A 61,857-nucleotide genomic window follows, 5' to 3' on the forward strand; every position below is an offset into this window, starting at 1 on the left:
CAAAGCTGAACTTTTATTGGAATTCATAATAATATTATACTTATAATAAAATAAAAAAAATAATATAATTTACAAAAGAATAACAATATGCATATAAAAATAAAATATATTTAATACCTGAACAATAAAAATAAAATTATTAATATAATTAGTAATATAATAGATTATATACTTCAGTATAAAAGAAAAAAAATCACTTAAATGAAATTATAAAAATTACTAGAATATGTAAAATAATAAATTAATAATACAATACAATATAGTATAATATGGATAATAAAATAAATCATTAGTTTATAAATAATAAAAAGCATTAATCTTTCTAGTAAAAATATTAAAAATATTATATATAATAAAAAAAATCAATAATAGATACAATATATACAATATATAGAATGCCAACAATAATTTTTAATAAGAAAAAGAAACAAAAAAAAATTGATATATATATATATATTAATAATAAAAGTATTAATAAATTAAAGTTATAATAAATAAAAATAAAAATAAAACGGTAATAACTAATATTAATAATAAAGAGCAGCAAAAAATATTATTGATATAAAAAATAAAAAAAAGAAAATTCCTCAATAAAACAAAATAATAAACTATAATTCATAAAAATAGAACAATAATTGGTTTTAATAATAATAAAGGAGCAAAAAAAATTAATAATATATATATAATAATAAAAGGATAAATATAAATTATTATAATGATAAATAATAAACAAAATAAAACAATTGTATATAATAATAAAGCAGCGAAAAATATTAATTAATTATATATAATAATAAAAGGAACAGCAATTAATTAATGTAATAAAGAATAACAATTAAAAATAAATTTTTTAATAGAAAGAACGTAGAAAAAAATATTATAAATATATAGCAGTAAAAAGAATTAACAATAAACTAAGGTAATAATAAATAGTAAATAAAACTAGATCAAAAACTGTATTTAATAATAATAAAAAATATGTTATTATTTGATAATAAATACGGCAATAAACTTAATAATAATAAATAATTATAATGAGTAAAAATTATAAAAAAGTTAAATATATTAGTAAATGCAGCAAAAAAAAATGGTATTATTATTTATAATATAATAAGTTAACAATAAATAAATTATATAACGATAAGTAAAAACAAAAAAAATATTTTGTTATTATATAATAATGAAAGCAAAAAAAAATTTTAATATCTATAAAATAATAAATTATTTAATACTAAAAACTGCAAAAAATATATTTTACATAAAAATATGAAGATATAATAAGAAAAGAATAAAAAATTGTTATATAATAATGAAAAGCCTTAAAAGAATATTTACCCTCACTGAAGAAGGCTCGCAAGAGGTCCACGGAAGTTTTTGGTACATTAATAAATATAATATAACGCCGACACTCCACATGTCAGACTTTTGATCGTAGGCCTTTAAAAAAATTGTATACTTATAAAAGTTTATGATAATAATAAGTTAATTTAAAAACTTATAAATAATAATGTCATAGAAGACCTTTCTACAAAAAGTTGAATTTTCTTAAGAAAAATTAAAAAAAAAATTTTAATATAAAAAGTGGCAATAATTAATATTTTAAAAAAGTTCTAATATAAGTGGATAATAATAAAAAAGTTACCATAAAAAAAAATTAAAAAACTTTATAATATAAAAAGTTGTAAATATAAATATAAAAAAAATTTAAGTTTGTTTTTTAATATATAAAAAAATAACAATAACTTTACTATATAAAAAAAGTCTTATAGACAATATAATAGAAAATATTTACAATATATATATACATAAACTTTTATAAACAAAATAATACTTTTATACAGTTTATTACTATAGAAAAAGAAAAATTTAAACTTTACAATCAAATAAAAGTAATAGATAATAATATAAGAAATAACTTCAATACAAAATTTAGTAGATAAAAAAAAGTTCTTTTAATAATAAAAGTAGATATAAAATTAAAATTTATTAATAAAAAACTCTATTACATGTAATATATAATAATGAAATGATTTTTATTATAAATAAAAGAAAAATAAAAACTTTGCAAGATAAAACTTTGTATATAATAATATTGTAGAAAACTTTGGAATATAAAAAATAATTTTTTTTTTAAATATAATTAATTCAATACAGAAACTTACTATAAAAATGGTATCGAAAACTTGTAAATAAAAAAATAAATAAAGTCGTACATCAAAATAAATAAAATATTATAAATCTTACAATTGAAAAAGTTTTAATAACGCTACAAAAAATATAAATAAAAAAAATTCTTTATAATAACAGTAAAAAACTTTATAGTAGTGTCCATCGTCGTCCACTTGTAGTAATTCAGGAGACTTTTAGTAATAAATAAAAATGAAAAAAATACCAAATAATAAATAAATGTAGCGAAAAATATAAATCGTAGTCATGAATACTATATACATCAAATAAGAAATCGTGTCGAAAAATTCAAATAATACCAACTTCTACTATAAGCACAATTAATAGTAACAAATAATATTAACTCGCCACTATATACACAGATTACACCGCATAGTTGATATATAAAAAAATTTATTATAAAAAATTACATTTAATTTTAAGTTGTGTTAAAAATATAATTTCAACGAAATAATAATGGTATAATATATCTATGACTATTGAAAAAAAACCAAAAATAAATTGGGGCTAAACATGTAATTACACTAAATAACAATTAATTACTTTATAAATATTAAGTGTAACCAAATTAGTATTTCATAACCCTAAGGTATACCAAATTACAAACCGTATCTGAAAATTATAAGGCAACCAAATTATATATAATTTGGACAATAAGTTAATTATATATAAAACTAATAGACGAATCATCAACATTTATTTTTCTATACAGTAAATGTATTAATAGTAATAATAATAAGGATACTCGAAGAAATATAGAAAGTCAGAAAAAATAAGGACACCATATACTCTATAGTCCCCGTGTTGCCCGTCCGAGCCCGTAAACCAATAGTAGACATCATCTCGCACTCACCTAAAAAAAAGGTATACAATTATATAAATATATAATAATAATCATGAAAAAGTCGACCAAAATCAGAAACAAGTATGTGAGGGAAAACTTTGTTGGGGTCCTCATCATCGTGAAGAAGTAAATTTTGGGGTTTCAAGTCTCGATGTACAATATTATGCATGTGTAAATGCTGAAGACCTGAAATATATATATATAAACTAATAAAGTTCACTACTACGGGGTCATTCTAATAAAAAAAAATTGTAAACTTTAAATGAGCATCTTAAAAAGTATTATGAAAAAATAAAATTTTTTTTAAAAAATTGCTTATTTTTCCCTAAATTTTATGCATATAAAAAAGAGGGAAGACCACTCAGAAAGTCCTTCATAATATATAAAATTTCAAGTTCACTAAAAATTCTGAAGTTTCCTGTTGGGTTCGTAAATTCTGCCCCACTCGTACTAAATTGAGTCCCTTTTAAAAAATTCGTTCACAACATTTCCAACCAATCAAAAGCTAATTTTGAAATTCATTAAAAACCTTGAAGTTGTTGTTGGCTTCTTATTTTCAAATGTTCACGAATTTTTTCAATTTTACTTTGCCGTCCCGATAATCTTTCATTATGAATATCATTAATATTTGGGGGGATACTGAGATACTGCGCAAGATTTCCGCTATTGGCGTATTCTATTAATACAAACAAACAGGGGACCTATATAAAAATAAAAATAAATTTTATACCTAATAAAAAAAAGAGAAAAAAAATAATCATGAACTAATGAAAAAGCAACAAAAAGTATGGCATTATAATATTTATAAAGTAAAAAGTCATTATTTAATATAATATATCAATATAAAAGTAAACCATACAGAAGGGCCAAAGTCAACCACGCGGTAATTTTCAAGCCACGCGTGCTTATAGTCAACAATGTTGGGGTGGTGCAACTTTTCTAATGCATGCACCTGATTAGTGCAATAAGCTATAATTTTTTTTCTTTATGAATAATGAAGATATAGTGACTTCGGTTAAAGTTTTCAATAGCCATGTTTGGTTGTTTCCTAGAAAGTTATTATCATAAACAAAAGTTATAAAAAGTTACAAGTATAAAAATTTACTTTTTTTAGCGTAATTAAAGGTTGTAATTTTTATTATAAAATAATATATATATATAGAAAAAAAGCATTCAAAAGTTTTATAAAATAATTTTTTTTAATAGTTAATACAAGTATAATACAAAAATTGTTATACATAAAAACATATATATAATAAAATACAATAAATTTATTAAGATACTAATAATAAACAAAAAAATATTGTATAATAAATATATTTAATAGTTTATCGAATATAAATTTGTACTCCTCATATAAAAAAAAAATAATAAAAATAACGTGAAAATATAGAATAAAAAAAATTTAACATGAAAATTACATAATATAATTGTACTATACAAAAAAAATAAAGGAAAAGTATACAACATAAAGGAATTTATAAATATAAAAAGATGTACTGCATACAAATAAAAAACTGTTAAAAGTAAAAAAGAAGCAGCTAAACCTCAACAAATTTTAATATAATAACTCGATAACAGTTCATTTAAAGTAAGGAAAAAGTAAAGCTTCGCTCATTTTAATATAAGTTTTGCGTGCCGGAAATTGCACCAACCTAGAACTGCTATTTTCCATATAACATTATTTTTACTTGTATAAAGGATATTATTATTTTTATTCCTATTATTATTATTTTATAATCTTTTCTTTGGCTTCTTTCTTCATCAAAGAAGTGACAATTTTTCTATTACAATAAAAAGTCCTTAAAAATTACACAACGTAAAGTTTCTTGATACAAAAAATAAAAAGTTGTAGTATTTTTAAGAAGTTTAGTGAATATAACAAATATTATAAGGAAAAGTTGATAATAAAAAATAAAATTAATGAAAACTTTACTAAAAGTTTGTTAGATAATATATTCATAATAATAATTAATATATTAAATAGTAATAAATTTTTTAATGGAATTGTAAAACAATAAATAATAGAGTATGTAAGAAAATTATTATAAAAACCAAACAATATCGCTTCTCTCCTGAAATTTTTAAAGTGCAACACTCAGTGCTTTTATATGTAATATTATTATTATATTAAAATACTTTCTTCGATAAGTACTGAAAGCATTTATTATGATAAAAATTTTATTATATTAATAAAATAAAATAATATTTAAGTTTTGGATATAAACATTAAGATAATAATAAAGTAGAAGTAAATTATTAAAATAATGCAAAATATATCGCTTCTCTACTAATAGCTTAAACGGCGACTCTCAGTTCTTTTATATCATCAGTATATTTTTTTTTAGTATAGATATATTTTTTAAATAAAGCATTTTATTGGAGGGTTACTACCACTATTTTTCATGAATAAACGCAAACATTTAAGTAAAGCTAAATATATATAGGCAGTGACCTCTCCAACCACCACAAAAATACTTTTAATAAAATCATTTCATTGGCTGGCTACTGTATAATCTTTCATTAGAATATTTTTAATTTGTTTACAGTATTTATTATATTATTAACTATTAAATATTTTATTTTTTTTGCTTTATTTATTTAAATTTGTTTATTAGTTTGTATTACTATATCTATTACTTTTAATAGTTTAATTTATATATTACAATATTACAAATAATAACACATATATCTCAACATATGATTATAAAAAATTAAATATTAATAAATATCAACATAAATAAATACAGACTTTTAATAATACAAAAAAAAATAAAAAATAAAAATAAATAATAATGTTTTATATTTATTAATATAATAATTCATATTAATTATAGTACAGCACTCTTACTAATTATTTGGTTTACTTTTTTACTTATTTAACGCACATATATATAAATAATATATATTTTAAATCTAAATTAATTTTTTTTCAAGTTATTAAATACTTTTATAAAACCTTTTAGCTTTCGGTACTCATTAAAAAAAATTTTATATACTACAGAAAAATTACAAATAAAAATCATCTAATATTAAATAATAACAAAAATATATATACCCACAGGAACGATCTTCACGGCGAAGCGGCCTAAAGCCTCTCCACCAATCACGTGCTCGACTAAGTACACCGACCCGCGTAAGCCAGAGCCAAGTTTTTTTACTTCTTTAAAAAATCTGCAAAGCACGAATAAATAAAAAATAAATCAATTCCTATGATGAAAACTTGAATCACAATTAAAACTGTTTTACAAAAATGAAAAGCTAGGTAAAAAAATAATACCGCTTGTAGTATCCGTTTATTAAAGCAGCTTCAGAAATGTAAACATCTTTAAAAGTAGAAGAAGTCTGCTCTTTTAAGATTATTTAATTAAAAACTTTAGAAAACTAGTAACTAATTAATAATTGTAAATTTTTCTTTACATATAATACGAATAAATTTAACTTAATAAAAAGTTTTTATTTTTCAAGATACTCAAAAAAATTAAAAAAAAAAATAAATATAAATTAATTTGTTACATAATTTTAATAGGAAAACATCAAAAATTTAAATAATGCTTGATAATCTAAATTTTTAAATACTTTAAAATATATATAATGATATTATTTGTTTATTATTACTAAACACCACTAGAAGTACATAAGCCGTATAATAAAGCGAACAATTTTAATTTTTATGAAAAATTTATTAATGACTTTTGAAAAATTATTTGTTATACTTATCAAACTCGCTAAAGAAAAATTAAAAAAATTAAATTTCCTCATTTAGAAATCACTTTGTTAGTTCCTGATTTAAAATAATTAAAAGTAGGAAAAAAAATTCTACCGAAATTAAAAGTTAGACGATTTGCCTCCAGCATGGAGTTTGCCAAGTGGTTAAAGTAATGAGCATCATAATATGTTTCATTACTAGAAAATTCGTTTAATATACTAGACGTGCTCATTTCAAGGGGCTTTAGCTTTTCTTCAATCAGCTATAAAGAGATAAAAATATGTGTTTGTAAATAAATACTTGTAGATTAGAAAAGAAATTATTCTCAAATATTATAAATTTATTATAATACTTAACTAGGGAACCACACAGAGGACAATGTTTGCAGCCTTGAAAACTTTTTACTTGATGTTCTTTGTCAGTAAAAAAAAAATTATATACCAAAAACAATTTATTAAAATACTATTTACTTTTATCGTGATGAGCCTTTATTAATTCTAAATTAGTCTTATCATTTCTTTTAACACATAACTGACGGTTTTCAGAATCATAAAGAACAATTTGCCTTTTGTCATCATGAAATGCAATTATTTGCCAAGTGCCTTTGATAAAAAAGGTTTGAAAGTAAAATTTTTATATCTTAAGTTGAACAAAAAATGCTTTAATTTTACTATATTATATTTTATCAAATAATTATTTGGTAAAATTTTTTTATTATATTTTATAATACTTTTTTAGTTGAATAATAAAAACTTCATACTTATATATTTTTTTACTACTAAGTTCTCTATTTAGTATTATTATAAACTTCTTTACTATTTAACATAATTATATATAAATATTATAATATTAAAAACTCTTTTCCGCAGTGAAAGTTTTACTTGGCATCAGCATATTGGAGTTAATAGTTAGCCTTAGAAAACTGTATAGCAAAATCCAGCAAAACAGTTTTCAATGTGAAACCCGTAGAGGGCAACTTATACTTAAAAATGCAGGTATAGTACTTAATTTATTGATAATTATTTAAGATTTTTATTTGTAAAGTGGACTACATTTTCTTGAATAAAAAAAATAAATTATCAAGAATTATTAGATATATATTGGTTCAAAAGATGGAATCAAATATAACTTTTTTGTTTCCTTATGAGAAAGTAGTATACACCTTTTAGATAATAATAACTTATAAATAGTTATTAAATATATATATTATTTAAAGGTAATAAAACCGATCCCCTTTCGAAACTTTTTATGAGATTAAGTAATTGTAATGAACTCTGTCGATATTTTTTTTAAATTGGGAGAACGGGCCCAGCGATAAAACTTTAGCAAATAGAAAAAAGTTAACTATGGAATAATTTATAAAAGGCATTAACTATACGATTTCCTGAACTGAATAAGTAAATCCTGTTAAATAAAACTAAGAAGCATTTTCGAGTAATATATATATGTTATCCCTGCAATAGCCCACTTATAAGCTTAAATCAGCTTTAAAGGCAGTTTTTAAAAAATAGCTTCGAGAGGGGGGATTTGTAACGTAAAAATATAAAAGTAAACTGATTAAGAGCTATTATCAATATCGTGTTATAACCAAAAAATTTAAAAATGATGATAATTATATATATAGAAAGTGATGTAGTTAATTATTTATTTACAGTTTAAAGAAAAATTAAGTTTTCATAGTATAATTTTTTACTCAGATTGCAAATTTAAGGAAGTAGAGAACAATTTAAAAAACAGTGTTGTTCAAAAAATCTATGTTTTCTAGTGTAGTATTACTAAAGCTAAAAAGTAAAGGATTATAATATATAACCATGAAAAGAATCTAACGAACTAAATTAATTTGTAAAAACCAAAACGATTAAACAAAGTCATCTCCGGTTTAAAATAAGAATTATATAAACCAAAAATAGCCGAAATATAAATTTACGTACTCTTAAAAATAATTATATAAAATTTCAGAGAGCTTCATATTTTAAAATAGTAGATGAAATATTGATACTTTGATTTATTATAATAATTATTGAAAATTACACAATCAATTTAGTTTTTTTAAAAAATTTAACTTAATTAACGCAAATGAGGTTTATTAAATTATACGTTGTACTTCGTTACTTTTCTGACTTTTTTTTTAATTTAAAGATTAACCGATTATAACCTAAATTTATTCATTTGGCCTACAAAGACTAATTTATTAAGAAAACTAAAAGAACAAATACTCAAACTATTAAAAGTGACAGTAGTTCCATTCAAAACGGTTAAGCTCTAAAAAAAATTAATAAAACCTTTAAGAAAAACGAAAAAACGTATGTCGAAAGTATTAATGGAAATTAAAAAATTGTAGAGTAACAAAGTAGAATGACCTACAAAAATGGAGGTGCAGCCATGAAAATTACGTGTCTAACCGTATAGAATGTGGTTGGGGCGTGTGTAATATATACTATATCACGTGAGTTACGCCAAATGACTGCCCAAGAAAAAAAAAAATTAAAAAAAGTTTTTTAATTTTTAATTTTAGATTATTACAGAATTTCTATATTTTTAACTAAATCTTTTCCCAAATGCTTCATATAAGAAAGAATATAAACAATATTTGGTAGCATTTGCAAGCAGTCTTTTGCTTTCTTATCGGATTTTTCGGCCTATAATAAATTATGATAAAACAAATTTTATAAAAAGTAATTTAAAATTATATAAAAATAAAATTCCCATAAATAAAAAGTATAATATTATAATATCTTTCTTATAATTGGATTGCGTATAAAAAAGCAGCCTTCATTGGGAGGTTTCAGTCAATAAAAAGTACAATCTTATTAATATTTTAAAACAAATATTTCTTTAGACGCTGTAAAGTACAATATTTACTTAAAAAACTTACTTTTCATCTATGAAATATAAAAAAGTTTATTCAAATAAAAAAATATATAATATAGAAAAAAATTAATGAAACATTAAATATTTATAAGCAAAATAAAAAAATAATAGAAGAAAGTCCAGAATTACTGTTATTTTAAAATGTAAAACAATAGATAAAATACATAATAAAAAGCATAAATATAAGAAAAGATAACATTATTTAATATTATTAAGAAAAATATATATTACAAATAATTCAGAAATTTTTTTAAAATAAAATTATTATTTAGAAATTTAAAGCAATTATTATTTTTTATGATAACTAATATAACAATAAGAAAAGAATATTACTATTTATATTATTATTTATTTTAAAAAAACCGGAATAATAAAAATTATATATAAATAAATTTTTTATAAATATTATTTAATAATTCACAAAAAAAGATAAAAATAAGTATAAAACATTAATAAAAAAATAATATTAAAGTAAAATATTATTTATTATATGTAAAAATATATTAATATATCAAAAATTATAAAATATTATTTCAAAAAAAAATTATAATGAATGCCTATTAATATTAATAAATAATAATATATAAACAAAAGTTTTACTTTTGTAATAAGTATTAAAGTATAATTAATTTCTAATTTCTTCCTTTTTATTAATAATTTATAATGTAAAGTTTAAAAATAGTTATTATTAAATATAGATATTATATTTAGAAATATTTATATTTACATTTAATTATTTATTTATAGGAAAAGTTTACAAAAAATGAATTGTTAATAAATATGTACACCTGTATAAATATTTGAATTCATATTAAATTATTATTTAATTGTTAACTATATATATGTATATAATTATTTTAGTAATTACTTAGTATTAATTATTTATTTTAATGTTTAAAAATAAAAGTTAATAAAAATTTTTATAAATAAATTATATTTATTTTTACTTTTGGCTATTTATTTGGATTTAGATGCTTTCGAAAATTGTTAGTTTTAATTTTTATTATCTATATAAATTGTGAAGTTCATGAAATAAATTGTTATTACGAGCTGAAAGGTATATATAAATTTCTGTTTTTACTTTTTATAATTTATTTATAATAAAAAGTTTATAAAATAATAGTTAATAAATATTTACATGAACGGTTACTTTTTTATCTATTTTTTAAAATTTTAAGTAATTTTTATATTTACTTCTATTATTTCTTTATATTTTGTAGTATATAAATAAAAATTATAAATATTAGGTACTTTTTATAGTTAATTAATATATAAAAGTTCATAAATTAATTGCTTAGAAGTATTTATATATATATTAACTATTTATATACTTTTTAGTATTTATGAATACTTGTTTGATAGAATAACTATATGTGTATTTATTATGTTCGATTTAAAATTTATTAATAATTTAATGTTATAATATTATATGTATAAACATTATTACCTTTTAATTTTTTTTAAATTTTAAATTTTTTACTTTTCAAGCATTTTTATGTTAACTATTATTTCGACATTTTAGTATTTCTATATTCTATAAAATTTTAAGAATAATAATAATTTATTATGTAATATTATTTTTATTAGTAGCTGTATTTATACATTTGTATTTATTTATTACACTAATTAAGTTTGAATTATATAATTTTATAATATAAATTTACATAGATATTTATTACTATATTTTATTAATACTTTTCGATTAATAAAATATTATGATTTTTTGTGTTTTATAAATAAAAAAGTTCTTAAAAATAATAAAGAAAGCCTTAAACATTAATAACTTTTATTTTTATCATTTTTATTTAAATAGTATAAGTTATTGGTCTGCTTGTTAAATTATTTATTAAAAATAAGCCTTTATCTATAAGAATATATATTAATACCAATTTTATATATTATTTATAATATTATTATTAACAAATTTTAGATTTAAGTAAAATATAAAAATAATATTTTATTGAAAACTTTTATATTATTTTTAACTGTCAGTAGATTTATTAGTTCAATCCTTGAGAAAATAAAAAGAAAAAATATATTAAAATAAATATTAATAATAATTTAATATATTTATAATTGTTATATTTCCTTTTCTTAAAAAATACTATTACGAGATTTTTCGTATTAAAAAAATATACTTTTTACTATATTTACATTTTTCTTATTGTTTAAAAATAATAACCAATTTTTGATGCTGAGAGTAACTTCGTTGTTTTTTTTTTAAAGAGTAAATAAGCAATAAATAATTTTTTTAAAAATTCAAAAAATTTTAAAAAATTTTTGGAAAAGAAATATAAATTTTCTAATAATTAATAAAAAATAAATATATATAAAAATACTTAAAAGTTGAACAAATAAATTATATCAGAAATAATTCAATATAAATAAAAAAAAAAAAACAGAAAACTTTGAAAAACTTAAAAAGAAATTTAACCATTATAGTAACCATTATAGAAACGGAAATATTCAATGCTTTTGCTGTAGAAAAAGTGAACTGCTTAGGGTGAAAAGCTAAAGGTTTCCATAAAACATATATTTTAGAGCCTCCATGTTGGTCGTAAAAAAAAATGCTACAGAAGAGAACTCTTCCTGGTAAAAAAAAATATATATATATATAAATTAAAAATAAATAGTAAATATAGTATAGTAAAAAGTTAATAAAATAAACAAAAATCAATGAAAACTATTTTTAATAAAAAGTGCAGTAGCAGATAATTATTACTAGTAATAAATAGTAGATATACATAAAAATAATAATAAACATTTTATAATAAAAAAATTATATAAACACAAAAAATCAAAGTAAAATTAATATAAATTTATTTATTTTTTAATAGAAAATGCTTAAGAAGATAATTATTTCTTTAATATAATAATAATATATAAAGTAAAAAAATGGTAAATAATAAAAAGTTTCTAAGTTTCTAAATAATTAAAAAATAGGATAATTACTAATTAATTATATAATCATTTATATAAAATAATTGCTAAAGCAGAGAATTATTCCATAAAAAAATTTTGTATATAAATTAAAATAATAGTAAAATACAATAATAAAAAGTAAAAACATAAATAACAATGATAAAAATATGTAATAAATTAAGAGATAAAGATATATTATTTGTTATTTATAAGTTATTTATTTATTTTTATTTTTTAAAAAAAAGCTGCTACAGAAAACTCTTCTTAATAATAAAAAATATTCACAAAAAAATATATATAAATTAACAAAAGAAATTTATAGGTAATATAAAAAGTGATAAACAAATAAATATAAAGTATATAAAACAGAAGTATATTTATAATTAACTTATTAATATTTAGATTTTATAGTAAAATAAATAAATATTTAAGTAAAAGTATACTAAAAATAAGTTTAAAACACAGAAAGATATATATAAAAATTAATTAGTGTATTTAGAGAAAATAACATTTTTTTTATTTTTTTATAGTTTTTTTTAGAATATTTTGTATATATTTATTTTTAATTATTTTAAACTTTATAAAAATAAAACGATAATTATTAATTATATTAGTATAAACAAAAACCATCTAAAAAAATTTATATTATCTTGATTTATTATTTATAATAGTATATTTATTTATATTAATTATTAATTATTATTAAAAAAATTATTTGATTTCGAATCATTATTCTTCAGTTATTATATTTATTAATTAGTTACTATATTTCTTATAAATTATTATATTATAAAAAAATTATTTATAATAATTATTATTTTTAATTATTATTTTAATATATCATTTTAACAAAAAATTAAATATGTAAAATTCTTATTAATTATTTATATTATAAAAAATTTTATATTAGAAATTATTCTTCAGTTATTAATTTTACTTAATTTTTTCTATAAAAAGATATTTAATTCAGTAATATTACTACTTTTTATTTCATTTATAAAAAATAAAAACAAAATATGTTTATTTATTATTTATCATATCGAGTTTTATTTTAACAGTGATTATATATAAAAACTATTTATAATAATTATTCTTAAAATAATATTTTTATTTATAATTTCTTAATAACAGTTACTGCGTGTAATTATTATTTATTTATATCATTATAAAAAATTATTCTATTAGATTTATTTATTTGTTGTATAAAATTTTATAATATACAATTATAATCTTAAATTTATATTATATAAAAATTACTTATAATATTTATCATTTAGTTATAAATTTCTTAAGCTTTTATTAAAAAAAATATTACTTTGTATATCTATAACATATTATTTATAATTAATAAAAAATTATTTATAACAATTAATATTCACTTATATGATTATCAAGAATATATTAAATATTTTAATAAGTAAAATAATTATTATTTAAAAAATTATAAAGTATTTAATTATAACTTTCAGTAGTTATTTTATATATTATTTTTTTTAATAACAATTATTATCCACAATTATTATTATTTATTATTAAATAGAATTTATTTTGTTATAAATATTTAATATAATTTATTTTTATTAATAATTTATTTATATAATATTAAATAATAAAATTATTTATCGTTAATTAAAAAAATATTATAAGATGTAAAAGTATTATTAATTATGTAAATATTTTATAAGAGAGAGTAATTATTTATTATAAAAATATTATTATTATAAATTAACTTATTATAAAAAGAATTATCTAATAAAAACTAATATGTTTATATTTTTTATTCATGAATAATTATAAATGTATTTATTATTATTTATTTATATTATTACTTATTCATTTATATTTTCTTTAAAAAGATTATATTGATAGTACATAAATATAAAGTACATATATGAAGGTATATAGAAACGAAAAAAGAATTAATAATATAAAGAATAAAAAATAGATTTTAAGTAAAAAAAATAATTATTTATAATATGTAAATATATTTATATGGATAGAAATAAAATAAAGGGTACTAAATATTATTAAAAATAGGATATATAAACGTAGATAAATTTATATTTAAAATAAATACATTATAAAAATAAATTTATTAAATATTAATACAAAAAATATCAAAAACTACTGATTTAAAAATAAATGTATATAATAAAAGATATATAAATATATGTACAGATATTTTTACTATAATAATTTAATAAATATATATAAAAAAATAAGTGTACAGTTAATAATATGTAAATATATATTTTTTTGAAAAGAATAAAATAAATGATTCAATTATATAAATATATATATACATGATAAAAAATAAATGTATATATATTATTTTGTATAAGTACATACAAATAAATAGAAAAATAATAAAGAAGTGTACATAATATTAGTTTAAATAAACATTTAATATAAATATAATAATGCAATTAATAAATAAATAATTATATAAAAAATACTACAAGTATATTTATATATTGTGTGTGAAACAAAAATATAACAGAATATAAATAGGATAATAAATATATATAATAAAAAATAAAGAAATATATATAAATATAAATTATACATATTATATACGTGTTCATAAATATATTTACGTGTGTGTAGACATTGCATATAAGAAAGTATATAACTACATATATATATATATGAAAATACCACTAAACTTTGAAAGTAGCTCTTCACTGGATCATAATTCACCTTTGAAAACTTATTCACTTTAGAAGAGTGGAGCACTTCCAAGTTTTTAAAGACTTTCGGCTTATCAAAAAGAGATTCACTTTTGCGAGTGACCATTGAGGATTTGAGGGAAATAAGCAGATCGAAATCTTTAGTTATCGGGATAAAAAAACGCTTGAAAAATAATATTAATTAGTAAATAATATATATAAAAATATATAAAATATTTAGAAAAAATCCATAAAGTATAAATATAAGTATAAATTTGAAAAAATATAAAATATCATAATAAAAAAATATATATTAAAAATATAATATAGAAAAACAGAAATATTATAAAAATAGAATATATAATATGAAAAAAACAGAATTATTTAAAAAAGAAAATATAAATATATGATAATGTAAAATAAAGAATGTTAATAATAAAGATAATTATACAAAATAAATAATAGATATACTATATATTATGAATACCTATAAAGATATAAATGTAAGGTGAATAATAAGTGAAAAAATCTTAAAAAACGCAAAATACAAAAAAGTTTAAGCCACTGGTCAGAGAGGTTGAAGGACGCACACAATCCAACCAAAAAGAAGAGTGATTTTTTGCTAATAAACAAATCCTGTTGAAAATTTCGGGGGTAGTGTTGCCCTCGAACCCAACGCACTTCCATTCATAATAATCTCCGCCTAAAAAATAAAAAAGAAGGTATAAATAATAAAAAAATATGATTTAATTATATTTTAATATATAACATCATAAAACGTGCATAATAACGGTATTAATATATAATAATAAAAGTATTATTATAGACACTTACTATAATATAAAAATTATAAAAAAATATTGAGACTAAAGTAATATATATAAAACAATTATTATAAAAATATAAGACCGCTGGTGTTACTAAAATAAAAAGCAAAAGTATTGATTATTATATAAAGTATTGTTATTATCATTATATTATTATTGTTATTAATACTATTACTATTACTATCATAATTACCCTATTGTAATGTATAACAATATTGTTATATCTATAATTCTTATTACTATTACTATTCCTATAGAATTCATTGTAAATAATAAATCTCAATTATAAGAAATAAAAATACTACTTTTATATTCCCTATCAAGCGAGGTAACAACAACGCAAGGAGGCAACTTTTGCCGGACTTCAATAGGAAGCTCAGAAAGTTTATATATACTGTTAAGCTCTTCGGAAGTAAAACTTCTATCAAAATCGACAATGACAGGCGTAATAACAAAATTCGTATTCCCAAGAAAACTTAAAACTCTAAAAGAGAAAATAATAATAAATAATAAAGTTTTTTTTTAAAAAAAATTATAAAGATAATACTAAAATTACTTACAGTTTTAAAAGTATAATAAAAAAAAGAAAAATGTATTGAAATATATATATAACAATAATAAAATTAATATTATATACATATATTTATTAAATGTTGTATTGTTATAAACTATAATAGTATTATTAAAAATGGTATAAAAAAAATTTTTTAAAGACAAAAAATAAAAAAAAAGCAGTAAAGTTATATATATATTGTGTATAACTAATAATACCAATATATATAATATATATTTTAACAGTTTTATTATTAAAAAATATATTTAAAAATGTTAATAAAAAGATTAAAAAAATTAGAGAAAAATATAAAAAATATTATAAAAAGATAATTATTAAATATTATTTAAAAATATTATAAGCAAATATATAGTAGATATTAATAAAAATATAAAAATATAGATAAAAATAATTTAATATTAGAAATATATATGAAAAAACAATTTTTTCAAAATTGCTTTATTATCTAAAAATATAACTTATAATAATAATAATATAAAAAAATTATATAATAAGTATAAAAATTAATTAAAACAAGGAAAATACTATATATTATATAATATTATTATTATAAAATAAAATAAAAGTAAAAATAATAACAATACATATTAAAGAACAAATAAATCTATATATAATAAAAAATTGAAAAAAAAAATTTACAAGTAAATTATAAAATGAAAAAAAATATTATAATATCAATAACAAAAGTATACATAAGAAAAATAGAATTAAGTTTCTGTTATATAATAATTATAAAAAAAAATTTTATAATAATATAAAGGAAAAATATATTTAATAATAAAAAGAATGAAAAAGTTAATAATATATATCCGAACTTTTTCATAACTTTTTTAATGTTTTTTTAACTCCTATTGTTTATACAAAAAACTTATAGAAAAAAATTAAAGAACGAAAGATCCAATAACTTACAAGAAAAAACAATGAAACCAACATATTAAAATTGTGCAATTAAAAAAAAGGTTGAAATTCAATAATTTTAATGTGTCAAAATATAGAATATTTCCTACCAAGCTAAAAAAGCGTACAATTTTATTAAACACGAATAAAAAAAAATCTAAAAAAGATCAGCCAATAATAATAAATATTCAGAAGAAATAACAAATTAAAATTTATAAAATTTACATGAAGTACAACAAAAAAGGTAAAAAAATAAACCGATAAAATCCTTGTAAAAGGGACCCTGGAGGGCTATACGGGAAGGAATTAAGGTAAACTGATGCAACAAGAAGCTCCAAAAATTCATCTTCATAAAAATTAGAGAAGAGATGAGAATGAACCCAGCGCTTAAACAACCGGGCCGTTTCACTGTAACTTGGAAACTATAATAATAATGAGTAATAAACTTTTAATAATATTAAAATATAAATAATAGCAATAAGACAAACGAAATAATAATATTATTATAACTCATAAAATTTAATAATATAAAAGTAATTAAAGAAAAAATTATAAATAATATATAATATATAATAAAAAATAATACGAGTAGTAATAAATAATACTACCAATAATTAAAAAAGAAAATAACATTAATAATTAAAATAAAAATAGAAATGAGAAAAATTAGTTATAATTATATTAATAAAAAAAAAAAAACGAACGTATAGTAAAAAATAAAAATAAATGAGTAATATAACAAAAAAATAAATAATATTAATATATTATTAGAAAAAACAAACATTTAATTATAAGTAATAATAATATAAATAATATTGGGAAATAATATTAATATAAAACAGAAAGTAAAAAATAATATTATATTAAAATTTGTAATAATAAGTATAATAATAATGTATAATAAAAATAAGACGAATAGTAATTATAAGTAATAATAGTTATAATCTTGATAAATATAAATTTAAAATAAAATAAACAAAATATATAAATAATAATAAACGAAAGAATAACCAACATTAGTATATAACAAACAGTAATAAAAATAATAATTTATAATAATAATAGAGTTATAATAGTTATAAAAATATTAATAAACGATAAAAAAATAAAGTGATTTAATAAAAATATTAAAAATAAAAAAATAATATATTAAATAATAGTTGAATAAGTTTATAAGAGTAGAAACAATAATGATATAAAGAGTTGATAACTCATAAATGGATAAACAAAAACAGTCATAATAATAAGCTATAAAAATTAGAATATAATAATTATTGTAATAATAAAAATTATTATATAAAAATAGTTATAAAAAAAAAGAATATAATAAGCACCTTATAAAACTGAAATAATAATATTATTTATAATATACAGAATAATAGTTATAAAAAAATAAACATAATAAGCGCTTCAAAAATATAAAAAAGTTAAGAACATTAAGAAATATAAATATATTGAAACATTATAATAAAAGTTTTTTAAGAAGTATATTTAATAAGCATTTAAAAATTTAACATTATTCTAAAAGTAAAAAATGATAATAAATAACAAAAAATGGTAAAAGACTATATATAAGCCCTTTAAAAAAATTATAAAAAAAATATTTATAGATAATAATAATAATAGTAAATATATAAAATACTTATAATAAAAGTCTAAAAAAAAAAATAGTAGTTTTAAATCAATTTAATAAGTATTAAAAAAAGGGAGAAGTTATATAATATTAATAAATAAAAAATTAAATATACGCACTTTAATAAATACCTGAAAATGAACATTTTGTAAAAGAGCATGGAGACGTGGTTTTATATAGAAAGTTCTGAGCCAAATAGAGCTTTTTACTAGATCACAAAGAATTGAACGAAGTAGAAAACCTGGAAAAATATATTTTTTTGTAGAAAATTCTAAGTATTATAAATTATATATAAAAAATACATTGCCCACATAAAAATTATTATAAGATATATTCAAAAACTACTTAAAAGTTATAATAAAAACAAATGTTCAAATATATTAAATATAATAGAAAAAGTTTATGAAAATTAAATAAAATTAAAATTTTGATTTTTTTAGTTAATAAGATATTAAAAAATTTTTTGAAGAAATAATATAAATAAAATCTATAATATTTAATAAAATAATATATAATAAATGTATACATAATTAAAAAAAAGAAAAGATGAAATATATAATTAAAAAAGAGGTTAATATATTGTAATAAAAATAAAATACTAAAAAAAAATATATAAAAGAAAAAATAAGAAAAAAATATAACAAAAAATATACTTAAAAAAATTTATAAAAAAAATTCAGAGAAAAATTTAAAAATTTTACGTATGTATTATATATAAAAAGTAAATCATATTAGTAATAAATATATATAACCTAATAAAAATGAAAAAAAAATATACTAAAAAATATAAGTTAAAAAAGTTAAATATTAAAATTATAAAAATTTATATATTAATTGCTTTCTTACAAAAAAAGAAAATCATATTTATAATAAATATAAATGTAATATAATAAAAATAAATACAAATATATATTTACGTACAAAATATAAAAATTTTTTAAAATTATTGTAAAATGTACAATATTATAAAATATACACAAATATATATTATTATATATAATAGAAGAAAAAACTTCTCGTTCAATATTTTATTATTAATAATATATTAAAAGTATATATTTGAAAAAAAAAAAGGGTAATTATAATAAAAATAAATAAATTAAAAAAAAAAAGTTATTTACAATATTTTTATTATAAAAATATGAATACAATTATATAATACTATAAAAAAATAATAAATAAAAATTTTCTCGCTCAAATATATCATTAATAAAAAATATTATTTATAGAATAAGAATTAAATAAAATTTAATTAATAAAGTATAGATAAACCTTCTTGCTCAACGAATATTATAATTATAAATAATTTGAAAATAATAAAAATATAATCAAAAGTAAAAAATAGAAATTTATATCATAATAAAACTCTATAAAGAGTATTTTACTAAAAAAAAATGAGGATAAAGATATATTTTTATATATGAAAATAAAAAATATAAATAGTCACGCTTAGTAAATATTATTTTTTTAAATATCAATGTTACATAAGATTTATATATAAAAGTGTGTAATTAATATTTTATTTTAGTAATAATAAAAAAAACTTTGCCGCTCAACAATATTAATTTATATTAAAAAATATTTTAATATAAAAGGCTATAAATTATATTTATATTTAAAATAAAAAATAAAAATATATTATATATATATAAAAATAACTTTCTCATCCAGCTAATATTATTTTTTTACATATCAATAATATTAAAAAAGATTTAATATATAAAAGTATATAAATAATTAGAAGTAAAAATATATTTTCACATATAAAAAATAAATAAAAAAACCTTCTCGCTCTACAAAAATTCTTATCTTGAACGCAATTCCGCCTTTTAACACTTCTAAGTGTGCTGGAGTAACAAAACACTGAAGCGCTTCACTTTCAAAGGACTTGGATATAGAAATAATAAAAAATAAAATAAATAATAATTATACAAAATAAATATTATTTATGGTAGTAATAATATAAATAATGAATTATAAATAGTAATGATAAAATATAAAAATAAATAATACAATTGACAGTAATAGAAATAATAATAATTTTTATAATGTAAAATACATACAATATTATAAAATATGATAATAATATATAATAATATTATAATTATAATAGTAAAAATAATAAACTATAAAAAGAAAAATAATAAATATATAACAACAATATAATGTTAATGATAGTAATAAAGAATGTTACTAAAGGTTATATAAAAAGAATAATAATTATAAAAGTATTAATAAAAATAGTAAAATATAAAATAAATAATAACTCAAATAATAATGAATAACATTTAAGATAATAATAAATAACAATAATAAAATTTATATATTATATTATAATAACTATATAAATAGTAATACTAAGGAGTACAATAAAGAAATAATAAAAAATATTAAAGATAGTAATATATAATAATAGTAAATATTTAGTAATTATAATATATAATAAAATATAACATATTATCATTATAATAAAATATAGTAATAAATAACAAAGAGAGTAATAATTAAAAATACTAATTGCAAATAATAAAATATCGATATAATAATTTTAATACAAAATAATAAATAATAGAAATCAAACATAACAATAATAAAATATAATAATGAGTAATAAATAATAATAATTATTATTATATATAAAATAATAATCATTACTTCCAATGAAGATGCCAATTTTAAATAAAGCGCAACTTTTACGTTCTGAATGGCTTCATAACAATCCGGCCATTTGCTGCTGCTCTCCATGAGAAGATGAATATCAATAAAAGGAATAAAGTCTATTCATATAAAAAAAATATAAGAGTTATTAATATAAATATTTAGATAAAAGGTATTGACTTTGAGAATATTAAAAATTAAAATATTAAAAATAATAAGAGAACATTAATCAAAAGAATAGAGTCTACTTATAAATGAAAAAATAAAATTATTTTTAGAAATATTTATGAAAAATGTATTAAGCTTAATAAGAATAATAATAATTATGATAGTGATAATAATAATAAAATATTAATAAAAAAGAATATAGTCTATTTATATAAAAAATTAAAAGTTATTTATAAAAAATTGATATAAGCATCAAGATAGATAATCAATAAGAAAAAATAATAAGTATTAAGTTTAATAAAAATATATAAGCAATAAAAAAAAATAGTTTATTTATATTAAAAATAAATAAAAGTTATTTATATAAAAAATATTAATAGCTATACAAAGTAAGGAAGCCGAAACGTTTACAACTGATTACTAGTTAATTGTACTTTTCTAGTACACTTACTATATATAAATATTTCTTTTAACAATTTATAAGTATTATGATATATTAACTTTTTTTACTTTTTTAGTTATTAGTTATTATAAAACTTTTGAACAATTAAGATATTCACTATTTTTGATATTTCTTTTAACTATTAAAAGAATTATAATGAAAATGACTTTTTTTATTTTATTATTTGTAATAAAACATTCGTACTTTTCTAATGCATTTATTATTTTTTATTAGTTCTTTTAACAATTTATAAGTATTATAATCCATATGACTTTTTTTACTTATTATTTTTTATAAAACTTTTGTACCTTTTCAATGTTTTTTAACTTATAATAATTATTATATGTTAAATATTTTATTTTTTATTTATACTTTTTTATAGCATTTACTAAAATTATAACAATTTACTATTATAAAAAAGAATATTACATAAAAGTTATCTTAATGGAAAAAAATATTAAGGAAGTGTATTAAGTTAATAGTATAATAATAGCATATATATATACATATAAAAAAAAGAATAATAGTTATTTTTAAAAAGAAAATTAATAAATTATAAATGCATTAAGCTTGATAATAGTAGTAATTATTATAAATTTAATAATTATCAATAAAATAAATAAAATTTAAATATATAAAATAAAAGTTGTTTTTATAAAATATATACAAATACAATAATATTAAACGTAATAATAATAGAACATTAGCAAAAGAATAATTATTTACTTATATATAAATATGTTATTATTATTTAAAGGTAATGATAATATATGCATTATACTTAATAATACAAAAAAAATAGAAATAATAAATTAAGTTACTAATATTAATAATAATAATACCCGAGTATGGAGGAAGAATAACTTCAGTATAACGAAGAAGAGGAGAAGTTGTATAGAAATTAGCAACGTATAAAGGAAGATCTGCTTTTTTAATCTGCTTAATGATTTCCTCGTGCAGGGCAATAACTTGACTCTTTATAGAAAATAATATAGTAAATAGTATAATATAATTCTCTATAAAAAAATATAACAAGCACAATGAAAGAATGAAAAGTTTATATAAAATATAAATATAAAATAAAAATTTTTTTAACTAACAAACACAAGTAAAAATTAAAAGATAAAATATAATAATAAAAATATTCAAGTTGTATTGATAATAACAATACCTGAGAGGAAATTTGATTCAAGATTTGCTGGCTACGATTGGATGGATTTAGATCGGCCCCACCACCACTTACCAAAAAATTATGAAGCTAATTATTAATTTAAAATTAAAATAATAATAAAAATTAATAAAGAAAATAAATAATAAAATTTTCAAAATCTAATGAAGCTAAATAACTAGAGTTATATTATAATTATAAATATTATAGAAACTTAACGTGAAAGCATGAAGAAAAGTTAAAAACAATAACAATAATACACTAATAATAATAAAAAATAAAAATATTTATGGAAAATAAGGAAGCTGAATAATAACAATAAAAAAAATTACTAAATAATAGCATAATATTAAACTTGTCAAGGTATGATAAGGTTACTTAATAATATTTAACTATTAAAAACAGAAAATAATAATAAATATATTTAAAACTAATGAGACAAACCAGTAAAAATAATATTAATAAAAAAATACTAATGATGTTAATAAAAATAATAATAAACCTGAAAAAAATTATGAAGCTAATTAATAACTATTATAAGAAAACATTAATAAAATATTTGAAAAAATATATTTATTATAAAAAATTAAGCAAATTACTAACAATAATAAAATAGTAACAAAATATATTTAATATTTTTAAAATATTATAAACCTTATAAATAACAAAAATAGTAAAATAGTAATAAAATGCAAATAAAAATAAATTTATAAAAAAACCTCATAATACTAATATAATAGTATGGTACTAATATTTTTAACATTATTTATTAAGACATTATAAAGCTAATTAAGAACAAATGAACAAAATATTTATACATAATATGAAAAGCTCAGTAGTAACGATAATAGTAAAATATATTAAAATTATTAAATAAATAATAAAGCTAAATAATAAGAATAAATATAATATGAATAAATAGTATAAAATAAGTAAACTTACTAAAGTACATAAGAAAAATAGAATTTATTAATAATAATTATATTTATAAAAAATGTAAAAATAAGTAATAAATTTACCGAAAAATCATGAATTTAATTAACCATAAAAATGATGCATTATTAATATAAATAATAATAATAAACGTATCATGAAAGAAAGGAGTAAAATTAGAAAGAATAATAATATAATAATAATAAAAAATAACAAACTCTATAAAATAATATAAAGAGTATAATAAAAAATGGGTTAGTAATAATTATAAAAGTAACGATTAATAAAAATAACTATTTCTATAATATAATAATTGGTAATAACAATGAATTTACATAGTTATAATAGTACTAATAATAATTATAAAATCAATTATATAAATAATAAAATCTATAATACAATAATTAATAAAAACAATGAAGTTATATAATTATAATAGTATACCGTTAGTAATAATTATAAAAATAATAATATATAAAGATAACAAATTTCTATAATATATTAAATAACAATAATCATGATGTTCGATATTACAATAATATATAGCTAATAATACACATTACAAAATTTATAAAAATATTTATAATAAATTCTATAAAGTAATAACTAGTAACGATGAAGTTAATTAAGTAGAATTATATATTATAAATAATAAATAAAGATAACAATTTCAATAAAATGATGAATAAATACGTATATGATAATAACGATGAGCAATAATAATGATAATTAATATTAATAGTTATAACAAACCTGATCGTACACAAAAATTAAATTTGAATCGCTGAAAGAAAAATTCGCGATACCAAAATAGAAATGAAGTAAATAAAGGCATATGGCCTCAATCACAAGGTGCGGGCTTCGGCGAGTGCATTGGTTATCGTTATTTCCCGAACCTTCCAGTAAGTCCCACGTGGTTGTCTCCCTTATGACGCGGTCGTCAAAGCACCGCAGTTCAGCCTTCGAACCCCAAAATTCACGAAATTTTTGAGCTTTCGAAGGTACAATAATTATTATTATAAGATAACAAAGTTTTTTACTATACTAATACTTTAGTTTATTACTAAAACGTTGGTAAAAAAATAAAATCTCTTTTACAATGATAATAAATATTTTAAAAAAATTAGTCTACTATTAATATTACTTACTTAATAGTTTACTACCAAAAAGTTAATTAAAAAAATGCTTCTGTAATAACATAAATTACATATGCGCTTTTAATATTTTTATTATAAAATAAACTTTACATGTTTTAGGTTTTAAAAAATATTTTTAAGATTAATTAGATTTTCTTATAATTACTAATATTTTACGGTAATTAAAAAAAACTTTGAAAGCTTTCTAAAAGTGTTATACTTTAATAGTAAAAAGAACAAGTTTTTAGTGATAAAATTCATTAATAAAAATTGCTTTCATTATAACAAAATATATATAAGACTTTAAATATTATATAATAATAGTTTTGATAAGTAATATTAACATCAGAATATAATAAATAAAAAATTTATTTAAGTTATTTATTAATAATAATAGTTATACTTAAATAACTACAAAAATGATTATTGTATATATATGGAAACCAAATAATACATATTTATTAATAATTTTATAAAACTTTTTCTATTAATTATTAAGTTAAACTAAAATTTTTATACATATCAACAATATAAATAAAAAAGTTTCCTATAACCAAACAATAAGTTTAATAAATAATTTCTTGAAGGTATTACTACTTTAAAAATAAAACACAAAATATTGATAACTTTTTTTATAATATAATAGTTTTCCATAGGCGACACAAATAAACATATAAAAGCTTTAAGGTTCTATATATTTTCTAATATAAATTACTACTATTATAGTTCCAATATACAAAATAAAATTTCCTTAGAAGTCTTGCTATAGTTAATATATTATTACCTTCCTATAAGCCAGATAAATACTATACTCTTATAGTTTCTCTCTCACAACAATAGTTTCTTATAAGAAGCACTAAAAACTCGAAAGTTTTTATAATATAGTAATTTCATAAAAATTCTTGTTATTACTTTCTTATAACCACTAAAATATTAAATAAAATTAACAATGTTTCTTAACAATAGTTTCTTACAAAAAGTACTAATGCAAACAATTTCTACATAAAAATAATAACCCCTCAAAAGTTTTTTTATAGTTTTAATTAAAATAATAATAAAAAATCTTCTAACAAATCGTCTTAGAGTTATAATATTATTACTTTCTACAAGCCACATGTTTCTATATATTAACCAGTTTCTTATAAAAAGTATTAAGACAAACAATTTCAGTATACGAAACCCTTTTTGAATTTTGATACAGTTTAACTATAAAATAATGGAGAAAGAAACCTTCTAACGTATCGTCTGCGCGGGGGCCCTCATCAAGCATGCGTCCAGCGTTATTATAATCAAGCAAAAGCCCATAAGAAAGCCAAGAAATATCCTCAATACGAACAGGCGGACGAGTTACTTCCCATAGAGAAAGTTTCCTGGATTCTCTCATTCCCAAAAGAAATAGCTTATAATATAAAAATAAATAAATATATATTATATATAATAATAATAACAAGAATAAAAATAAAAATAATTAATACATATATAAATGATAATTAATAAATATTTAAAAATAATAAATCAATGTAAAAAGTATATATGAAGTATTAATAATAATATAAATAGGATAAATATATAAAAAATATATATAATAAAAATATCTGTCGGTAAGTCCAGTTCTGAGCACTTCTTCAATATATTTAGAACAATAAGTATTAAGGGGGCCCCCATAAGTAATCATGCTTCCCACTAAAAAGTTTTTATCTTTAACTACCTTTTCCATGTTCTCGTGTGAGATGCTTACATAATAATAATAATAATAATAATAATAATAATAATAATAATAATAATAATAATAATAATAATAATAATAATAATAAAGTAATAAGTATATAAAATTTAATATACAATATTTACATGAAATAAATAAAATTCATATAAAATTTTAAAAACAAAAAATTAAATAAAATCATCAAACTTTTTATTAGTTAATAATAATAATAACATTAATGAGTAATAAATGGTTATACTTATAATTATAACATGTATTAATAATAAAGATATAAAGGTGAACAAAAATTCACTAACAACATTCAATTAATAGTAATAAAGTAATAAAGTATCAAAAATTTTATAAGAAAACTTTTGAAAAATGTATATAAATAGAAGTAAATAATGTAAATAGAAAAATAAATATTTTATAGAAATATTAAAATATAATAATAATTTTTTTAACAACAAATTTTATCAGATAACTTTTTGCAAACAATAATAATAAATAATGAATATTTGAAATAAAATATATATAAATATTAATCATTTAGTAAATAAATTTATAAATATATAATAATTTTAAATAATAACTAAATATAATAATAAAATTCAAAAATTATATTAAGAAATTATAATTATTATAAAATTAACAAACTTTCCATTTCTTAACTTTTCTAAATAAGATAAATAATAAATAGAAAATAATAAGTTTATTATTACATAAACAAGGTGAAAATAATAATAGAATCAATATATAAATCAAGTTATAAATATAAAATAATGATAAATTCATTAATGACATCGAAATCTTCATACATTAATATATAGTTATCAAACTTTCCAGTATCTAACTTCTTTAAACTTGTAAATAACAAATATTATATAAATATATAATTAAAATTAATAGCGTAATACCAAAATTAAATATATATAGTAAAATAAAATTATATTATTTACGTATACAAACATTTCACTTCTAAACTTTTCCAAATAAGAATATATAAGAAAATAGTAAAGAATAAAAGTTTATAAATATATAAATATAACAATAATATATAAATTGGTTTAAACATACTAAATAATTAAAATTCATTAGTTATAAAAAAATTATATAAAATGAACAATATATTTTATAAAAAATCAAACTTTTCAGTAGTTAACTTCTTTAAATTTTGAATAAAAATAAATAATGTTAAATAAAAATAGATAGAAATTATATGAATATATAATACTAAAAGTAATTATTAAATTAACGTATAAAAAATTTAAAAAAAAATTGAATTCTAAACTCATTAATTACATTAATGAAATAATATATTATTTATAATATTATCAAACTTTTTATTAATTAACCTTTTTAAATAATAACCAATAGATAATCGTGAATTATAAAAGTAAAAAAGAAATAAATTAACTTAGCAAGTAGAATTCATAATAATACACAAACAGTAGTAAAGAATAATAATAATTTATGAATTATAAATATTATAAGGAGAATTAAAAAGCAACTTACTGAAGAAAACTATCAAACTTTTTATAAAAGAAAACTTTTTCTATAAAAAGATAATGAAACTGATCCACATGATAATCATTGAGAACAGACAAAGTCAACGTCGCTTCATATTTTAACTAAATAAAAATAATAGCTATAATTATTAATATAAATTAACAATAGCAATATATACATATATATTAATATAATAAGCATAATAATAAAAAAATAAAAGTATTACTGATATGTATGGCAGATAAATGATAAAAATGTAGAATAAATAACAATTAAGTAAAATTTTAAAGTAATAATGATAAATAGCTAATAAAAAAAAATTAGATGTACTATTAGTAGCAAATAATAATAAATAACAGTTAAGCCAAAAAAAATTAACAAAAAATTTAAAAATAATAATCATAAGTAATATAATAATAGCGAAAAGTTAATAAAAGTATAATAACAATAATACAACCGCAAACCTCTAAATAATGTGCACGTGTCATATGAGCGCAAATATTAAGAAAACCCGAAAAATCCACGAAAACAACTTCATAATTTTCAAGAAAACTAGATTTTGAGATGGGAGAAGCGTCCTTATGTAACAATATTGACAATAATATTAACAATAATGATAAAATTAACATTAACCAATGATATCAATAATAACAAATAATTGTACAAATAGTAAAAAATATAAAATAATATAAATATTTACAATATATATAATAATAATAGTAACAGTTATAATAATTTTAAATAATAATATATATAATGACATAATAAAGCTTATAATAATAACTAATAATATATATAAAATAACGTACGAAAAACTCTGGACGAATATTCATAAATAACCCCTCTTTGCACCAATCAGAAGTAACTAAGAAAGTAAAAAATATAAATAAGTACTGTTTAGAAATAATATAACATATATAATATTATAGAAATATATAGTTTCAGTTATAATGAAAAGAATTTTAAGATGTATATATAAAGAAGTTGAACACCTCTTAAAAATAATATAAAGTAAGCAATATAAAAAAAAAATTATATGCAAAAAAGATAAAAAGTAATATTTCAAATAATACTAAAAATAGTTAATAAAATGTTCTATTATAAGATAAATTATAATAGTTTTATTAAAAACTTATTTTTCCTAAAAAAAAATTAGAATATCTTCTCTTAAATATTAGTTATATAAAACTTATAATGTTTATAAAAGTAGAAAACTGAGTGGTACGTAAGCAATACTAAACATAATTTTCGGGATTTTATAGTACTACTTAAGTATTATGCTAGTGAATATAAAGTCTTATAAAAGTTATAATAATAAAAGAAAAACTAATTTTATGAAGGGTTTTAAAAATGCTTTTCATAATTATAGTAATAACGTTTAATAAGAAAAAAAACAAATTAATGGAACGTAAATAGCATTATTAAACTTGATTCTTCAGTATTAAACTAGAATTCAATTTTTTTCTCGTAAAAGGTGCCACCGTGGTGTAAAGATGATTAGTTGTGGCTAACTAATTAATGTTTACTCCTTATATAATAGCGTTCCAGTATAGTACACTAATACAATAGCGATTTACTAATATATATATGTGGCACCGTCCTTCTAACTATTAATATATATATATATATATTAATTATACGTAAATAATTATTCTGTAACAAAAAAAAAGTAAAAATATTCTTACTACTATATATATAGTAAATTAAAAAAAATTTATAAATAATAAATATTTTAGTTTTACATATAAGTACACACTTTACTATTTATTTTTCGAATATAATAAATAGATCAACAATTCTATTATAATATAAATAATATTTAAAAATAACTAAATATGATACATCAAGTATAAATATAAAATATTATATTTTTTAATAAACAAAAATAAAGAAAAAGTTTAAATATATATATTTTTTCATAACTAAAAAGTTTTTATATTATAAGATAACAAATAGTTTATGTGTAAGAATATATATTATGGTTTTACATATATATAATAAAGTTATTCGTTATTTTTCAAATATAATCTATGTTTAAACTATGTTATATATAAAAAACGCTATAAATTTATATTTTTCTGAATAATTTTTGCGATAAATAATGAATACAAATGTTATACATAAATAGTCTATTTATATACTAATAAAATACAAACTATATTTATATTATATAAAAATATATAAAAACAAAATACACATAATTAAATAATTATTAATATAATAACTATTAAAATATATTTTTTTGTAGTATTATATTCATTTACAATTTTCTTTATTAATATTTTTATTAACAGTACTTAAAATTATTTTTTATTAATTATTAATAAAAATAATAAAAATTGTGTAAACTTTAATATAAAAATTCTACAGTTTTCCTTAGAGGCTATTTTTAAATTAAAAAATTATTCAAAGATTTAATATATATATATAAAGTTAATAAAGAGTAAATATATATAATAGGTTAAGATATTTTAAAATTAAAAAAATACTGTCACTATCAAGTTTATTTATAATAAGACAAAGTAAAAAAGATATTTTCATAGATATAAAATAAGTAAATAACAATAATTAATAGAAGAATAAATTTATACGTAAAAAATAATCAACATAAATCTACATTATACTAAAAATATTAGTAGTATGAGTACTCATTCTGTACCTTTCTGTATAATTTTAAAATAAAATAGTTATTATTATAACAGATATATTCAATGTTTATACATAATAATAAATTAATATAGAATATCAATAAAAATATATATATCGTAAAAAAACCTTAAAAAAACCAATTATTAAATATTATCAAAAAAAGATTTCTTAAAAAAAACTTTTACAAGCACAAATTTCATTAATATAAATGAAGAATAAATTCTAAACATAATAAATTTTAGATGCAATAACTATATTTCATAAAAAGAAGGTTTTTTTTCTGAGGTATATTTGGTACAATTTCTATAAATGTAAAGATAAAAAAATATTCTAAAAAATTATAATTTATATTTTTAATATTATTATTCAACTTATCTTTTTTTTGCTATAAATAGTAGTACTCTCAGTAAAAGAGTAGTAAAGTTGTATAATTATTCCAAATTAATGAAAGACTGAAATTTGTTAAATATTTAGTTTTTTTAAACAGTTTTTATATTTAGTTTAAAGAGTTACTCATTTTTTATATAACTTACTAATAAGTGATTATTATGGACTTTCTTTTATTAAAAATTTTACTTTATAATGTTTAATTTCTCATATAATAGTTTACATATATATTTTTAAAATATTATTCAGCTTTTTTTGATATAAAAGTAGTATTATTATAAAGGAAGTAAAATTAATTAAATGTAGATATTAAATTTATGTTTTAGTCGTTTTTAATAAAATTTAGAAGTAAATTTATTTATATATCCTTAAATTATTATTTAATAATAGTTCACAATATTTTTATTTTTATATATGAAAATATATTTAACAAGAAAAACTTTGAATAATAAAAATTTATATATAAATAATAATAATAAATTTACTATAAAAACGTATAGTAAACTCAAATAATAATAAAATATAATTTTTAAGTGAGTTACAAGACAAGTAAAATGATCCAAAAAGCTTCAAAAAACACTATTTTTATATAAATAGGAAAATTTTAAGTTCAAACTAAAATTAAATAAAAAATAATAAAAACATAATAATTCCAAATTTATAGGTAAAAAGAAATATATATAACTTTTAAAGAAAAATAAAATAAAATAATCCAGAATAAAGTAATTATACAATTTGATAAATAAAAGCTTTATTACTAAATCAAACCTTTTAAAAAACTCAAAATTTACAGATAAACAAAAATATATATATAAGTTATTAAAACAAAATTCTAAAAAATAAGAAAAAATAAAAAAAATATTTTTTATCAGTAAAAAACTTAAAATTTTAAAGTAAATTTATATCGATTAAAAAATTAAAATAGAATATTTATATTATAAAAAAAAATTAATAAAATATAATATATAGAGCTAAAAAAAATCAATTTTCTATAAAATAAACTTTTTAGATAAACAAGTTGTATAAAAAAAATTTAATGAGATAGAAATAAAAATAAAAAAGTATAAATAAATCAATTAGTAGTTATAAAAAAATTGTAAGTAAAAAAAAAATTTTTTATATATAAAATTAAAATAAGAAAAACTGAATTAAGAATTAAATTTAATAAATGAAAATAAACAAAAAGAATAAATAACTCAATTTTTAAAGAAAATATAAAAATATAAAAAAAATTAGCAAAAAACTTTTTATATACACAATTTATAAACAAATAATAATAATTATCATAAGTACTTTGATCAACATTAATATAACAACGAACAAAAAAATAACTCAATATTTTATAATAATAAAAAAATTGTTTTATCAGTATAAACTTTTCCAAAGCAATTTTTATATATAAAAATAAAGTTATCAATAACTCAATACCATGGCCAATAAAATAAAAAAATATAATAATTTTTTAATAAACATGTAAACATAGTAAAAATAAATAAAAACTGGCAATAAAAACTATTAATAAAATTTTATATACCTAAATAGAGAGAAGTATAAAAAATTCAATTTGATAGGTAAAAGTATAAAAGTATAACAATTTTCTTAAAAAGATTTTTTATAGATTAAATTTATGTAAAAATAAATGAAAGCTATAACCGCAATAAACTTTTACAACGAAATTAATATAAAAAGAAACAAAAAGTATAAATAAACACAAACTTTATAGGAAGAAAAATAAATAAAAGTTTCAAAATAAACTTTCCATAAACAACTCTTCATAGATTAATAACAAAAGTTATTAAAACTCAATTTAAATTGAAAATAAAATAAAAAATATGAAAAGCTTATAATAAACATTATATAAAAAAAACGATTTTATAATAAACACAGAAATAGAATAATAACTAAAATTTTATAAATAAAAAAATTAAACAAAAACGTTTATTAAACAATTAAATATAAAATCAAACAGGAAGTATAAACAACTCAATTATAGATAAAAAAATTCAACTTATGCTTTTCATAAACGATTTTATATTTAAAAATAAGCAATACTAAATAACTCAATTGTTATGAATAATAAATAAATTAAAAATATAAATTACGATAAACTAATTTTATATTAAACAAATGAAAAAATACAATAAAAACAAACCAATGAAGTTCAAAGTCAACTTAAAAATCTGATAACTGCTCATTTTTATATTCAAAACTTTTGCCTCTGTTAAGTGAAGAACAAGCAGACTCATCGAAAAACCGTTAAAGCCAATACTTTTATAGTCTTTTTCAAAACTTCCTATTAATAATAATTGCCTTAAAAAAATTCTTTTATTATTCATAAATATATAAATAAACATTTTTAAAAGTAAATTTCAAACGTATAAATAAAATAGAGAAAAAGATTTTAAATGTAAAAAAAATTGTTGCATTATTTAGAAGTGAATAAAAAAATACTTTTTAAATTAAAGTTTAAAAGCAGAAAAAATTGGAGTATATGTTTATAATATATGCCATATAATTTCTTAAAAGTATAAATAATATAAAGTTTCATTATGTGAATACTTTTGAAAGTAATACATGATGTAAGAAGAATATAAAAATAAATACTGTTAACACTAGAAAGTTTATAATAAATATATTTAGTTATAAATATTTAAGCATAAAAATAAAAAATATAATAATTTACTATAATTATGATAAAAAATTTAAAAATAAATTAAAGTTAGATAATATGTATAACCCTTTAATAAAAAGTTTAAGTGTAAAATTAGAAAAAAAATAAAGGTATCCATTTCCATAATATTTTTATAAATAATAAAAAAGATTAGTGATATAAATACTTTTCAAAGTAAATTTGAAACTTTCAATAAAAAAATTAACTGTAAATACTAAAAAGTTACTTATGAAAAAACATAAAAAATTATCATAAATACTTTTAATAATAATAAACAGTACAAAAATTTTCTAAAACAGTAAATAGTTTAGATATAATAAAAGTTTATAATAAATTTTCATTAATATTGAAAAGGTTAAAAATTAAAAATTACTTAAAGAGATAATCCAAAAGTATTTTAGAAAAAAATAAATTATAGAAGTTTATAATAAACCTTCAATAATAATATAAAAAGTTCCATAATAACTTTTAAAATAAAAATAATATATATATATAATAAGTGTTTATAAATAGGCTTTTATTAATAATATAAAAGATTCAAATATATGCTTTTTAAAGTTAATATCAAAAGTATAATACAAAAAATTGTTAAAGCTTTAAAGTTTTTAGAAAATATTATATAAGTTTATAAATAGATATTCAGAAATAATAAAAATGTTACAAATCATATACTTTTTATAAGAAAATCTCAAATGTACAATAATAAATAAAAGATTACTAAACAAAAGATTTTTAAAAAAACTTTTATTAAAAACAATTTTAAAAAAAAATCAAACCGTAAATATTAAATAAAAACCTTCTGAGTAAGAATAATAATAATAAAATACTAAAAATACTTAATGATAATAAAAACTATAATTAAATAAACACTATTACAAGTAAATTTCGCACGTAAAATTATTATAAAAAAATTTACTGGAAATACTTAGAAAATTTCGGAAATAATTTAATGTATAAAATTAATAATATTAAAAACTTTAAAATAAAAATAGTAATACTACACGTGATAAAAAAATTATAATAAAAATTTAAAAATACTTTTATTATTAAAAAAAATTATTACAAAATGTTGAAGCTTTCATTTAAAAAATATACAAGACAATAGGAATAAAAAAATTCAAAAAAATAAAAAATTGTAATGCCAAAAGTTTAAAAGTTTATTGAAAACTTATTAATAAAGAAAAAAATTGTTAATATAAACATAAAACTTTTGTGTTTTACAAAAAAAATTAATTACAATATAATCCAAAAACTTTTCAAAGAAAATATTAGAATACTAAAAGTTATATAGATAATATTATAAAATGTTATACATTAATTAAATAAGATTTTTAAGTTAAAAAATTAATAACACAAAACTTGAAGCAAAAATTAATATAGAAAAGTAGGATTAAATAATAATACTATCTTAAAATTTATCAAGATTATAAAAAATTCTCAAATAATTGTTAAAAAAAACTTCATAACAAGAATAAGAACACTACAGACTTCCTTTATTTCATAAATTTATACATAAAATAATTATTAAGATGTAAAAATTAATAATGTATTAACTTAATATTTTATAAAAATAGTAAAAGTATAAAAAAAGTATTATTAAAGCTAAAAAAAAATAAATAATATTATATATGATTTTATCAATTAATTCATAACTTTAATAAGTTTCAAAGATTTTTTATAACAATAATTAATAAAGTTTTTACAGCTTTAATTAGAAAAAATTAAAAAAATTCATGTTAAACAATTTTTAAATAAAAAGTGATTTAGAAAATATTAATAATAAGCGATAAAATTTTAGTAAACTAAAAACTTAAAAAAAAGAAATGGATTAATAAAAGTAAATTTAACAGTTTCTAATAAAAATTGATATTAATATTTTAATTAAAAAAGTTAGAAATTAGTAGTTTATAGTATCCACAAAAAATTTCTTAAAATCTACAAACGTAAAAAAAAATAAAATTGCATTACTAAAATTTTTAATATTTTAACAATTTTTATATATATTTATAAAATTAAAATTATAAACTAAAAAAATAAATAATTAACAAAAAAAGTTAAAAACTTTAAATATACAAATAAAAAATTTGCAGGATGCATAAAAATATTATTCGATAATTAATATTTAACAAAAAAAAAGTTCTTAAAAACTTGAAACATAATAGTAAAAAAATTTGATTTAAAAAATTTTAATATTAAACAAATTATAAATAAAAAAGAATTTATAAATATTGATAAGAAAAATTTTAACAACTAAAATTTAATATTATCACCATAAAAATTCTTAAAAACATCAAAAATAAAAATAAAAAAATTTTAACGTTTAATAATTACTACATAAAAAAACTAATTTACAAATATTTTAAAAAAATATATTTTTTTCATAAAGGATAATAAAAATAAAATGTACCAAAACGGTTATTAAGCCAAACTTTTAGTAGCAAAAGGGCGTCAGTATAATAAGAGCTGCCAGAAAAGCAATCGTGCAGTGCAACCAAATGAGACTTGAACAGCTGCTCACGAGCAATTCGGTTATAATGAAAAAAACGTGCTGAAAATAATATAGCTTAAGAAAAATTTATTAATATCAAAAAAATATAGAAAGCATAATATTATAATAAAAAACTATTATAAAAAGTAAACGAGCAGCGCACTTAAAAATAAAGAAAAATATATATATTAATAAATAAATAAATTTATATAAAAAAAGCAAATATAAAAATAATTAGAGCACTAAACAATAAATAAAAAAGTTATATAATGAATTTATAAGCAAATATGAAGTTCTACTATATATAAAGTTTTTATAATGAAATAAATAGAAGCTATATTTTCATTAACCAAATGAAACATTATTTAGCGATATTAAAAATTACAAAAGAACATCTATACAGGTAAACGAGCTGCGCTTTTCATAATAATAATAAGTATTAACAAAAAATATAAATAAAATTATAAAAATTATGAATTAAAAACACAATATACTAAAATGTGCAGCCAAAAATATAATATAAATGTTATCACAATAAGAAATAACAAAAAACCTTCAGCGCACTAAATAATGATAAAAAAAATAAGCAAATATTATGCTTATCTACGACTCAAAAAAAATAATACAAAATTTATATTTATATAAAATGTTAAAAATATAGCAAAAAAGTATATAGAAACGTCACAATTCAAGCGAATCAGCCTCAGAGGAAAAATATTCAAGCTAATCGATGGAAGCAGACGAAAACTGAAAGGGATGTTTTTATTTTTTTCCAAGTCTTTAATAAAGAATTATAAGAAAATTTATAAATATATAATAAAAACTGAACTAAAAGCTTCATTATTAAAAAATAGTAAAAAATATTAAGATAATTCACAAAAAAAAGAAGAAAAAAATAAAAAAAAACTTTAGAATAGTTCATAACAAGCTTTTATCATAACAAATGCTACCAAGATATAAAAAAATTATATACTCTAAAAAGCTTCATGTTACGCTGAAATTATTATTATAATAATTATAGTAAATAAAGAAATGTGGAAGATATGCAAAACTGAATTAAAATTTGCATATAAAATTTTATAATAAAAATTATATATATATATATTGTATAGTTTTATAATTATAAAAAATATTAAAATATAAATTAAATATATAAAAACTTGTTAAAATTAATTAAAACAAAGGAAAAGTGTATATTATATAAAAAATCACTAATGAAACAACAAACCTCGTGGAGTGCAGGTAACTATAGGAACGTACTCGTCTTCATCGTCCAATAAAAATGTATAAGCAAACTTCTCAAATACAATCCAAGACTCATCATTGGTGGAAAATTCGCTGTTTGCTTTTCTTTTTTGGCAACTTTTATTATGATATAAAGTTCTTCGCAATTCAGAGTAACGAAGTAAATGGTCCACTATAAACCCTAAAAAACAAGCCCGTTTGCAATAATAAATATCGCCCTACAAAATAAAAATTACTATTTTTTATAATTTTATAAAAAATAATAATAAATATTAACGAGCAGATAATCTTAAAAAGTTCGTATTCATAGAAAAATGATAAATTAAAAAACATTTTTTAGGATACAATAAAAGTAGTGTTATCAAACTGTAGAACAAAAGGAATGCACTAAAAATTTAAAAATAATAATCCAACTACAAATGATATGAAGCGGAAGAAAAAATTTTCTATTGGTCAACGCTTAACCTATTTATAATACATAAACTTATAGTGAAAAAAAAGTTAAGTTATCAGAATAAATGGTTCTAATAAAAATTATTAATTATAATAATAAAACAAAATAAAAAAAATCATTGTTAAAAATTTTTTATATGTTATTTTCTTTACAATATAAAAAAAATTATATGTAAAAATAATATAACATAAAATTAAAGACGAATATAATTTATATAAAAATTATAAAAATTAAAAGATAATAAAAATGTTTTATATAATATAATATAAATACTTGCAAAAATAATAAAAAAAAAAATTATTATAAATAAATAATAAATACTATAACATTTGAAAAAATAATTATGAAAATTAGTTATATGGTATTTAATTTAATTTATATAAAAAATATTTAAAAAAAAAAGAAAAGAAAAAAAGATAGATATAATTCCATATAGTAATTATATAATAATAACATATGTAAAATAAATAATAAATGTTTTTTATAATATATAAATATATTTATTTATTAAATAATATTAAATAATAATAATAAAAAAAATAATAAATATTATTGAATAATATAATTAGTATATAATTATAAAAAATAATCATAATAAATTTAAAATAAGTTTACTAAAAATACTTTATAAGATATGATATTTATACTTAAAAATAAATATAATTCATGTAATTATTATAAAAATTAAAAATTATAATTTAAAAAATAATAAAAAAAGTTATAAAATATTGATTTAAATAAAATAATAATTTATTTAAAATAGTCAACAATAAAAGAAAATAAAAATGAACATAATAAATATAACCTAAAATAAAAAATGATTATAATTGATATAACTATTATTAAAAAAAGGAAAAATAATATTAAATACAAATATAAATTCTAATAAAAAAAGTTTATAAAAACATTAAGTTTTAATATATACACAATCCTTTACTTTATTGAAAAATAAAAAAAATATATATAAAAACTAAAAATAATAATAAATATTTTATGAAATTTTATTATAACTTACGATTATTATTATTTTTTATATTAAAAATAAAAAATAAAAGAAAACAAACCCAAAAAAATTATTAAAAATAAATAATGATAAGTAGTAAATAAATAATTTTTTATAGACCTTTTAGTTTATAATATAATATAGAATTACTAATATTAAAAATGTAGAAAAAAAAAAGAAAAAAGTATTATATATTGTAAATATTAATAAGAATTCATATAATAATAATGAAGCATATATAAAATAACTTTATAACAAGTAAATAAAATTTTTTGTGTAAATATGCGCACAATTTATTATGAATATATTTTTAAAAAACAAAGAATATGCTAAATATATATATTCTTATATAATAACTGTGTAATATTTTGTTGTTTAAAAAGATTATTAAAGACTAAATTTAGTTTATAAAATATTATCGAGTAATATAATGCAAAGTACCTAATAAAATAATAATTATTATATCCTTATGTAAAAATAGAGAAAAAAGTATAATAATAATAACTATATAATTCAAAACTATTAAAATAAATAACAAAATAAAAGTTACTATTTTAATAAAAATATCGAAAAAAGTTTTATAGTTATTATATAATAATAAATAGTAAATTTGATAATTATAAAAGTTATAGAAATAAAATTATTACTATTATATAACAAAAAAGGAAAATTAATATTATATATAATTAAGCATTAGTGATATAATTTTTATAAAAATAACAAATATTTTATTGCAGAAAAAAATTATAGACAATTAAAAAGATTAAGCATTTTTTTATCTATAATAAATTATGAGTCAAAAGTTTATATATTTTTTAAAAGTTTATAATAGTAAAAATATATATTATCAAAATAATTTATTGATAAGTAAACAAATTAAATAAATATGAAAAAAATTAATCTATTAATTCATATTATAATAATTAATAACTGCATATAAATAATTTATTTATATCTATAAAAAAACTTTTAGAAAAAAATATTTAAAGTAATATATTATTATCAAAATAATTAATACATAAAAATATAAATTAAATAATTATGTAAACAATATAACCATTTACTAATAATACTAATGTAAATGATTTATTTGTATTTTATAAAAGCTTTCTAATAAATAAAATATTATATAATAAATGTTATTACAATATTAATACATAAAAAATAAATTATATAAATATGTAAAAAATAAAACCATTAATATTTATTATTATTAATAGCATGCGTAAATTTAATAATATTTTTACAAGTTTTATAATAATCATAAAATATAATAAAAATAAATCAACATCAGGATAACAAAGTCATAAAAAAATGAATTAATAAATATGTAAAATACAAAACAAAATAATAATAGCATGTAAAAATTTTTATTGATTTTTACAAATTTTATAATAATAATAATAAAATATAGAAAGAACTATTATTAAGTAAAATATTAAAACATAAAGAATAAAAATATTAAATAAATAAACAATTATTAATTGTTTTCTAAATATAATTATTAGCGCACATAAAAGTTTATATATTCTTTATCACATTTTAATAGATAAAAATATGAATAAATTATTATCTATAACATTTTTACATAACTTAATAAAAATATTTTATATGATTAAGTAAGAATAAAACAAATTCATTAATATATTATTAAAGATAGAGCTCACAATTTTTTTTATGTATGACTACTATTTGGAGCAAAAAATATTCTTATATTTGTCACGTTTTATAGTAATAAAATTAAAGAAATAAATTCCATATAAAAAATATTTAAATAAATTAATAAATAATATAACAAATTTTTTTAAAATATTATTATTTACGCACAAACAATCCATAAATATTTAGTTTACCCTTTATAGTAAAAAAATATAAATACGAATTATCTATCTAATGATTACATAACAAAAAAATAAAATATATAAAAAAAGTAATAAATAATACAACAATTATATAGAAATTGTCATTATTATTATTTGCGCATGAAAAAATTCATACACAATTCTTGTACATGTTTCATAGTAATTAAAGTTTAAATTATCTCAATAATTATTACATAACAGGATTATATTTCAATTAGTATATAAATGACAGGTTCATTAAATATTATTAGCGCATAAAAAATTCATAATTCTTAAACATGTTTTATATTAAAAAAAATTAAAAACTGCAAACTATGTATTTCAATAAAGTTTGCTTATAAATAGTATAGCAAAAATAAAATATATAAAAATAAAGTATTCTTTTCAAAAAAAAATAAAATATATATAAATTTATATAAAGTAATATATAAACTTACTATAATAATATTAATATTAACGTATCACAAGTTTTTCATGTAAATGCTTAATAATAAAATATATAAACTTATTAACACCAAAATTTCCATAACTTTAAACTTTAAAAAATAAATCATATTAGATAAAACTTATAACTATTATTGCATCGTTAATTAAATTAGCGCATAAAAAGTTTTATACATGCATGATTAATAATAATAAAGATTAAAAAATTTAACTTTAAAATCCTTTTTAGTAAACATAGCATCATCCATTTCCAGAACAATATCAACTACGAAGTTTTTCTTAATAGTTGTTTTAAGCAGATATGAACCAACAATACTATAAAAAAAATAATAATAAATTATAAAAATTACTACAACTACATAAAATCTTTTATAAAAAATTCAAATTAAAAAAAAAATCAAATTATCAGTAAGGTTTATTATATATTAACTATAAATTTCTTTTAAAAAAATATTAAGAGTTTTTTTATGCTTTTAAAATAAATTCAAACTCTTTACAAAAAGTAATTTAACTTAGTAACACAACTTGATTTATAATAAATTAAGATTTTTATATAAAAATTAAAAATGGGTATACTTACTAAGGAAATCATTATTGATCTAATTGATAATCCAAATCAATTTCTTAATTATAAATTTTAAATTAATTATAAAACCTTACTTAATTGTGGGTTTCCGAAACTTAACGGAAACAGGCGTGGTGACACATGCAGGAATCGGCGTGTAAACACCCTCAAAAGAATCTCGAGAAATCTAATGTTAAAAAGATAATTTTTTTTAAAAAAAGAAAATCATAACTCAAAATTATTCACGCTGGAAAAATTTAATTAAAAATTTATAACTGTAAATTATAAATAAAAATATGTAACCAAATTTTAAAAAAAAAGGTGTAAACCTTTAATATCCATAAAATTATATACTTTAACAAAGTAAAATAAATTACTGTAATTAATATAGGGTACTTATTTTAAGGTTTTTTGGAGTATAAAAAATAAATTATTTTACAATTACTAATAAGTTTATTTATATAAAATATCTAGTAAATAAAAAAGGTAGAATGACTAATAATAATATCCATGATATAAAAATAATTAAATTTGGTATAAATAAAAAAAATTCAATTTTGAAACTATACAGCATCTAAATTTAATAACCAAATTATATTTTTATAATTGAAAATATTTCAAATTGTTAAAAAATTTCTCAGTTCTTATAATAAAGCAAATTATTAAATAAAAACTATAATTTTATTTAAAATAACGTATTATAATAAATAATTTAAAAATTATCAATAATAATATGTAATAATTAAATTCATTTTGTAATAAAAAAAATAAAATATAAGATTTATAATAGTATACTTTAATAGACTTTTCCTCGTAAGAAAGAGTATCCAAAGCTGTTTTCAATTCCTTTAAAGAAGACTCCAAAAAGTTGTGTTTGCTGTAATCTAAACGAGCTTCTAAAAGTAATTCTTCTATCTATAAGGGTGTATAATAATAATTACTTAATATCAATTCATTTAAAACTATTAATTGGATTAATCTACTTCTTTAAAGAAATTAAAAGTTATTAAAACTTAAAATACTATATTTTGTTTAATTATAACTAGGACAAAAAAGGACTTCTTATAAATAAATAAAAAATTCGAAACCAAATTAAATATTAATAGTAATAAGATATCTTATATAGTAATCTAATTTTAATAACAATAAATTATAAAAAAATCTATTGTCATAAAATTCAACAGAAGGAGGCAACGAAGTCAAATTTATAAATGCAAATAAAAAAGATTTCATAAAATTGTATATAAATACCTGTAAGCGGAAAAGATTAGACTTATATAAGTTATTAGTCTCTTCAAGCTGTCTCAATTCATCATTACTAGGTAACATATATAAAGGATCCTTTTTATCAAATTGCCCAAGCGTGCCTTCAGCAGAAGCTGAAGTTTTTTCAAGATGTTTTTTTTTCTGTGGTTTTTGGATATTATTTTTCAAAGGCATCTTTGCAGTAGCAGTCTTATACTTTTTCACTTTAATTGGCATGACAGATAAAAAATATTATTTGTAAATAAATTCCACAACGACCAAGTTTTATTTAATGTTTATAGCATTCAAAGTAAGAGGGCACGTGGCTTGAACACTTTATTAATCACATGCTAAAAGTATTTTTTTCGTACTTTTTTAAAGCTTTTTAAACGGTAGAGGGGTGAAAGTTTAGGCGTGCTGGGTTTACTTAGTAGGCAATAGAATTTTAAGAGAGCCATACTGGAGTTTTACTATATGTAAAGATAAATGCCTTAAATCTTTTGGTTTTGCTTTCTACGCTCACCCTCATTTGTTAGTGTATACCAGTCCTAGTGAAGGCAGAAGAGATGATCAAGAAAAAGTAGTAATGGTCTATTTTATATATTTAATTATTTATTTGTAACAGTCTCTTTGTGGTGATTATCATTAAGTTAAGAAATTTCAAATATATTGAGCTCTCTTATAAGTAGTCGCATTTTTATAGCATTTTTTTCAAGGGTAAAAATCACAGTGAGTGGAGTTCACGCGTGTTTACCCATCACAGTACGCTAGATGACGGCCTCGTATATATAATATTTTAGCTAACTATGCTCGGCCTTTTAGAAGATCTTAAACCGCTAATTCCATACTTCCCTCTTAGAAAGGGGCTTGAGCACAAATGCTAGCCTGGGAGGGGATATAATGGCGACCCCAAGAGACTGAGAATAACCCAAAGAAATAAGACCTGTCTATCACCACGTGGCTTAGGATAGCGATCCCGGCTTTTGATGACGCTGAGGGGCATTACTGCCTGCCAAGCCTCATAGTCCCTTATAGGATAAACTAGATATGTATTAATAAAAAGAACATAGAACTTTTACACATGATTTTTGGCCTTTTATAACAGTCTGTTAGTTTATAAAAATTCCAAAAATTATTTTAAAAGGCAATCGGAAACTAGTTTTCCTGAATAATTTCAGATAATAAAAATAAAGATCTACTAACTTAAACTATACGCTAAACGTGTGCTAATGCTCTTCTTCGTTAGTGATGAAATTTGTAAAGCTTTTTTATAATAAACCTAATTTAATATAGTACACCACTGCCAACTATATGACCTTCTTATAGCATACAATTTAGTTGACACCAAACTTAATACATTTTTATAATTTTCATTGAATACAATGTTACTTAATTCACGTCATTAATTTATTATTTCTGGAGTATATATATATAATTTTTACGATTAGCAAAGCCAAGGAGGGGTTCCTTCCTCCTGCGTGAGGAGCTCATTGTTGTCGGGGGGGGGGGGGGGGGGTCTGGCTGGCAGTGTTGCTACCAGTGTTTCCAGGAGACCTCGGGTCTTTTGTGCCTAAACTGACCCCCCCCCCTCCCCGGTGGTGGTTTTTAGCGGTTTTTTACCACACTAGGCTGAATGGCAGGAGCTCGGGCCCCAATATTTTTCAATTTTTCAGTCCTTCGGGATAGTCATTGTAGCTCTATAAAGAGTACACTGGAGGGCACGCGTGCTCCACACCCGCAGAAAGGGGAATTCAGGTTATGCGGCTTAAGATCTTAGTAAGAAGACCAGCCCGTAGGATGCCGGTGCTAAAAGAAAATAGCAGTGGGTTTTTTTCCGCTTGCTATTGCTCTCTGAGTGTTTTAGTCTACGGCCTGGCAATTTAAAAAAGGATCGTATAGGTTAGGTTTAAAAAAAACCTTGTAGACAGTCTTTACTTAAAACTCATAAATATTTCAACAATCACATATGCTTAATATAAAGTTTAAATGTATATAAAGGGTTAAGGAGATTTTAATATAGCTCAATATCTAGCCCTCTCACTTTAGCACAGGATAGAGTTCAGAAAATTTTCAATATTTTTTCGCAACGAAACAAACTGATACAATGAAATATAATTAGAAATGAAAATTCACTCTCCAGCACCCACCTAAAAATTAATAATAATTTCAAGTTGCGGTTTTAAGAACAACTCTGAACCTTCAAAAAATATAATCCGCTTTTCTTTATAATTAAATACAATGCATTACAAATCACATGAGCTTCCCATAATTTAGTATTGCAAATTAAGTTTACTACTAAGTACGCCTTAAGGGTCGTGGCCGTTAAGCGGGCCGGAGCGTTGATAACCAAACGTGAGTTCAAGTTTTATTTAAGCTTCTCAATTTTTGATAACTGCATGTTTAATATAGCTTTCATTTTGACTTTTATAGAAAATTAAGGAGGTATTTTACTAGTTGTATGTATTAAAAGTCAAATTGTGCTACTAAGGCGGCTCGAGAACTGTTAATTAAATTATTAAGTACTTTTTGCATACTATGTTCTTAGTAGTTTATTATAAACTGTTAAACTTATAAAAACATTTAATTTTTAAAGTTTCTATAATTAGATCATCATAAAAAATTTTAACGGACATTAAATAAAACCATTTAAAACTTTATTGAGCACGTGTTATAAAACTAAAATCAAATTATAATATTGACTGAAAACACAATAAGGAACCTGCTAATTGATAATTATATAAAATTATTGATTAACTTAAGGTAAAGATTTTGGATAGCAGATATTGAAAAATTAGTTTAAATAGAATGAGCCTTTAAACTAATGTAATTTTAATACTTCGCAATGCTAGAACCTACCCACCTTTATAGACATAATGTTAAGTTTCCCACCACCCCATGAGTGAAATGCACAATCTTAAGGAGACTGGGAATTCATTTATTAAACTATTACAACGTAAACACCCTCATATCTTTAAAAGTAATTTCTAAATTAAATTTTGCTTCATCATATTTAATTTAGATTCAATACTCTTACACACACGCGGTAGAGCGTTAGACTTATGCTAGATTGTGCAACGATGAGAAGGGAAAATATTAAATGTAATATATATCAAACACATAACAAAAATTTTATATATTTACTTATTAAATAATGTTTCGCACAAAAATACAAAATTTTTAACTACTTAAAAAAAACAAACTTTCTTAAATTTAGAAATTTCACACGTTCCTTATTAAATTAGAGTTTCATTTGCGTTTGCGTTGAAATTTTATAGCAGTTATCTACTTTTATTTCAGAGCTAGAAATTTTATAACTTATTTTGCGGTTTGAAGGCTAAACAAAATAAGTTATTTAATAATATTGTCATTTACACGTTATAGTATGCCTAGCTTTTAATATTGAAGTGACTTTAATTTATTTTTATTATAAAAAATATTCAACCCGGTTTACTTACTTGACTTTAAGTTCTTCTTCAAGTAATTTATGTTTTAAAATTATTTAGGCTACTTGAGAACTCTAGTTAACTCGTATTTATTTTTTTTTCAAGCTTTTCTGATAGCTTAACTATATTAAATTATCGGATTACTCGTGTAAAATATTATGAATGCCAACAACTTTTCGCTTAATAATTTAAATTAAGGTTATAAATCAAGTGTTTCTCGCTAACATTAAACATATATACTATTTACTCGCTTATATAGTGCAAGCATTCAGAGTTTTTCAACGTCGGAAATTTAATTTAATATTTTTGAAATTTTTTTTTTTTAGCTTGTGGTTATTATCTTGTCACATCAAAAGAATCAGCTTTACCGAAAACGGAGAGTAATAGTAGATGGTCAGTCGAAAATTGGGGGGCTCTGTTTTATTTTAATTTTTAGTCTTAAGGCTTTTACTGAGATCGTAGAGTAAACTTAGACTCTACTTTGCTAAGAGTTTTCAACTTATAAAAGGCAAAAAAGGATATACGATAGCAAGTGCTATTCACGAAATCCCCTGTTTACAACTATCTTTTTTAAGGGTTAAGTTTTAAATTCGTCATCTCCTATAACCGCTTCAAGTTGCTATTACTTAAACACTGAATAAGTAAAGTATTTATATTTATACTGGATTTCTCATAAAAATTGTAGAGGTTTCAAATCAACAAAGGATAAAAAAATATTTTTGCGTAAAAATGGAAGAAATTTTTTAATATTAGTTCTTAAGTAAAGTTGGATTCTCTATTAAGATAACGGTATTTTACTGGGAAAAGACGTGGAAAGTTGACACTAATAAGCCATGTCATAAAAGTATACGTCGGTGTCCACTGCGCATCTTTTTCATTACTATTTGATGTATATGACTAAGATTAGTTTATTTGATTAATTTATATTAAAATTAAAATTTTACTATGCTAATATAATATGTATTATTGTTATTTTTTATATTTCTACTGCTTCTTTCTTTTTTTTTTTGCTGTGACGGTAAAGCGCATCCATACTCTTTGCGGTTGTAAAACAAGCCTATGGCTTGACCATAAGTCTCTCGTGCACACTGGCTCGACGCGAGGCAATTCGTTTACTTCTGCGTATAGGAACCTCAGCTGTACCTGGGGTTGAGCTTTAAGAAGGTATAATAGCAGACCGAGCGTATTAAATGGCGCAATAACATTGGTACATTTCCCGCGGTGGCCGTAGTAGGGGCACATACCGGTTTGTGGGAGAAGAGGACATAAGCTCGTGGGGAGGTTCATCCTCAGTGCTGAGTTTGTACTGTATCCGATTGCTATATATTCCGCAAACGTACAACACTTACCAAGTCAAGCGTTACTGATCCCACTGGTGGATTCGGTGTATATTTGTATACAACGGTCTCAACATATGTTACCGCAGAATTTTCTAATATTTTTGAAGACCCAGATATTGTTATCTCCGTTCCAGAGTGATAAATAATCTTTTAATGCTTCTATCCCAAGCTTTTCAAGCAGAGTATAATTCAAAGTATAAGCTCTCGTTCCCAAAACGATTAATCTCGGTAAAAAGAAAGCTTGTCTCGTGGGTAAGAATTACAAATAGCTTAAAAATAGTTGTAAAGCCAACTTGACTTGAGCTGGAGGAATGCAAATAATTCAAAAAGAAAGGAAAAATAAATCCAAAAAAAGATTTATAACACTTTCAATAACTTAAATTAAAAAATCACAAGTCGCAAAAGAATGAAAAAATTAAGGTTTTCACCTGTAATTTTTATTGTTAAAGGCTATAATATTAGGATTAATTTATAAATACCGTTTTTGTGTTTCTTTACGTTAAATATAATTTTTCTTGAAAGGAATACAACCATCTTCTAAATCTAAAAAATTAAAAAAATAAAAATAACTCGTAAAGTTTCAAGTGGATAACCAATCGATGTACTGGTTACATTATACTCTAGTATTAGCTATTATAGATAACAAAAAAAATAGAATCAAAATTATCAAAATTACATCTAGCTCTATGCATCAACTAAAACCCCAAGTATTAACATATTAAAAAAAAAAGAAAAGAGAGCTCCTGAGAAGGAGCCTACGCAGTCAAAAAAAAAAAAAAGATAATTTCACGTGTAAGAGTAAACGTTTCTGGGTCCGTAAAAAAATTAATAGTACCAAATTGTTCTATTTTAAAGTTCGGGAATGTTTAAGATTTTAATACTTTGTTTTTAGGTACAGTTTTTTTGAAAAAATAAACATTACTATAATAAAATGGCATTATCTTAGTATATTACTTATTTCTAACATATAATTTATAGAATAGTATTTTTAGCAGAAAAGGGAGCTTCTGCGAGGAAGAGCCCACGCAAGTCAAAAAAAAAAAGACAAATTCACGTGTAAAAGTAAACGTTTCTGGGGCCGTAGAAAATTTAACAGGTACCAAATTGTTCGGTTTAAAAGTTCGGGAATATTCAGGATTTTAATACTTTATTTTTACGTACAGTTTCTATTAAAAAAAAAACAAACATTACAACAATAAAATTGCATTACCTAGGTATATTACTTTATTTTTAACATTTACTTTATAGAATAGTATTTTTAGCTGACGTATAATGATAATTTATTTCTTTTACTTCTTTCAAACATGCTTTAATTTTTTTAAAAAAATATAAATACCTACCCCCATTTTACTTTGCTTCTTCCATGTGTTTTTTTTTGTCCTCCGGGTGCTGTGCTTTCTTCCCCCGGCAGCATTTTGGGAAAAGTAGGAAACTTTAATTTTGGTTACTTAACTCAGTTGAGGCGAGAAGTAAATTTTGTCAAAGACAATGTCTGTGTTTAAGTAGCATTGGTAATTTTTGATTTCTTGAAGTATTTATTTTTTTTTCTCCCTTAGCGCTATGAACGAGTTGTTATTTTACACATTCGCAGTTTCCACTGTAAGCTATTTACGGCCTGCGCCTGTAATAGCTAGTGACAGTCGCCTCCGTAGTCTGAGCGCTAATATTTAAAATACAGTTTTTGTATAGTCTTTTATAATATTAACTTCTTTTAATTGTATAAAGTGAATTCAAGTTTCTGCTTTTGGAGGAAGGCTGGCCTACCCTTGAAATCTTTAAATTTTTTAATTTTTTTAAACGGTGTGTCTCTTTATTAACTATTATATTTATTACTAACCTGATGACCTTTACTTCTTTCTAATGACGCCAATGATTATAACAACCGCGTTTTATTTCAAGCCAAAATTTAGTCTGATGCTAATATTATACCTATCGCCTTTTCCTTATTGTCCATTTCTCATGTTTTTTTTCTCTAGGCTTATAGTTCTCGCGTTTACTTGACTTTATTGAACTTATCGGTAATTTTATTTTATATATAACTTGTGTGGCGCAGTGATTGAGAAACTTTTAACACATTCGCAGTTTCCACTGTAAACTATTTTTTGTTTGCGCTTGAAATAGTTTATGACAGCTACCTCCGTAGTCTGAGCGCTTTAGTCTTATATTTTATATATTCGTCTATTAAATTATTCTCCTTTACTTACACGCTTTTATAATAGAGTCTTTGAAAGATTTTGCATTCCTGAAACTATTTAATAAGGTGTAAGAGAACGAATAAAATAATCTTTACTACTTTTTTCCCTTCTTTTTAAAAATCTTTTCTATTTTGTGATTTTAAAGACTAATATAAGAAAGCTTTCGAGAAAAAAAAGTCCATTTCTTTCGTTTAAAGATGCAAGATCTAAGTATCAGGGAGTCGTGGTGGATTGCGAATAAAGAAAAGCTTAATTAGTTTTAGATCTTTATAAAACTGCTAATCTTTGGTGTCATTTATTTTCCATTCAAAATAGCGTATCCTTCCTGCTTTATTGAAACTAATAAAAATTCGCAAGTTTTTTCAGAGACACACTTTATGATATACTTATTACCGACTGCTTCTCTACGGTTGAGGCTACAATGTCTTCAATGTTAGCGACATAAATTTAATTCTCCCTTCCTAATATATTAGATTTATATATTTTTTAAGTTCTAGGGGCGGGTAGTTCTACGGTACCACCCTATGACCGTAAGCTTCTTCAAGTATAGGAAGCGCCCACTGCATTCTTAAGAGTTACATACATATAGTTAATATAAAAGGAAAAAAATAAAACTAATAAAGGCTTAGGGCGGGTGTGGGGGATAGACGCCACTAGGAGCTTGTAATAAGAATGAGGCTAAGCCAAAACTAGGTTAAAGCTATACACAAGAGCTTGAAATAGGACTAGAATTTTTTCAATCTGGATACCGAAAATGAGCCCGAGAGAAGTGAGAAAAAGGTGCTTTATTGTAGAGCGGACAACAGAATTAGACCCCTATTTGTTATAACTTTTCCTGAGAATCGATCAAAACAACTTCGGATATCCGAGCTCTTTTTCCTAGCCCTGGCGTACACTAGGCCGGTTTCTTAAGGCCTTAGCCGCTTAATCTGTGTGCTCTTCTTCTGCAGGGATTGGAGCACCAGTGCCCAGCAGTGTACACTCTTTATAGAGCTATACTGAAGGCCTCGAAGGGCTGAAGAAGTAGATAGTATCGGAGCTCGGACTACCGCCATTCAGCTTAGCTTGGTGGCTAAAAACCGTCAGGGGGAGAGGAGTTAGGCACAAGACCAGCACCACTGCCAGACACCCCCCCCTCTTATCCCCGCCGGTTATGAGCTCCTCCCACTCAGTCTCTTGAATGAATCCCCAGATAAACTAAATACTAGTCTTAAACCAATAGCCGGCTCATTCTAGATATATACTAGGTAATAGTACTATTTCCTATGGTACCTATATTATGTATACTTATATTCTATATAGTATAGGTACTACTGTCATCACCGGCGAGGCCAATAAAAGTGTGCTAAAGTTATCTAAATTTTTCACCTTGTCAATTCAATCTTCCCCTGCGCGTAGTCGAGGTTAAACTGTCACGCCTATAGCCAGGATGTTTAATAAGAGAAGAAGTAGGCCTGTCGTCATGCCCAGCAACTTGATTAGGTGCACCCTAGTGCGGACGCGCGTATTTCGTTTTTGACGAAAGTAAAATATACAACTGTTTGTTGCGCAGTAAAAGCTTGCGTTTGCTACATAGTAAAATGCAAAACAGCTTAGACGCAGTCTGGGACTGAACCCCGTGCGACCGCCACAAGAAATTTGTTGATGACTTTCAACTATCTCACTGGAAAGAATTACGTGATGTTTAATACCGTCAGAGGTTAATAGTGGCGCCTATAAAGGGACACTTTCTTCGCTATTAAATGTGGGAGAAAAGATTTCTGTGGGACCTTGCTACCAGAGATTATACAGCGGTAGTCAGACCTTTACTTAACCGCAAGTAAAATTATGAATTATATAAAAATGCATTCGTCGCAACTAAAATTAATTCGACCAAGTAACATAAAGCTGAAAGAGCATGCTAGGTCATAGCATTTATTCACTAATATTTTTCCGAGTTTTTTATAAATATAATATAGAAAATATAGGGATATAAAAAAAAGTTTTAGGGAACAATAATAATATAAATTATAAATAAAGAAATTAAAAAAAGTATTTTAACAGCTTTTTTATGTATGAAAATTAATTTGTCCTAAAAAGACTCGTAGTACTATTTTAGTCCTTTATTGACCATTTTCGTGTATTAGGGGCGAGGTGATATAAGTAATTTTCTTTTTTGCTTGTGCCTTAGAGTTACAAACTCTGAATGTTTTGCAAGACCAAGGGTTTTCCACGAGCAAGTTAAATAAACTAACCACCTATATGTGCTCTTATAACACATTTAAAAAAAAAACATTCCCTTGGATTCATGATGCAAAGAATAAATCAGGATTGGGTGGGTAATCATGTAAATACTTGATCGGCCCTTCTGAGAACTCGGTCCCCAGCAGCCCCCATGTGGAGGTTTCTGCAAAAACCATAGTCCAGCATAAGGACATTGGCCATTGGGCAGGTATAAAAAAATTAAATTCTAACATTCTTATAAAATTAAACATACAAATTTGCGGTACAAACAGTGAGATATGTTTGAGCGATATAACTGGTCACCAGAACATATTAGAACTTTTACGCAGTGTTTAATAATTTTTTATCTACTGTTCATTCTTCCGTGAGCGATAGTTTATATTCGTAGAGCAAAGTTTTTTTTTCCTCTTGCTCTTTTCTTCCTATTTTCTGTGGTTCAGAAGCTTGCTACCAAGCTGTACTCAGCGTAGAGTGAACTAAACAAATGTAGTTTGTTTTTTTAATAGCCTATTTTAATATAAAAAATTTATTATATTATATGCTATATACAGGACATAATCATACTTTTAACCATACTTCAGAGAACTTAATCAAAACATGCATTTCTTTTTTTCAAAAATAAACCCAGTTAACAATGATCTTTAATACAATTAATTATAGTCTGGGCTTACAATCTTTACATTATTTTAGCTATAACTGTAGATGAAAATGGAGGCTTTTTATACGAAGTCGTATTAAAGTATTCCTTGGATCTCGCAGTCGGGAAGGCCTGACTAGCGTTTTACTGACAGGTAGGCTTTTCTTCCGGTATTGATAGTTAGCGTTGTGATGCATCGCGGGGGCCCGGGCCCGTATTTTCCGCTTTTTTCTAGTCCAACACAGCCATTGACTAAGCAATAAGGATTTTTCGTAAACTTGTCCGTAGAATGTCTGTGCAGTAAAAATAAAGCCCCTGGAAACCTACTCGGAGGCCCTACCCTGGTAATAACCCTGGACGGTGTCTTCAATAGGATCCAAGTTTGGTGGTGGAGGTCGCCTCTTAGGTGGTGTCTACTTTTTTTAAGATCTCTAAGTTTTTGGGAATACTCTGTGGACCATTGCACCCCTTGCTTAATGAAGGAAATACAGCTTAAGCGGTTTAAGAATTTTTTTTTAATAAAAGATCGATTATATCATGCTAGTGCTAAGAAAAGGGTGGCAACCCTTTTAGCCCCTTTCCTTCCTGTTCTTTTTTAATTTTATCAGATCTTGTCTTTATTATTAGTTTAATATGATTTTTTTGTTTATTTTCCTATATTTCAAAGAATTCTTCTGTATTTATAAGTATGAACAATATTTAACGAAACAGTTTGCAGGGTTCTCTAGCACAAGTTCACCAGAGTACTTCCCAATAGTATTCAACTTCAAGAAATAATTCGTCTACGTTCAATATTAACTTTGAACAACTTTGAACGTACAAAGAATACATGACCTTTTTTTATCACTTAAGAAAACGGCGAAAGAGATAATAAAGACTAAGGAATTCAGCTATAAACTACTTAGGACTTTGAATGTGTATGAGCTATATTTATAACATAAAGAGTACACTGAAAGTCACCCAGAAAAAAACTTAGCGTTAAAAAAAAATTCTTAAGCGTAAGTCTTTGACCGAAGTTTTGCCTGAACCGCAAGAACTATGTACTTCTAAACAACTGATTTCAACAACAAGTTAATAGACTTGAACATAGCTCACCTCACTAATTTTAAAGATTTTCGCACAATTAAAACATAATACAGTAATGCTCTATAACTATTTTATAGAAAAATTTGAAGTAAGCACACTTAAGTAAAATCTACTTTAACATATCTTTTAAAAAACCTCTACATTTATACAAAGGATAGAGCGATCACTACGTAGGAATGTAAGCTTTAAAGCAGCAACGAAATTCTATCTCTCTAATCTTTTAATAAAACTACATTTGTAATTACAAATTCTATATTTAACTCTTCTGCCTTTTTATAAATGACAAGGAATTACTAAACTTCGATTCAAACTCTCACAAACTGATTATATAAATTCCTCAGATTATAGAAATTTAATTTTAACCCACAGTTTAGGCCAAAACTAACTGTAAGAAAACTTAATGAGAGTGGATACACCGCTGTATATAAAACTAAACAGTTTTTAGTAAGGTGAACAGTCATTTGTTGCACTAGCCCATTTAGTGACTAACATATTCAGTTTTACATATCCCCCGTAGCAAGCAAAACTGTTAATCATTTTTAACAAACCAACTTTCATTGTTGACTGCTATATTTGTACAATCTATATAAAGGGTAAATAAGGTTAGTCGACGTAATGCGCTCTAAAACCTGGCAAATCTACCCACTATGTTTGTTGACACCATATGATTTAAATTCTTTAACTGACTTTTAATATCTCATTAAAACTAAAGCTACATAAGAATATGTTGCAATGCCACCCTTTAAAAGAAGAAACAACTGGATCTAGGTAAATGCCATATCAAAGGATACTGACACCAATTTTGCAATCTGTATTGAAAAAATTAGGTCAGACTTACGCAACGTAAGTATTATTGAGCTTTTCAAAAAAAATTAAAGCGACAAGGGACACCACAATATATGTCCAGTAAAGTTTTTTTCAAATGGCTATGTAAATTGACAGGATGTTTACTCAAACAGTCTTTCTATCTCTTAAATATGTAACAATTCGTAAAACTGCTTAACAACTTCTGGTTACGCGACAGCACTAACACAGTTAATTATATGGAAAGACAGCAATTGCCACTTGACTGCAAAGTATGTTATATGATTCTGGAAACAAAAGAAAATTACAGGATAGAGCGCTAGGAGTAATATTACTTATTAATCCAACGAGCTATGAATATAAATATTCATTTTTAAGCGTAAATAACAAAAGTTTATTCGTTGAAAGCAGTAGTAGTTAAGAAATAATTCTTATAGGTAATAAAGGTTGATAATAATGGTCTATATCCCCCAATTACAACTTACTAAAATAGGTTATTGGACCCCAATAATAGCACATTTATAAAGAACAGTTTTTTGAAAAAATTATTGTCTGATTATTTGATAGAAAAAAAGATATTACTAAATATGGAATACAAATGACCAACGCAATACAGAATGTTTAAGACACCTTACCAGAGTCGAGTACGCTTTTTGTCTGTATGCTCTTGTTTAGATATATAAATTTCTAGCTGTGTTAATGTATGGAAAGTCTGCCTTTTTATAAAACTTGTAGCGATGTTATTGGATATATACATATATAAGATTTAATGTACAACTTTATTTTTTTAATATCTTTGGAGACATAATGGCTTGAACACCGGCCACCCCAGTAAATATTTATGCGTGTGCAAGGGAAATGAGTTAATTAAAAAGTGATCAGACGGGCAGACTTTTATAACCAAAGCTAAATGTTTTTATATGAGTTAGTTAAAATTTATTCGTGAGAAGAATGTTTGCCTAGCAAGAACTGGATAGGGTACTCTATAACCTTAAGAGTTCTAATATTTTAAATCCTTCGTTAACTAAAGGCAACATATACATATAGTCAACTATTTCCCGGAAATTTGGGAGCTTATAGTGAAGAGATGGGGGAACGATATTTTTACTAAGACATCCGTGATATCGAAAGAAGCTAACCAAGGAAGATAGAATGAGAATATGCTAGCTGTCTGCTGTTTAATGGTCAAGTGGGAAACACAATGAAAAGCGGAAGCGTTTTCGAAGAAGCAGCAAAGAAGAAAAGGCTTCTCGGGCAAAAGGGGTGAGCTCAAAATGTTAAACATTCATGACGGAATTGTTTGTTAAAATATAAGAAGTAATATGTTTAGTAAAAGTAATAGAAGTATTAATTTTTTTTACTTCGCTTTCACAATTTTTAATTGTATATATAATTCAAAAAACCATAGGTGAGAGGGGTAAATTGAGGACCATTTTAAAAAAAATTATAGTTGCAGATCTGGTGTAATCAAAGAAGTAGAGACTAATGATATTAGAAAAAACTTTCGTCCCAGGTTGAGAAATACCTTTCATATATTATTGGCTGAGTGGTGTAAAAATAAGGTTTAATAAGATTGTATATCTATAGTTATACTTTATTAAAAGTAGATTATAAGATAAAAGATTTGAGGTTCTCTATGTAACCAGAATAAGCCATTGCAAATATATAAGAAGGAAATTTAGTAAAACTAAAAGCAGGTGTTACTACAGAGTTTTTCGATGGTTGGCTCTCGACTTGTACAATCAGCGCTGAGGCCTCAGTAAAAAGAAGCGTTAAGAGACCTACAATACTGGATAATTTTAGGAAAATACAAAAAATTTCGTTAAGTATTTTGCTATAAAACTTTCTAATGACATAATGGTTCGATGGGTTGTACTTCCTTTACGACAACTCCTATCGAATTTATTAAAAAAATAGGCGTTAACAAATTGCGTTGCTGCTAGTAGCCAGAAAAAGGGATCGATTTATAACAAACAGTGGGTTATAACATCAGAATTAAATGTTTAAGTCCGTCATAATTTTTTATAAGGCACTGTCAAGTGGTTCGTTGGTAAAGTTTCTAGTAGCGGAGTTATAATGGATTTATTTAGATTGTAATTATACGATATAATATAGAAAAAGACAACTGATTTTACTTCATGTGGGGCTTTTAAATACTCAAATTAACAATATCATATTTCATTTTTTTTTTTTAATTGAGTTCGTTACTGACGTTAGTTACTGAGTTATAAAAAGTTTAGTGTTTTATAAAGAACGCATCGAAAAAGAATTGTTATTAATGATTTTTTGCTTAGTAAACTAAAGTCTATTACTGAAACGTGTATAAAATTATTTTTAAATAAAACTGTAAAGTTACCCATAACTTCCTAGGAGAGGTTACGCAAATGTAAGGAATACACACAAAAGAATAATAAACCCCTTTTAACATCGCTAGGTATCGCTAATACCTAAAAGGGGTCCTCCTTAAAAAGTAGATGATAAAGCTGGCGTAACTATAATAGAGACCCGAGCTTTTACTTTCAAGTAGTCGGACGTAATGACTTCGGTAAAACTTTTTGCAAGTGGGTCTAACTTAGAGTCCACTGTTTTCATCTCTGAGGATTTACATATACTGGAAATACCAAAGTAAGATATCAAATTACGTTTCATTTAGAAATTCTGATAAGCACACATTTATAAAGAACTAGTAACACAAAAAGCGTTAATTGATAGATTTATGAGTTTGTTTATGTTAAATTAAGAAATTTACTACCTGGAGTTAAAGAAGGATCCGTAGTTACTTTTAAAGTTGTTCAAGACGAAGACAGAACTGAAAATAAAAATAATTCTATAACTAACTTGCTTCAAGAAACTATTGAAAAGTCAGAACGACGTAATATTTATATAGCTAAGAAAAAAATATGTATACAGCTTATAACTATTGTAATACAGAATATTTTAAAAGTTTTTTAGCAACTTCTGAACTTTCAACACCGCTTAATCTTGTTGAAGTTATTTTACTTAAACTCTATGTTTGCACAAGCGATTTTATCGAAACTGAGGTAATTTTGTTATCGTTAATGGGATATAAATTTAGTGTAACTACTTACTGTATAGTCAATTTCAACACTATTACAGTTTTATAAAGTTGGAGCAATGGTATGAAAAAAGACCTTTACTTTTTTTATATCCATCTTACAAAAGATTGTCCCCTACTCACTGCATGATTTCACTAATCGATAATGCCTGTTGTTTGTTTTTGTGTGTGTTTGAGACTAGTACTAATACCTGCCATTCCCGACTTGCTTTCAGCTATTTTGTTTTCCCGATATTAGAGCAAAATATTTTAAGTTTACTTTAACAAACAAGGGGATCCCTTCGTCAACCTTGAAATTACGCATGCTCATAACATTTGTTGCACTTAATTTAAGCGCTTAGTTACTTAAATTTCTTCGTAAAAAACTTTGCAAAAAAGAGATAAAAAGTTGTAGATTTACCTCAACAAGTGCGCTGACAGCTTAAAATACTGTCAAAATTTATCTGAGATGAAGGGTAAAAAACAATTTTTATGCAGGGTACTTTCATGTAGTTACGTACATATCTGTCTAAGCATAAACAAGGTTGGTAATTTAGTAATTTCCTCGCGAGTTAATATAATGCAGGAAATTGTTGTACATTTTATTAAACTTTTAGTTAATCATATTTTTAAGTTTTATTAATTTTTCAATTCTTGCGTGGAAAGTTTGGAATCTTTATAGTAGTAACACCTGTAACATTTTACTTGAAGAGGCAAGTCTGATAAAATTATAAGCTTTATATTATTTAAAATAACCTATTAAAATTTTAACATCAACAAGATAGTTTAATAAGTACCGCAATAAATTTCTTAAATATTTGTTCAGTAACTACACTTATATGACAAATTATTTAAGAACCAATTTCTATACTTTTATGTTTATCTCTTACTCAATAATTAAACTGCTTTTAATAACATTTTAATAGTAAAAGTTAGATCACTAACTATTTAAAAGTAAGAGTTACTCATACGACCCATTAAAGAAATCTTTATTGTTTTTAATACTCAGAAAAAATAACTAATAAAATATTTATATATTAAGATGATAGAGAGTTATCGCATTAAGCATGTGTTCAACTTACGTGTCAGTGAACTTGAAAATTCTGAAGAGACTCAAAAATCTGAAAATAGCCAAACTTTGATAACAAATATTAAGCTGCGAACTCCGATTGATGTTTTGCAATGCATAAAAGATTGCCAACCTTTCCTTAGTAATATTTAATAATTATTGATTACTTTAAATTATAATAGTTTTATCACTAATTTTTATAACCCTGCCACTTTTTGATAAGTTTTATTGTAAGTAATAACCCCTAAGGAAACAAGCTTTTTTTTTGAGGTTTTACACAAGCATACAATCCCATTCCAGTTGTTAAGTACCAGCAGATTTAGTCTTAGTCCCTAATAATTTTTTTATGCTTGTTATATTCTTTAGCAATAGCGTCCTTACCGTTGATGTTATAGCTAAAAAATAAGTAAAAGCCTTTAAAAAATTATAAAATTTCAAAGTTGTTTTTGCTTTAGGCCTACATTTTATTTTATTAAACAATTTCTATGCTATGGAACTCGTTAATCTCCAAAATGTTATCATTTTGTACCATAAAACTGGTATCTGTCTACAATTTTTATGCAAAAAATTAGTTAAGGAATTCCTTCAGTACTTCTCCCTTCTTAAAAAGGGCTTTCTTCTTTTCCCCTCCTAGGATTTTGGTAACAGTTTTAAAAAAAGGCAATGAGTGAAGGATTTTTTTTACCGTTGAATCTTCCCTGAATTCTAACTATTAAAGATTTAGTTTAGGTTATTAAATTGTGTACACGCAGTACAAATAAATTTTTGTGGCATAAACCGCTTTATCGTAATACTATTTTTTAGTTTATCTAAGTTGTTTTTTAGTTAAATGCCAGCTCTGTTTGACAATTAGTAAACCAAGAATGCTTATTAGGTTTATTTTCTCTTCTAAACTCTTCAGTTATGTTACTGAAAGTAATACTTAATTCTTTTTAAGAAAGACTAGTCCCTTCACACAATTTACTAAGGAAAGTAATGGTCCAGCCTCTATTTATCAATCCAAAATGCTCTCTGCTTAGTAAAAGGAAAGGACAATCCTAGAATTATCTAGCAAAGCTTAAGACTTTAAATTCCTTTTCGTTACTAAACTGTAAATTATCAGAAGAAATAATTCCATAACTTGTAAAGATAGCGGGTGATGTAATTACCCTTCAAAACTTACAAAAAATAATTTCTATATTTATGAGTTCAGTACATTTTCCCACATATCAGCTTAACAAGTTAAGACTAAAGTAAGTAATAACATAGCAAAAACTGTTCAAAGGAACAACATCTTACTATAAAGATTAAATTTTTTAAACTCTCAAGATACAGAACAAATTATCTCGTTTTTAAAGCAGTTCCCGATATAAACAACATAAGTTTAGTTTTAGTATGTTTTATATTATTATAACTCATTACTGCTATTACTACTTAATAGTAATTATATTTTGTTAATAGAAAGTTATCTTGATAGCAATGCAGATGCTGCGCTTTTAAAAGGAGATGGTCTTGACCTTCCTGTTTGCATTGCAATGGGTTACTGCATGCAGAGATACGCCTTAAAACTTTCTGAAATCTTTTCGTACATACAAAAAAGGATCCCCAATTTTTCACCGAGTTTGTGTAAGTTGAGACTCTATTCTTTATAATGTTTATGAACTTAAGTTATCTAAGGAACACATACAAGTAAAACGAAAGTTCTTAATATACGCAGAAAACATATTTGAATTTGCTGTTTTTCCTTCGCACTAACCAATTGCTTATAGCTCTGCTTTTCTGCTACACTTTTCAGTCCTTACAGTCAGTCATATCTCTCAGGAGTTTGTAGAATGTACACTTAAGACTAAGAGTCTATCCTCGACTTTTGAACCGAAAAATATAATATGAAGAATATTAAGTAGACCGGCTTACCGGCCCTTAAAGAAGTTCTTTGATAACCTCCTTGTTTTTCTTGTTAGTTATAAATACATTCACCCTTTCAACGAGAAGAAAGATAGTCGAAGCAGTGAAGAGTTTATTAAAATTTATTAGAAAAACGTCTACCTAAATAAGTAAAAAGAATTAAAAAAGGTCGGGAGGATAATTTGCAGCGATACCAGCGTTAAAAAGTAGTTGTCCTTTAATATGGTCATAGTATAAAACTTTTGATTCAATCAAG

The 61,857-nt window shown here is 20.9% G+C and overlaps 1 protein-coding gene and 3 long non-coding RNA genes across 4 annotated transcripts; 1 reads left to right on the plus strand and 3 right to left on the minus strand.

The window, feature by feature from the left end:
• Positions 1-6,928: 6,928 nt before the first annotated feature.
• On the minus strand, positions 6,929-7,317 carry LOC135120084 (uncharacterized). Its single transcript, XR_010278497.1, has 3 exons — positions 7,211-7,317; positions 7,098-7,153; positions 6,929-7,002 (listed from the first exon to the last, which is right to left on the minus strand). It is a non-coding gene; the product is annotated as an uncharacterized LOC135120084 (long non-coding RNA).
• Positions 7,318-9,305: 1,988 nt separating this feature from the next.
• On the minus strand, positions 9,306-15,896 carry LOC135120078 (uncharacterized). The gene is made up of 4 exons (XR_010278493.1): positions 15,751-15,896; positions 15,192-15,386; positions 12,058-12,200; positions 9,306-9,379 (listed from the first exon to the last, which is right to left on the minus strand). It is a non-coding gene; the product is annotated as an uncharacterized LOC135120078 (long non-coding RNA).
• Positions 15,897-19,016: 3,120 nt separating this feature from the next.
• LOC135120081 (nucleolar protein 6-like) lies at positions 19,017-27,031 on the minus strand. The gene is made up of 8 exons (XM_064044426.1): positions 26,869-27,031; positions 25,256-25,494; positions 23,573-23,659; positions 23,244-23,376; positions 21,789-21,910; positions 20,918-21,020; positions 19,300-19,374; positions 19,017-19,021 (listed from the first exon to the last, which is right to left on the minus strand). Exons 1-8 carry the CDS (start codon positions 27,020-27,022, stop codon positions 19,017-19,019), a joined length of 918 nt encoding a protein of 305 aa, XP_063900496.1. The 5' UTR covers positions 27,023-27,031.
• A 23,014-nt stretch (positions 27,032-50,045) lies between these two features.
• On the plus strand, positions 50,046-50,924 carry LOC135120080 (uncharacterized). Its single transcript, XR_010278495.1, has 4 exons — positions 50,046-50,159; positions 50,374-50,448; positions 50,625-50,666; positions 50,868-50,924. It is a non-coding gene; the product is annotated as an uncharacterized LOC135120080 (long non-coding RNA).
• The last annotated feature ends 10,933 nt before the right edge of the window (positions 50,925-61,857 follow it).

The sequence above is a fragment of the Zophobas morio genome, unplaced genomic scaffold (genome assembly GCF_036711695.1).
Source record: "Zophobas morio isolate AGI-343-1 ecotype UQ-CSIRO unplaced genomic scaffold, CSIRO_AGI_Zmor_V1 ptg000336l, whole genome shotgun sequence".
NCBI classification, from domain to species: domain Eukaryota; kingdom Metazoa; phylum Arthropoda; class Insecta; order Coleoptera; family Tenebrionidae; genus Zophobas; species Zophobas morio.

What these genes read in the sequence shown, in the direction of transcription:
- LOC135120081 (XM_064044426.1), bottom strand. Translation starts at nt 27,022, where the DNA reads ATGAGAGAATCCAGGAAACTTTCTCTATGGGAAGTAACTCGTCCGCCT. An exon ending in TATTCTTCCTCCATACTCGG is followed by an intron (nt 21,911 to 23,243) that starts GTATTATTATTA and finishes TTATATGAATAG; the next exon opens with ACTTTATTCCTTTTATTGAT. An exon ending in AATTTTTGTAGAGCGAGAAG is followed by an intron (nt 19,375 to 20,917) that starts GTTTTTTTATTT and finishes ATATTTTTCCAG; the next exon opens with GTTTTCTACTTCGTTCAATT.